Below are 72089 nucleotides of genomic sequence, written 5' to 3'. Positions count from 1 at the left end.
TAATAAAAGTTGAAATTAAAAAGATTAGCTTATTGTTTGACATCATCAAAGATAAAAAATATGTAAAGCTTAAAGTCTAGGATTTGACAATCGACGATTCTAGCATTCTCTTGCGTTCTTTGAAACTTGGCTAGACAAACCAATACATGTCCTTAACATGCTTTATCCTTAATCACGTGCATCCTAAGAAAATTCTCAGGTTGACAAATTCTTTCAGTATGCTTTATTCTCATTCATATGTATCCTAGGAAAATTCTCATAAAGTTACCCAACACATGCTTATCTTTGGAGTACTTCTCACGATGTGATATCAGCTTATTCATGTTTTCCACCTAAACTTAGGGCGTTAGAAAATATTATCATTTTAAAAATAAATGATCACAATTTATTCCAAAAAAATTGGAAAGATGAAAAACTAGAAATTGTTTTCAAATATAGAAAAATATTTATAAATACAGCTATGTTGATGGACATTAATATAGACAATTATATCATCTATCACACTGATACATGTGATCGATATTTATCTATCTGTGTCCGCTTACAAATTATAAAATTGTATTACAATTATAAATGTTTTCTGACAATTTTGTTATTTACAACTATTTTTTAAAATCTTAGCATATAAACACAATCATCTACGATATAAGATACTTATATCTGTTTTTTCTTAAGAACACTATTTGTTTCATAAATGGTTACATATTGAAAAAATGCCTCAAGTACATCCAACAATAATTAAGGCATCATTAAACCCTTTTTAAGATGGTCAAGATTTGATTAACTTCACATGGATCCAACTAATTTATTAATTTGTATATATAAACTCAAAAGTCAGAAATAAACGCAACTTGGCCTCTCATCAAAGGTTTAAGCTACTTGGAATATGTTATATATATATATATATATATATATATATATATATATATATATATATATATATATATATATAAAACTTATAATGTTTGTTTATTGTAAGCAAGAAAAGGATTTGACAATCATAATCTCTATATATTATTGCAATTGGAAAGAAAATTTAACCTATACGTCATCAGATTGTGATCCAACTTTTTTTAATATCTCAATTTGGTAACATTTTGCAAAATGTCAAGAATCGATAGCGAATATTGCATACGTTATCATCTTTTTCAAAAACAAATTTGGATGTTTACTTAATATAATTAATATAGAAACGAATTAAATTAATTATATGTAAGACAATCACAATCAATAGTTGAGGTAATTGTTTTTTAGAAGAAAAAAGGGAGGTAAAAAAGTTGTAGGTAGTAAGAAAATTAAAGAAATTAAACTTTGGCGTAGTTAACTATTAATTCTTAGTAAAGATAGGATCATAGAATCCATACTTTTACACTATGTTTGTAGCTTCTTAATTCTAGATTAGTTTTTCTGTTTCTGAGTATTTAACAATGAAAAACAAAATCACATTTTTAATTAGTTTAAGTTGTTGGAGGTGGTGGATTTTGAGAAATTAAAAATGAGGGAGAGTAGCTACTTCATCATCTGTTTTAATCATATATATTTTCAAATTGCAATAAACAATGAAAACACGTACGTCCTCAATATTTGTTTTCAGATCAGATCTTTTCAATTGATGGGTGCATGTTAAAAGAAGTAGGCTATTTTCAGAACATCGGACATATCAATTGTGAAACAATTTGTTTATACTTTTTTTTCTATGAAGATATGGGATTATATTGCTAAAAGGGAAGAGGGATCTCAAACCTCGAGGTAACACAAAAGAAAAGAAAACTAACAAAACAAGAAAGTTGCAACAAAGACATCAGCTAATTACCAAACAGAAAGATATATATAAAAGGCAATGTTCCACGAGACAACACATCAGAAACCCCAAGCAACTTTTTTGTTGGATCTATTTCTATATATACAGCCAAAGAAAGTAAAAGTTCGTTGAATAATGAAACATATATACCAATGAAATTAATTGCCTAAACTAAATTCATTTGATAGAAACTTGAAATTGAATTGAAATTCATGACATTAGGATGATGTTTTATTAACAAATTTAACGTAACATGTATGAAAGTTAAATTTGTAGTTTCTTCGATTTGTTTATTAAGGATTTCGATAATTTTTATATTTATTTGAATTTATGTTGTATATTGCGGATTTCATTAAGTTGCTTAGTCAATAAATATAGCAACTTGGTTCTCTTTGTTGTATATTCTATTCCAAATTTGAAGAATTTTCTCATTTCTTTGTTATTTAGTTGAGTTGAGAGCAATAATCCAAAAGTTCTGTCAAATGCGAGTAGTTCGAGGCTGCAGTTCTATTAGAGTTTACTATCATGCTGAGACGATCGTTGTAGTCTACTTGCAAGCTTGTTCAAAGCGAATAATTGTCATGAAGACAATGCTTGTCATAAGTGTGTCTCGATAACGATTTTAGCATTCAAAGGTTTTGAAGTTCTTTCAAATCTTTGATTGTCATCATATTTAAGGCTAGTTACTTCATCTAAATTATGTTTGAGTGAATATTACATACTTAGTATATATTTGTTTTTAATTAAGGTGTAATCAATTTGCTAGTATATTCGGTTTATATTATATTCAAAAAATTTCCTCAACAATCTTAAGACAATTAATATCTAAATTAATGGTTGCAAACTCCTCCAATGCTACTTCTACCACGATGAGATCGCCCATTGTCAAACCTGCTACTGAAAAACCGACAACTTGAAGAAGAGATGGCAAAAAAAGATGATAGTTTATCTCGGTACATTGAATCTTGCTCACATTTTTTAAGGAAGATTGCGCAATTATTCGAGCATAAGATGTAACTCCCGAAACGGAAGCTGCAAAGCAAGTATAGATATGCGTTTGAACTTTCTATGCCATAATTATATACTTTAGTGGCCCTGTGAGGACACTTTTTATAATGTATACAATACATCAAAACTATTGTGTGGGAGGCACTAACAATGCCCAATACATCAAAACATCAAAACTAATGCGGGAGGCACTAGACAAGAAGTACAAGCTGAAAGATGCTGCTATTAAGAAATTCCTCGTGGGAAATTACTTAGATTACAAGATGATCATTGCTACCAAGTTGATAGTCAATCAGATGGAAAAATTGCAAATTATCATCATTTATTTACAAAGATTGCTACCAAAGTCTTTAATTGTTTTCATGTTTAAGTCTAGTTACACCGTCTAGCTTTATTTGAGTCTAAGTATACATTAATTATATTTATTTTCAATTAAGATATAATTAGTTGCTAGTGTATTCGGTTCATATTATATTCAAAGTTTCTGTAATGACCTATAGGGAACATTTCGTTCCATAGGGAACATGTAAAGTGGTAAGGACAGATGAAAGTTGGCGAATGACAAGAAGTGACCGTGGCGTGCAGTAGGGAACATTTCGCTTCCGCCTTATGTTATTAGTTTTGATTTTAGTATTTACGCATTTTCCTTTTTACTTTTTAAAAAACTAAATAGGGTCCGAGCTAGGATTTTATTTTTTTAGATTTATTTCTACTTACATTTGTTTATCTATGATTTTAATGAATATTTTCCATTTTGATTTAAGAAGTTTTATTTTCCTTTAAGTAGTAATGATCTCAGCTTAATATAAAGAGTTGAGTCGTTACAAGTAGCAAATAATAACATAAGACTGAATATTCAGACTAATCAGTTAGAGAAAACAAAAAGGTATGAACATACGTACATAGTACCCTCGCACCAAACATGATAAATAAAAGTGCACAAAAAAAATCTTTAGATCCTACGCTTAGTGGGTTACCTGCTTTTAAGTGACAGATTAATTCAATTGAGTTTCATATTGCAATATGAGATTGATAAGAATCATGATGTTCCACAAGTTTCGATTGGGCTAATACAAGGTCTAAAACAACTAAGATTCAACAATCGTTCATTCTTCACATACGACAATCATTCCTTAATTTTATATGCTACATGTTAATCTAAAAGACGAATAACCATTTAACTAGTGAGCGTCAATGTTTGCTCGGTTCAAGTAGACCATGGAATAAGCATTACGTATACGTCCATGAGCCCAAGCACTTTGAAGAATTCATGTATTAGTTCACATAACATTTTTATTGTAATTCCATTTTAATTTAATTTTATGACAAGTCAAAGATGACGGTTGTAATTAATAGAATGCTCATTAAAGATGGTCGTTGGAAGATTAGTTACTGGAAGATGGAGAACTTCTTTAATGTTTTATTTCGATTTTTTGGTATTTATATTCAATAGGTTCAAATCTCTACAAGGCTATATAAAGCCTTATACCCTTCTATTTACACTAGAAGAAATCTGGGCTTTAATGTCAGGTGAAAAAAATGAAAAATGGACTTTAATGTCGCTTTTCAAAAGGCGGATGTTTAATGTCTGTTTTAAACCGACATTAAAGAGGGAGCTTTAATATCGGTTTAAAATCGACATTAAACATTCTCCTTTTTTAAAAATGACATTAAAACTCATTTTTTTAATTTTTTTTAATTTTGTAAAAAGTTAATGGTTTCTCTCTCTTTTTTCCCGCAATTTAATTTAGCAAAAACCCTAGGAGCGTTTCTTCCTCTCATACGTTCTTTCTTTTCTTTTTCCCATTCTTCTTCCTGTTGTTCCTCCACCCAAGCTCGTCGACTGCCAATTTCACGCACAGATGATGTTACGCACAAGCTTCGGCTGACGTTCCACCACCAAACGTTCACGCACAGACGACATTCGACCATCACAGACGACGTTCACGTACAAGCTTTGGCCACACCACCACAGGGATATCAATCGACTTGTTGGCGCCACCACAGACGACGTTCCCTCCCCTGACATCCATAACAGACTTTTGTGCAGTAGATCCCCCATGAACGGTCGCCCTAACTTCGCTCCACCATGTACGTTCCTGCGTTGATTTGATCTCTTTCACACTAAAACAAGGTCAAACAATATATTTCTTTCACATTAATCTTTTCAATGTGTCTGATAGCTTCATCGACAAGAACGCAGTTTTCAAGAGGCTAAAGGCCAAGTGGGAGAACAAGGTAAGTGTGACTAATTCATCTTCAGATTTGGATCGGAAATTGCACTTGATTAATTCTGTTTGTTTTTTGTTTTTTTAGATCTATTTCGATTGTAATGCGAAGAACTCTACTTGGGCCTTTACATTGATTATTCTGCTATTCATCGGAGCCTTGGCATCCATATAAGCTTCGTCAGATTTTTTTTTTATGTGTTTGATAATGTTTTTATGTGTTTTTCTGATTTGATTTTGAGAATGTTCTTGCAGGAAACATAGAGTGAAGCAGTCCATCAAGGTGCCCATGATTAGTAACAAGCTAGCAGATATCCCTCCTGATGATTATTCATTGAAGAAATATGGCCAAAAGCAAATCAAGAGTTCTCCACATCCAAGGTATACAAATATAATTGCACTACTTTTTAGCTTATTGTGTTGATGTTGCTTATTTCTTTATAGATTGATATTTGTTTTCATAATGTTATGCAAAAAATGTTGATTATTCATTTGGCTGGCAATACTATGAGTTGATCAATTACATGAATTCATAGGTTCCCGCATCTTTTCTGTTTTTTTTATTTGGGAAAATGATTGTATATGATTGCATCTATGGAATATTTCTAATACTACTTTTGACATTACTTTGTGAATAAAAGATTCCTTATCTCGTAATTTAATTGGGATATTGAAAACTTGCTTTATTTGTCTGATTTTCTATGTCCACCGTTGAGTTGAGTTTAGAAGTTCGTATATCTCATTGTATCTTCTCTAGCATTTGTAGAAAAGCATTTTTTTTATTAGATTTTTTGAAAAAAATTACAGTATAATATTGATTCACGAATTTGGGAAACCTAGATTATTTTATTGTACAAAGTAGTGAGTCTTAGAAGTATGAATTGTTATAGCAGGTAGTTTGGGTTTTGTATTTCTAAAGAATAGCTTGAGGCCTCAGAGATTTGTGACTTGTGAGAGATGGTGAAAGCCTAGTGTAGCTTTGTTATTTCAATTTGTGGAATTAAGAAATTTTTAGTATGAGTTAAGCAAATTTAAAATTTAACCAACTGCATGCCAAACAGTAAACACACTAGCTTGAAGCTAACCCAAAAGTTCGAAACTCTTCCTTCTCTAGAAAAACAATACCCCTTTGGTTCATGGCATACACATATCCTTATTATGGTGTCGTATTAGTCGAGTGTTTTTGTGATTCTTAAACATTCTCTTGCGTCAGTTTACTAAAAGAAACCAATAACACTCTTGATTTTTGAACCACAACTATTACCGTTTTGTGTGCAGGTAAGACGATCATAGGATGCATTTATAAGACCAGGAGGAAGGTAAGATACGATTCATACTCACAAATACCTACAATAGCTTCTCGAGTGTGCTAATTATATAATCCTCAACAGTTTCTTCCTGCTTTCCATGTTCATTTTCCTTTCGTAATTGTATATATTTAAATATTTGAATGCATTAATAGCCTAGAGAGGTGGGAGAGTTATGTTAATTGAATGTTCCTATGAAATTTTGTGCAGCAGTATACTAGGGCATTAGGTTGAACCACCACTACCCGCAGGTGAAATATGGGCAGCATATTTGGTTCCACAAAAATGAAACCATCCAACCATGTGATTAGAATTGGTTTTCCAAAAGATGTTGCTAAAAAAAGATTGGTATGCCATGCATTGGAAATGCATCAATAATAAGTTGATTTTGGTTGTTCCATATGGAAAAATTCTTTGAAGGGGTCGTCTTAATGTGGTTAACAATTTTGAATAATCATTGGATGTACAAGTGAGAAACTCAAGAGGATGAATAGTTTATCAAGTAACTTCTTGATTTTCAATTGTGCTAAATTGTCTTGTATTTGGGGCATTTGGTTCTTGAAATTTTGGAGGATATTGGGGAAAAAGTATCGATTACAACGAGAGCTTTTAACCCTTTTGGAATTCATTTGACTGGGGAATTTGAGTTAGAACTAAAGTAGATCGCTTGTATGGATGCAGGAATCGTGCAAAGAAGTTCAAGCTGTAATAAATTATTGGAAACCTCAAGTGCTTCCTCTTTTTTGAATCTCGGTTGTCTTAGATGGGTTGCTTTGCTAGCTATCTGCCTCCTTTCATGTTTTTACACGTTGCGTTTGCGTTTGCTTATATGAATGCAAGTCATCTTCAATCCTTGTATGTATTTTGTTCCATAAATCCATCAACTCTATTTCTTCCATTGATGCTTTCAGATTTGGCAGTTGAACTTTATAATAAGTCTTTGGTCCTTGCCACTTAATTTTAGCACTTCACTTAGCAAAAGTCTCATGGTGGGTTTAAAGTTGTTACTGTGACAGTGACACGTACCTTAAATAAACTAAACAACATGGCAAAAACTGTATTTGAAATAGTTTTAATTTGAATCTTTTAAAATTTTCTCAACAATACCAATGTTTTTTGAAAGCTACAAAAACTATTTTCAAATTGATATAGTAGCAGCTGATGTCGACGACCTGTGCTCTTGGAAAGGATTGGTAGAATCTCGGCTTATGAATTTGACGTTGTTGGTAATTTTTCTTACATCCTAAATGAAGCACAGTGATGATATAATGATACTGTTTCTCAACTTGAAAACATTTCTGTACTTGAGTTAAATTAAAATTTCTGGTTCAAGAAATATCTTTCCTTTGCCCATATTTTTTTGTAATTCTCAAAATATTCTGGATCTTTTGGTCTCTCGTTCCACTACTGTTTAGCATTTTCAAAGCCCTTTAGTCTGTTGCAAGAAGTCTTAGTACATAAATATATACTTTGTTGTGAACTGTTTTGTAATACTTTGTTTTAGATGATCCAACTCCTTAATTATTACTAATATGGATGATTCTTTTGTTATTTATTTATTGTTTCATTTGTGAGAATCCCTGCATTTCCTTTCACATATGTATGCTTTCAAAGAAGACTCATGTTTGTTATTGTTGTTGTTGTGAGACAGGTGGAGTGGTGATATTTCTTTATCTGTGGAGGAGAATATCCTTTGGCTTGTGTTTATTTTGATTTTTTTATTTTATTATTGAATTGAGTTTGTCGATTCTAAAGAAATATGAGAAAAATCGTTCAGACATGGCTTGTTTGGTAGTTTTGAAGATGAACTCTGTAAGCTGTTGTCTGATTATTTGACCCATTCTTGTATAGCAGGCTTCGTGAATTGAAACAGCTTGATGAGTACTTTTGTATGTTTATTCATTTTTGTGAATGATGTTCTGTATTTAATTGTTAGTCCTTGAATTTGAGGTCGCTACATTCACAAATATGAATATGTATTTAGTGGAGGAACTTTCTGTTGTACATATACATTGGTTATTAATCACGATCTTATATATTATCTTTATATTTTTAAGTTTTCACTTACAGTTGTTGGTTGTTTATTTAATTGTATTTTATTATATATAATTCAAGCCAAATAATGTCGGTTTTGTCATCATAAAAACTAGTGTAAATACGACATTAAATGTGTCTTTAATGTCGGTTTAAAAACGACATTAAAGACATCTTTAATGTCGGTTAAAAAAAATTAAAGACATCTTTAATGTCGGTGGAAAAACGACATTAAAGATATCTCGTAAACGACATTAAAGATATCTTTAATGTCAATTATCCACCGACATTAAAGATCAACCGACATTAAAGGCCTTCAATAACACCTTCAAAGATGTCGGTTTATAACCGACATTGAAGGCCTTTAATGTCGGTTATAAACCCACATTAAAGCCCAACCGACATTAAATACCTTTAATAACGCTCGTAAAGATGTCAGTCGCCAAGTGACATTAAACCTCTATTTTCAAAAAGTGGAGCAAATTTTGTTTTCCCTCCAAATATGCTTGCTGAACCAAAATTTAAAAAGGGCAATAATAATATCATTTTCCTTTTGTTTTAAAATGGGAGCAATGATAAATATCAGCAAGCAATGATGATGAGTAAATACAAAGATCAAGAGAGAAAGAAGAAGCATTAAAAAGTCACACACTATTTTACGAGGAAAATGCAGTTTTGATCCTTGAAGTTTGAGGTAATCATCTAATTGGTTCTAAAGTTCTTTTTATTATTTTTTTGTAGTTGCATTCGATGGAGCTATACATAGGAAGGATATATCTCAAAAATAAAAACTTGTTTGTAGTATGGCTGAGTTGCGGATCTTACTTTCTTTATGATGTTTCTGCTCTATGCTCGATATGCAAACAATTCTGAAATTGATCCATCGTCCACATAATAAAACAACATCTATTCTTCATTTCGAACTGCACCAGAAATGAATAGAAAATGAACACTTTAAATATACTTGCTCAAAAAAAAACATAGAAGAAAACAGAAAGGGAGAGAATACGGGGTAGAAAGTGAGAGGAAAGGAATGTGTATTTCATTTTGATATATAGAAATGTGAAGGAGGTATGTTATATATATAGTGGTGGTTCAACGTGATAAACGGTGTAACGGTCCTAACGGCAGGAAATCTATCATTATTTTATTCCACCCCACCACACCTCGCTCGCCCGAACAAACGAACGGCAACGGTAGCGAGTGCGCGTGAATATATTTACAAAACCATATTTGCCTATTTTCTCACCCTTTTCAAAACTTGAGTACCCCTTTTGGGGCCCAAGCCCATAACTCAAACTATGGGTATTTAAGGGAGCTTCCACTTTGCTTTCTAAGCAATGTGAGAATCCTACTTGGAATAAAACAATAGTATTTTGCTTTAAGAACCCACTTGAAAATTTTTAAAACATTTTCATCGAGCAATCTCTATTTATGTAATGTTGTGCTTAAGAAAAGTTATCATCAGTTCGTAGATGATCCACTATTATTGCACCAATAGTGACAAATTCTTAATGGTATTGTGCTTACAACGTATTTGTTGTCTCTTTCCGTTGTAACAACGATTATGATATTTTGCAATAGCTGTAGGACTATCGTAGTGGATCAGTAAGGCACCGATCTTTCCCATACGAGAATCTCTTATAGCAAGTTTCGAAGTCAACTTGCTTCTTCACTAGCAGTAGTTAGATCTATCATTTTTTACTTCATTGTAGATTGGGCTAAAATGGTTTATTTCTTAGATTTTCAAGCAATAGCCCCTCTTGTTTTATTGAAGATATATCCACTTGTAGCCTTTAAGTCATCTGAGAGGGAATTCCAATTACCATTGCTCTAACCTTCTAGGTCAACTGAAAAGTTTTGGAAATGTAATCCTAGCTTTCGGCTTTTCTTAAGGTATCTCAGGATTCTTTCGATAGAAATCCAGTCTCTAAACTAGGTCTGCTAGTAAACATATATCTAGCCTTGTACAATTACTAGCATATCTCAAACTGCCTATGATGCTCGCATATTCTAATTGGCTAACATTGTCTCTAATGTTCTTGAACAACTTAACACTAGGATCGTAGGGTGTACAAATTGATTTACTATCAAAATAATTATATTTCTTTAGAATCTTCTATCTAATAAGACTAATCTAAACAAATTCCCTTTTCAGATCTAATAATTTTGATAGCTAAGATTACATTAGCCTCTCCTAAGTCTTTCATCTACACATAAGCATATGATAGTACATAAGTCATTTTCAAACTTATAGATGCATTCATCACTCTATGTACTTTGAATCTCTTACACATATTAGATTATCAAACTGTTCATGTCCTTGCTTAGAAGTTTATTTTAGGTCATAGAGGGATTTATCTAACGTACAAACTTTAGACTCTTGACCAGGAACTACGAAACCTTTAGATTGTTCCATATAGTTCTCTTATTTTAAATTACCATTTAGGAAAGCAATCTTAACATTTGTTTGATGTACTAAGAGATTGTTTCAAGCAACTATAGAAATCAACACTCTAATTGAGGTGATTCTAGTTATTGTGGATAATGTGTCAAAAAAGTCTCTGTTTTCCCTCTATCTAAAGTCTTTTGCTACAAGTCCAGCTTTATACTTGTCTACTGATCCATCAGGTTTGAGTTTCTTTCTTAGAACCCATTTCCAGCCTTTTGATTTGCAGTTGGGGGTAGGTCAACTAGGTGTCAAATCTTATTTGTTTCAAGAGAATTCATTTCAACATTAATAGTTTCTTGTCATAAGTTGGCATCTAATATGGATAAAACTTCTTTTAGATCTTTAGGATCTTTTTTTACATCCAATAATTTTGAAGTCTTCTTCCAAGTGTTTAGTGGTTCTCAATCTCTTGCTTCTTTTAGGTTTAAGATCTACATCTTATTCCTAGTTTTGGATCCAAACTAAAGGTGGACTACTAGAACTTGAACCCCCACTAGTCTTACTATTAAGGCCCACGCTATTTCTAGATTTAAAAGAAAATCTATCTTCAAAGGAAAGGACGTCGTGTAATTCTATAATTTTCTTATTTTCTAAGTAAAAGAACTTATAGACTTTGCTCTTTTCAGCATATCCTATCAAAACACAATCATATGTTCGACTAGCTAGTTTTCTTCTCTTAAGATCAAAAATTCTAACATAAGCTAGACAACCTAAAGTTTTAAAATAAGACAAGTTTGGTGTTTTATTCTTGAGGACTTTGTGGGTGAAGTTGTGTTATTTGTTTTACGAGTTCTATTAAGTACATAACAAACTATCAATTATTTCACCGCACCAAGATGATGTTGCTCCTGAATCTAGTAAAAGAGCAACTACTATACAAAAATAATAACTAAAAGCTTTCTTAAAATATGTTTAAAAGAACTCTAAACCACATAACACATATATAATTGATTTAAAATTAACATTTCAATTTTGAAAGTTGTGAGGTGCTTATGAGATGAAAGAAAAGAAACAAAAAACTTACTAAACATGTACCAAACAACCTTTAATCACTTGGCACAGTTATAAAATTGATTTTGTACCCATTTAAACTAAGAGAACTATCTATAACGATAAAAAATAATAATAAAAAAAAACATTTAACACTTCACAAAATAACAAGAGAGCTTGCTCAAGAGTTGCTAAAAATTCCATTGAGTAGTCTTCCTTTCTTTAAAGCAAAACATCCAGACAAAATGTGAGAAAGAGTTCTTTAGGATTTTTTTTTTTTTTTAATGAAAAAACAACTTTTCCTTCTAGAGAATTGAAAAATTAGACTAAACAAAAAATTAAAAAGAAGCTTTTCACCTATTAATATTGAAATAGCCGCACCATCAATCTATTTTAGGTTTAAAATTAGTTCAATCATCATTATAGTCCATTTTCCATTAAATCACTGACCATTCCATTATCTTAAAACTAAATTCGAGAATTATTAAAATTCCATTGAATTATTAAAATTTGAAGTACAAATATGTTAAATTCTAAAACATGAAGACCATATAAAAATTAAACATGTCACCTAATTTTTCATAGATTATTGAGAACTATTTTCCAAACCTAAAGAATTAAAGCATTTAAAACCTCCAATGACTAAATAGATAGTAACTTTACGGCTCATGAACCAAAAGTACATTTTATTTGATCCTTTTTAGGATAATCACAATATAGAAGGCCATTGAAAATGGAGGTCGTGCCATTAACACTAAGTTCGTTCATACTAACGAAGAAAAATAAAAAATAAAATAAAAATTGTATGAAAGTTCAGGAATTCATAAATCAAAAGATAATGTTAATCAAAATTATTTCCATCAATTGCATTTCAAAACTCGTTGTTTGACAAAACCTATATCACAACCAAAATTAATAATAAAACTCTGATTCCTCCCCCCATTTTATACAACATTACAACATAATGTTTGTATTTGAGCTAAATACATCTAAAATAAGCTACACCCAGACGACAAAAATGGGTGTTGGCCTTTTCGTATAAATAAGAAACCTTTCGTAAATAATATCCACTCAATAAAATTCTGGTCTATTAATTCTGTCCAATGGTAAAAAGAAAATACTCGTAGATAATCAACTGCTAGCAGATTCCGCTTCACTGTCTTCGCTATCGTCACTGCATTCACAAACATCAGCAAATAATACCGTCCTATCAGTTGTATCCTCCTAAAACCCAAATCCTCCAATTTTAAGAAATAAAAATAGAACTTCGTCCAAAAATACGACAGAAAACAAACTTCAAAATTTATGATTCCTGATCTGCTTGAAAGTTTATGATGAATAGCAATTGAGATTAAGGAAGGAAGAATATATATAGATCATTTTCTATTTTAAAAACTTAGAAACAAAATTGCCTCAATAGTGCTTTCATCTCCTATTTATCCAAATAAAATACAACATATACGCTTGATTCTGATCTTTTCAGTTGAATATGCAATTCTTTGAAATTATAAAAAAGATCGAAATGTATGACAGGTTTACCTTTGCTCTGGTAACTTCGATAATCGTCTAGCTTCAAGGCCTGTGATAAACTTTTGAGCAGCCTGAACATTTTCACTACCTTAAAAACATAAAAAGAAGACGTAAAGTATTAGATCTTCAATATCAGTTCTTGTTTCACAACCGACTATTAAAGCATTAACAGGTACATTCGTTGAAAAATGAGTGGTTGATGGTCATGGAGGGTGATCATAAAAAAGAAAATTTAAAAGCACAATACAGACAAATACCTTTTGTCAGTTGGAAGCAATGCAAAGCACATCTTTCTGCAGCTAATCTTACAGGAGTACTGCCGTCTCTCAAACACTCCGCGAGTGCTGGACCAATTAGTGAGGCATGAGTCACAGTAAACGAAGGATTTTCCTGCAACACAAAATGTATTATTAAATTATGACCCACACAATAAGTTACATTTTTCTTGAGTGAGTATCAAAAAGAGACGTACTTTTGCGACTGCTTTGATTGCAGATAAAACCTTCCTTCTTACTTCACTGGAATCATCTTGTAGTGCTGACACCAGGGATGTAAGAATATCAAGATTTGTTGCCGAATTTTTTTGAATTTGATAAAGTAGCAGCCTCCCCAATGCTTTAGTAGAAGTTTCTCGGATTGGGAACTGTGTTGTTAAACATAAGATTGTCAGCTAACTATAAACTTCGTATAGACAAACAATGACAGAATAGTACCTTTTCATCTTTCAATGCGGTTTTGAGACAACCCAAAATAGATGACAACATAGCAAACTGACAAACGGCAGAAGGTTTGTGCCTAAGAATGGATGAAATAGTCAGCATCGATCCATGTCTAGAATGCCAACTAGAAGAGGCCATGTTTATGAGTTCCTCAAGCAGGCCGGTCAGTTCATCATCCTCTAAGTACTGGAACAACAACAAAATATATAAGTCAGTAGAATCACACAGATCAATGGTTGCCAATAACATACCATAAATTGCACATTAGTAGGCAAGCACATAACACTTTTGTCAAACATACAGAACTGAAGGTCAATCCAATGGTTTTGATTTGCCAAAAATTTTCAAACAACCGAGTTTGATAACACTTGTAAAATGCTCTATGTTGTGAATAAAGTAGAATCACATTAATTTTTTAAAAAATTTGAAATTTTAGTAAATATTTCAAATGAAAAGGTTAAGTTTCAAGTCTTAGATGTATGCATTTTTAAAAACTATGATTTTTTTTTTCTAGAAAAACAAATCTAAAAATTGAATTTAAATTTAGAATTTACAAAAATATGTCAAATTATTTTTGTCAATTCTGAAATTACAAAAAAAAAATTATATAGACTAACCTACACAGATTTTTTATTCGCTAGTTCATAGATATTGCACAATACCTGAGATATAATACCCAAAATACTCGCAGCCGATATGCGAACTTGGTCATCTTCATGTTTAATCAAATCCTTTAAAAGAGTATAGACACGAGTTCTCACTCCACTACTTACAGTCTTCCCAGCATGCTTCATGACACCTTTTAAGGCAGTCAAGATTGCCTCGCGAATACCACCATCAGATGCCTGAGCAAAAAATTAGTAAGACCAACCAAATTTAACATTCTCAAGCAGAAAGACTAGAAGATGGACAAGTCACCTGTAAACTGGAAAGCAGGTCACCAACCAATGGATCAATCCTAGTGCTAAGAGCACTTAGCTTTCCAAGAGCAAGTGCAGCACTTGATCGGACAGTCCTGAACAGAGATCATCTTATTAATATGAATTTAGCAAGCAAGCTATAAGGAAAAGATTCCTACCGAATCATTTATTAATATGAATTTTCTAATTCCTACATTGCCAATAAGCTCCACTGTCAACAGCTATTCTAAGGTGATGGAAAAAGAAAAGGTGCTCTACGGCTATTTACATATATTTGCTATCAACTCTATAAAAGTACATGAAGTTGTAGGCAATGACGTTACATCACCGAAATGGATTAAAAGAATCAATGATGACGAACAAGAATAAGCTCACCAACCTTGTATTATCTTGCAGACACTTAATAAACGTGGTTTGTAGTTGAGGAAGAAAAGGTTTTAAAGCCATTCCACCCTTTCTAATTATAATGCTCAAAGTAGATAGAATGGCACTCTTCACCTGCCATGGAAAGCGATCCCCTATAATCCGAATAAGAGGCCTGAGAATATACAAAGAGATAATGATCGATATCAGAATTCGCTCGACATATAACGGAAATGAAAATGGTCAATAGAACTTCTATACATCAGAAACCATCTCACTCCAAATAAAAAGATGGATCATTGTTAACACGTTTTAGAAAACAATTGTAGAGTAAAGAGTTTTAAGGAAGATCAAATATGATCAAAATTGTTCAGTCATTTAACAATGATGTCTAAGACCAATATAATAATTTCATAGGCACACAGAAGGAAATTAAAATGTTCATAGATGTAAGGAGGAGATGCAATGATAGTTAACAACTTGACCTTACCTTAAACTGACTAAGATGACTTTCGCACCAAGAGCAAATAATAATCCGTAAGTAATCCATCAGAAGAAAGTTTCATTTCCATAAAAGGCAATAGATTATCTCAACTAAAAATGATAAGTTATAGTTGAACATGATATACACTTCATCATAACAGCACCAAGGTATTTTTCCAAACAATTTTGAAGGAAAATTTGAAAATGGATGCAAACATCAATTTAACCATTAAGTGACTAATACAAGTAATCTCAGACATAAAAATATTAAGGTCATTATAATGATACCACCCAAAATTAAATTGCAATTACCCAGTTATTTGGATGACAAACTCCTTCAAGGCTTGTTCACTAGTCATTTCAATCAGCTCACCAAGGCCCAAAGCTGCCTGCTCTCTTGTTTCAGCAGATCCACTAATTAAGCCCTATACATTAGACATGCAAATACAATTGATTGTAAGAGCTTTAAGCATAAGACACAAACCCGAAACATAGCCAATTGACCAAAAAGAAAAGAACTGGGTGGTCAGAAGTAAAAGGGAAAAAACATGGCACCAGATGACAAGTTAATATTTGTATACATCATAAATGATGATCCATGCTGACCAAGTACAAGGACAGTCAACGTGGAGATCCCAACTCATCAGTTTTCTTCTCCTTTTCTTAATACAGGCTGTAAACAAAGCATTAGATGTTGGAGATAACTCATCAGCTTTCTCCCAGCCCGGTTTAAAATAATCCTTATCCAATGAGTGTCAATGTAGTAAAAAATGTGTCCACATAATTTCTCATTTCCCTAGCAGAAGTCTCAGAATAGGATTTCTAGATAATGTTTGTGACAACCATGGGACAAACTGGAAATAGAAATGGAAATTAATGTTCATGACAACCCACCATGTCTAACGAACAAAAATTGAGAAGATGGAAACGGACAACTCTAAGACCACCACTAATATGGATGATGTATCCTTGTGAAGACATTGTCTAATGGGTACACACAAGGATAAAGCCCGTTGACGATGACAACCAACAAATATTAGACCATATAGCAAAGCGAATATGAATACCTGAAGAAATATTGGAAGCAAAGGCTGGAGAGCTTTAGGGAGACATAACCCAGGTATTAGAATAGCTCCTCCCTGCACACCCATTAAATGAAACAATTATAATATAAAAGAAATAACAAATATTGAACTGTTTAAAATACCAAAATGAACCTCAAATTACATAGTTTCAACAGGACCTTTCTTTTCCTTCGCTCTTTATCTCTTGATGTAGATACAGCATCACGCACGAGTTTAATATAAGAAGGAAGTATCTCCTTCGGGATAGAACTGACAACCCTTGATAAGGCTTCCCAAGCAACCTGTCAAAAAGTAAAGAGTAAACATAAGTTCACAACATAAAGAAGGTCAAAGAAACTAAAGAAATAAATACCAGACATACCACAACGGTGGCTGAATCTGAATCACTGAGCAAGACAATCAAGGTCGATATCAAGTTTGGAGCTTCATCAACCAAATACAATTTGCTATTTTTGAAGAAGTATCCTATCAAATAAGAAGAACTTCGTCTGATAGCGGCCTGAGAAAAAACTCAACAAACAATGTTAAAGAAAACAGAAAAATACACACAGCAATCAAAAGACTCAAAACATATAACAGATATTTGTCATTGAATACAAAGTACCTGATTATCACTGACACCTTTAAGCAGTTCAGAGATTAGAAATTCAACACCATCTTCATCTATAACCAGCACCACCGTTTCTGCAGCTTCCTTTGCCAAATTCTGAACTTCCTGATTCAAAATCAATAAAACAAATTGAGAACAACTATGTAACTAATGACTATAAAGAAAAATAATTCAGTCTTTAATGTATAACTATCTCTAATTAAGTTTAATTTATAAATAGCTTACTTCATCATCACCGCCCATTGCTGAGAGTAAAGCAGGAAGGACAGTACCAAGGTGGACGTATAAACTTGGACCAGCAACCTCTGCCAAGGCTCCAAGAGCATGTGCATTGAAGGCACTATTGGTACAATTTGATATTTAGTCGACATATAGTCAGGCAAACATCACCAATAAACATTGAGCTAAAGAAAAAGGGACATACGAAAGAGGAGTATGAACCAGCTTTGGCAATATATGTGGCAGAACAGCTGTTGTTCTCACGCTGTCAGAGGGAAAACATCATCAATTAGTCATCAAATGGAGAAGAACCAGGCGACATTTAGAATTTATGAATTTCATGTGATGGCTTGGAATATAAGATTCCTAGTGTGAATCTTTTTTTTTTCTTGTATACATGATCTTGGAATGAGGGTTCTATACCTCCTATATTCCTTTTTATTGTTTTCTCCTTCCTACCTTAAGGGATTTCAATCTGTGAGCAATTGTTCTTTTTTAATTAATTCAATAAAAAGCTCAAACACACCTTACAAGCTGTCAGTTGACAGTAAGTTATTTGCTTGTCTATGAGAAGAGACATCACACATAAGTGATTCATTTTGACCTCATTTGGCGATATTGGGGTAAATAATTAGAAGTATACTAAACATTTCACCCATCTGGCAATTTATAATTTCTAAAGTATCAGCAAATTATATTGACCCAATCTTGCGGTAATTACTAGAGACCAATAATTAGCAAACAATTGAGTTCAGCTCTCATCTTAAAACACATGTCAAATGGCGTTTTCCAAAGATATACCAACATAAATGCTGAATCTATCTGCATGAACAAGAAAATATGTAAATAAAATATATACGAGGGGTAGGAAAGGGCCGCCACCTCAAGATTTGTTTAAGACCATCAAGGGCAGTGTCCGATGTATCCTCATCTTCCAATGCATGTAGGAGAGTAGGAATGATTTCATCAATTGCTTGCATTCCAGCACTCTATACACGATGCCAAAACTGTTACTATAGAAAATTCAACATTTCAGTTGTCAACTATGAACGAAACTTTTGCATACCTTATAAAGAGTGCTAAATGCTAAGCCTGCAGACTCACGAACCTCCGGCATGCTGGTTACAGATATCAGAACTTAAATATGCCATGAATTATCATGAAAAGAAAAAATTGAGATTAGACAGAAAGTTCAAACCTATCACAAAGGGCTGTTCGTATGGTAGGGATAAGCTCATCCATAAAGCTCAATAACTGACTTTTACCAGCACTTGTCATCACTTCACTGAGCCCAATGCAAACCCCCTAAAAAAATCGTTCTTTCAATTAAAAAAATATTCATTATTTTCCCTGATTTGCAGAGAAGGAGAGAGAGAGACATGCCAAATGTTCAATTTGAAAATCCGGTCACAACCCCCAGAGGGTAAAATGATTATAATAATAAAGAAATAGAACTCTGAAGTTCAAGGTTAAGCAGTGTATTATAAAACTCTATTTAAATGTGGTATAAAGAAAGAAACAACATTATTTGCTGGTTAAATTATTAAAAAAAACCCTGAAATTTTCCAAACATACCCTTAAACTTTAAAAAGGAGTTCAAAAATACTTTTGCTATAGTTTTGGGTGAACACCGTTAAAGTTTTGTTTCAGAAATACCCTTCAACTTTAAAAAGTTTAAAAAATACCATTAATTTAATAAAAGTTCAAAAATACATCTACCGTTAACATTTGAACAGATACCGTTAACTTCTCGTGACCAAAATAACCCCAAAAATTTCATAAAAGAAAAGTGGAGAAATGCTCCTAACATTAATATGGTGATTAATTTGTTTGGAATTTTCTCAAGTAAAAAGATCCAATTTTTAATACAAATTATATAGATATCCTTATTTTTTCATATAGATGTTCTCATCTTTCTCTTAATTTTCCCATTCTTAGCTTACACCAATTTCCTCAACAACCAATCCATGTTGTTTTTGCACATTTTTGAAGGTTACAAATTCCACCTCCAGCAAAACTCTGTAGGCCACAAAAATCATAAGTCATTTCCGATTCCACATCATGATGAATTTATATTTTTTAGCCACTTCTACAACAGTATAGAGAAAAGAAATATTATACTCCACCATCTGGAATGTGTATGGTAGGTGGGATGAGAATGTAATTAGTTAGAAGGGACCCACTATTTGTAGCTAGATTTAAGACTGAAGTATGGGGGTGGATCAGGTTTCTCATAGAGTAATAGGTAGTGAAAAAGCTGAGAATTGAATCTTATGGGGGAGATAAAGGTCTTGAATTCTTCCATGACCTCTGTACTCTGTCGAGATAATTTGAGATAGAAACTATAACATCTAAAGTAAAGTTCTCACTTGTCTTCTGCTAGCGTTGGCATCTTTCAGGCCTTGAGATAGTATAGGAATGATCAAAGGTAGTACTCTTTCTCCAAGCTTTCTCACAAGCTCACCCAATGCTCGTCCAGCAACCTAAATGAGAATTCATTTAGACATAGTTTTCTGACAGTAAAATGGAGAAGATATGTACATGAGTAAAAACCTGTCGCCTCTCAGAAGATAATGAAGCTAGAGAAGAAATTAGAGTATTCATTAAAACTGGCATTATTTCCTTCAGAGTCTTTGGAGTATTTGCGACTATAGTTTTCCAAACATGCAAAGCAGCCTGACAGAGGATGAAATTCAATAAATTGTTATACCATGTAATTTCAACTGCAAAAATTACATATATATACACTCATATAATATGCACGCACACACCCAACTTGTAATTCAGCATTACCTGTCGAACTGAAATGCTCACATCAGTTCTAACCATATATAGGGCAGAAAGTATTTCATCCCGCTTTTCCCGACCAAGAACTTCAATAATAGCACGTCCATGGGCTTCAGTGCTAGAACCTTCATCATCACTACCACCCTCAAGCAATGCTTTTCCAGAAGTTCCAGCAACCTGCAAAACAGAAACTAAGACACAGACGTACACACAAAGGCACTCACATGGTTTAGATGTATAATACCTTAAATAAGAGATCACCCAACAGTTCTACTGAACTCTGTCGAATACGCCAGCTGTCATTGAAAATACCATCTTCCACAGCAGGGAGGAGAAGTGGTAACGATCTGAAAGTAATAACAATTATTATGACTATCATTCTCTCTTATTTAAGAGAGCGGGAGGAAGATAGAGTAACAAAGCAGCATATTGGCAAAAAATCAAGACTTCTACCTATAACCACCGGGTAACCTAAAAATAGATGGACAAAAAATTCTACAACTTATATGCAAAAAACTGTCGGAAATAAGGGGCTTCATGGATAGTTTATAGCCCCAAGGTTATTTTAGTATTCTACTTTACCCAAAGTTTATTTCCTTTTTTGTATTAGAGCTTGCTAGAGCCCGTATAGTTGTCTTCTTTTGTAATCTTCAGTGTGTGAAAATAATAAAAAAGAGTCTCTGTCGTGTTTTTTCCTGCCTGTTCTAGGGTTTTCCACGTAAACCTTGTGCTCTCCTTTCTACCTTTTAACAAAAACAAATAATAGAAGTAGTTCTACTAGATCAAAATTAAGACTTTTATGGCCGTGTGAAATGTCAGTTCCATTTTTTCCCATTCTCTTATGAATGAAGATAATAGCAAACAATAGATCATTCAACTACCTCTACCATTACTAGTGTGTGCGTCACAGTGTGCAAGGCTTTAGAATTTTAATAGTACTTACGTGGCTGCATAATGTTCGACTAGAACATGCCCAGCACCTAATGCCGCATCCCGGACAGATTCGTTCTCATCAGCAAGACCTGTAATGATGTTATAAAAAAAAATATGACAAATGCTTTTGCAAATAGTATTTCTTATATATTGTCATAGCTGTATACTTTGTGAAACTCTTACCGTCAAGAATTGCAGGCAACACCTGCTGCAAATAGTTCTGGAACTGAACACCCAATGACCTTGGCAAATACTGTAACCAATTTCACATGAAATCCAAATAGTACAAATTAAACAAATCTGTCCAATTGAAGAAGTATAGACATGAATGGATATAATACAAAAACGGTAATTTTCAAACTAGAATTTTGTTTTGCTTCATGATACTTATATTAGGAAACTTCCTCAACAGTGAAGTAGATATTTTGTATTTCCAGCCATTTAAGAGTCTATTTTAGAATTTTGGAAAGAAGTCAACATCAGAATATTCAACAATGAAAGTCTTTTTGCTTGTATTGATCCCTATTCTTCGATTGTATTTATGCTGGAAAATATTGGAAAAATCTATTTGCTTGCTTTAACTAAGTTCCGTTTTCAAAAAAGATTTTTGTGATAATGATAAAGATTGTGATTCTAAAAGGATTTTCTTCGATAGCTAATTCTTTTGAAATTGATTCTTTGAATACGGTTTTGAGTGGGATGGAAGGAAACATCTTTTTCGAGTTTACAGCTGATGGAGAGGTTCATCTTTTAGTGGCCATATTTGATTTTGTCTCGGCTTTATCCCTTCGATCATAATATTTTTGTTCAAAATGGAGGTTGGTTTGGTCATACTCCATTGAACAAGTTTATTTCATTCCTTTTTTTTTCTTTTTTTTTGCTTCATAAATTTCTTCTTTTTAAAACTTAGGAAGAGTTTTCTTTTTTGAGGGGTAGAATGATGTAAGAAGACTGAGGGTTAATTGGGTAATTAGGTAATATTCTAGGTTAATTCTCTTTTTACCCCCAATTGTAATATAACTCTATAAATAAGAGTCTTCTCCTCTTGTATGAAACACATTATTCATTCTAATAAAAGATCCACATTCTTGGTTCGTGGAGGATTTCTCCTTGAGGTTTCTTAGATTACATCAACCGTACAAAGCCAATTGGATAGAAGCCAATGATTTTGTACACACTTGTCCTCTGTTCTTTTTCAATTTAACTCCAACATGGTTTTGTTTTGTTTGTTTTGTAGTTTTTTTGTATTGTATTGTATCAATTTGGTTGGTTTTGTTTCCTTATGTAATTGTTTAAACTTTTGGTGCTAAAGGAGTGTCACTATAAACCTAGTTGAGATGCCCAAGTGCATTTGTTAATCCTTTGGTTATTTTTCTTTTGTATCATCATTGTACTTTAGCATCTGTCACATTTTAAAAAAGTAAACATAAAAATAAAAAATATTCAACAATATAATTATATAGTGACTAAAAGTGTGGAATTGGATTAATTGTCTGAGGTACTGTTTTCACCTTCTTTATGAAATTATAATATGTTTCCATAAAAACCAATTTGCGCATTTCTTTGTATACTTTAGAAATCAGAACCAAGAATATTCAGTAAGGGAATGGAAAGAGATTGGTGCTTAAAGATACAAGATGAAAGGAAAAAGAGCAAAACACAGAAACAGCAACAAAGGAACATTGGCTAAAAAGTGTGCACTTTATGTAAATACCGTCTGTATTCTGTTTCCTCCATAACCTCCACCACTTCAATAAACAGTAAAGTTTCTAAATACAATAATAATAGCATTTAAAAACAAGAAATATTTGTTGAAGGAAATAAGGAATATAACTGCAACTTTTTATTTCACGGACAACGAAGCTTTCAATGAGAAAAATGAAAGAATACAAACAATACAATTCATTATGGAGGGATAAAAGAAAATCCAAAATCAAATATATTCTTAAATTAAATCAATTATGATCATACAACTATACAAGAAATGCTGAAAAATAAGTTGCATGATTTTCACTTTCAGAATATTTTTATTTATTTATTTATTTTTTTGTATATTTCTTCAGTGTCAAATTGAAAGGGAAAAAACCAAAATGAAAAAAAAAAAAAAAAAGAAGTAAAATAAAAATAAATTGTCAAACTAAAACTAACGTGTTAAATTAGTGTTAAACTCAGAGTTTAGTTCATGCTTTCCGCAGAACCATTAAAAACTTGAAAAGAAAATTGAATTACCTTGAAAAGTGTTAAATATCCATCACGGACAGGTGCTCTCTGATGAGAACAGTTTCTAATAATATCCGGAAGCACATGATCGAAGTAATCAATTCCAAGAGCAGCTAAAACCTATAGAAGAATCAATAACAACCGGAAACATCAACTATTAAACAAAATAATTAAGAATTAGTAATAGAAGCAGCGAAAAGAGTGGAAGTGTAATAATAATACTAAACTGATGTAGGATAAAAAAGAGAAATCTCCAAAAAAAAAATCAATGTTTTTATTATGAATCAAAAGTTGTCCATACAAGAGGACAATCTCTCTATTTACAGAGGGTTCGAAAGTGAATTGATCCTAATTCTTATAAATCAAAAGTAACTAATTCTAATCCTAATAAACCAAGGAACTAATCTTAATTCTAATCAATCACGGAAATTAATCATAATCCTAATCAATTAAGGATTTGACGAAGAGTCCCTAACTTACCCTAATCCTACTACATCGTAAATTCTAAATATCAAAAGTTGTCAAATGTAGATCAAGCTCCTCCATTTATGCAACATGACAAGAAATTAGCTCTTTCCTTGGTCAAAATGAATTACGAAGTACATTAAGTTATGGTTTTTTGCCCTTGCTATTGATGATGTCTTCCAGTTCCCATCCCACATACTTTCGTGTCATATACTTGAATAATTGAACTACTTGAAATAAGTTGATCAACGTTATGAGTCATCTTTCCCATCAAACGTGAGATCTTTTTACTCCCTTCTTCATTTCCTCCATTGATGTACAAATCGGATGTTCTTGAAACGTTTCAACCTCATTGTTGTTGTAAGACTGTTTTCTTGAATATGTTTCAACCATTTTTGGTCGTTCTCCATAACCAAAATAATGATTTCTAGCCGTAAATATATTAGTTTGCTATAAAGTTTTGTTCTTCGACGATTCTTCAGAATTCTTATTGACTTCTTGAATTAAAAAGGTTCCTTCTAATCAGGTTTGTGTTGTTTGGCAACAAGCACAACTCCCAACACTCCCTCTTGCAATCGGTATCACCAAGAGTTTCTCTAGCTTCCACCAACAACAGTCAAAATTGTCCCGGATAACTTTTCTTGGTCTTCCTTTTGGTGGATACCCAAAGAGCTCTCTGTGCCGCCTATTATCGATAAAGTCCAAGGAAAGCTGAAAAAATGGAGAAGAAAGAGTTCTAAGCTCCTTGAAAGAATTATGCGGAAGTTCTTTTGGGAAGGAAACAAGGGAGGAAAGTTGGATCACTTTGCAAAATGGAGGCCTTGGTTTGGGCAAGCTGAAGCACTAGAATCTGGCATTTTTTTCTAAGTGGGGCGGGGCCTTTTTTGTTGAACAAAATTCACTATGGTGTCAGGTGATTAGAAGCATCCATAGAAGCGGCACCTTTAGTAGGCATACAAGTAGAAAAGAAACTTTGAGCCTTAGAAGCCTTGGATCAGCATTTCCAAATAATGACACCAAATAGATGCACTGGCACTCTTCAATTTAGGTGATGGCAGCAGAATCTTTTTTGGCAACACCCTTGGATGGAAAGAATTTCCCTGGAGTGTAAATTTCGAAGATTGTTTAGGGTTGCACTCAATCCAAATGGCTCAGTTTCAGATCATTGGGACTCTTCCACCAGCTCTTGGTCCATTTTTTCCGGAAGACTACTTAATGATAAAAAAATCTTAGACTTCCAGTCCTTATTAAGCCAACTTTCTACCTCACAGACAGCCACCTATCCGGATAGAAGGTTTTGGTCCCTTGAAACAAATGGCTCCTTCTCAGTCATCCTTGGTTAATCACCTCTCTACATCTTCACCTATGGATATCTCTGCAGAAAGTCTTCCGCAGTCAAATAGTCCAAGAAGAGTAAACATCTCTTTATGGATTATGTTGTTCAGTAACCTAAACTGCGCATCAGTCTTTTACAGAAAACATTGGTAAGATCTAGAAATCACATCTTTGAATGGTAAGATCGTCACAATTACCACAGCGGATAGGGGATCAGTCAACATTAGCAATAATTGAAATATGGCTAAAAAATAGATCCGTCTCACCTCACTCAATCCTTGGGCAGCACCAGAGCGCTCAACATTACTGTTCTCAGATTTAAGTGTATCAAACAACCATGGTACTAGATCGGGGAAGTTTTCCTCACCCATTCCCCTGATAAGGGATCCAATTGCCCGAGCAGCAACTGACCGAACTTCTGGAATTGGATCAACTAGGACCTGTTCTTGCAACAAATTCGGAAATTAGAAAAATAATAATAATCTAATCCAAGAATAAAGTGAATGAGCATGACTACCTTTTTTACTTCTGGAAGTAGCAGCCCAGTATAAGGAATCATATCCTTCGGTTCTGTTACTAAGGAACACATATTTCCAGCAATCTGTGCTGCTTTTTTTTTTGTTTCAGCGCTCCTCTCCCTTAGACCTCTGTGCACTATGGGAACCAATAATGCAAGGGAAGGAGCATCGATTGAATTAATAAAAGTTGTCTGCAATAAGTGAATGAAATAATTAGTCAATTAGCTGGTGAAAACAGCCAAATAACTTCATTAATGTTAAACCGAAAATTTGGCCTAAATATAGCCATCAATCAATCTTACTTGCAGAAGAATGTCCAAAGAATATTTAGTATAGTCGTTCGGATCAGTAAGACCCATTAGAAGCGTAGGAACAAGTGCAGATATTTCTGGATTCTTTATGACACTTCCAACCTAAAAGAAGCAAATAATGAAGGAGCTGATCAAATAATTGGAAAAATAGAAAGATTAGGTGGTTTTAAATGGCTCGAAAACATTACTTGTTGAAGGGCTGTCTGTGCGGCTGACTGGACTTTGGGATGGGTATCTGTGAGAACCTGCAGTGTTTTTGGAGAAAAATCACAACCTAAAGAAGCTGAAATACTTAACCTTTGTTTTAGAGAAGAGAAACTCACAAATATTTAACCTTTTTTTCTTTTTCAATGGTCAAATAACAATTGTAGAATAGACTCGCAATTTATAGCACATACCTCTGTCAACTTTGGCACTATCTTAGGAAGACATTGAGACAACTGTTGTGGAGCACAATATGCCATAGCACCAAGCAACTGTACACTACTTTGCTTTGTTCTCCATGCTTTATCTTCAAGACCCTACACAGAAAAAGAATAATAGAAAACTCAGGCATAAAAGGTTGATTAGAAAACTACACCCTGAGATAGAGAAAGGCAAGAAAAACACAGAAAAAACTCCTGATAAAGACAAAAATAAGAAACCCTATTCTCAGCTCATCTATGGACTTGTTTCTGATCTACTAGCTTTTGCAAAAGATACATATTAACTTGTATTTTCTTCTAAAGATGCATATTTCTTTTATAAGAAACAATTTCATTAATAAAATGAAATTTCAAGGGGGGTGGGGGGGGGGGGGGGGGTGAGAAAGGCCCAAAAGCTAAAACCATATGACTTAAAGGCAGCTGAGAAGTTGCACCAAGCAATAGCATTACAGACAACACGATCAAAAATAGGTTCAAACTGAATTTTGTTGCTAAAAACCTGATTGTTGCGTTCAAGCCAAATGTGCTATAGAGTAACTCTAACCATGTCCATGTCCTTAAAAGGATGACCATTTAGCATAGTACACAACAAGAGAGTAATGCCCATAGGGAAGACAACCAACCAATTGAAAGCCTGTAAAATGCGATCCCAACAAGCTTTTGCGAAGGGACAAAAGATGAAAAGATGACTTTGGGTTTCTGAATTTTGTTGACAGAGGGAGCACTAGCCTGGGGACAACAAGGTTGAGGGTAGTCGATGCTGAAGCCTACCATGTGTTAGGACATCTTTTTGAGCAAGTTTCCAAAGGAAATTTTTTATCTATTTTGGGTACTGTTCTGACCATATGGCAAAGGGGAGGTTATCAAGAAGGAGATTATTACTGTGGTGTCTCAATGCAATCAAGGATTTTGTAGTGTATTAACCGGAAACATTTTGATAATTTGTTGCTTCCCATTCAGCAATTTCCACATCGTTCAGATTTATTCAAAAGCAAAGATTCCTGCCAGCATCCAAAGCATGAGAGATATCAGCCACGAATGCATCCTCAACGAGGGAAAGCTCATAGAGTCTAGGAAAAGCCAAGGATGGTGGGTTGTTATTTAACTATCAAATCAGAAGGCAACAGTGTTGCCATTCCCTAGAGTGGCAGCAACAAATTGATCGACAGATGTTTGGAGAGATGAAGGAACTTTCCAGAGACCTTTTGCGCTGAACATGGAATGACTTCCAGCTTTGTTAGCAGAGCAGGAAATACCATGCTTGGCAGCAGTGACTTTCCTCAATAAGGCATCCAACACCATTCTAAAGCACAAGATCCATTTAGCAAGAAGGCTTCCGTTTCTCAATTTGAGGCTACTAATCCAAAGACCTCCAGAGACTGGTGGAAAGATAACTTGTTCCAATTGACAAGGTGCATTTACTGAGCTTCGCTGTTACCTTTCCAGAGAAAGTCTATAAAGTTTCTCAATCACTTGTGCAACTTTATTACGGATCTTGTAGATGGAAAGATAGTAAGTTGGTAGATTACACAAAGTTGCTTGATGAGGGTAAGCCTACCTCCCTTTGATATGAAAGAAGATGTCCAAGAGCTAAGCTTATTTCAATTTTTCATAAACCGGCTTCAAAAACTGTATGATTTTGGCTTACCATGTAGGGGGAGACCAAGATAGGTATTTGGCCCACAGCCAATTTTGCAGCCGTAGGAAAAACGGTGTAGCAACTTGTTAGAGAGGCACAAATACATAAACAAAGCACAAAGAGGCCTCTCCCACCATGAGCGACCCCCGCCCCCCCCCCCCCCCCCCCCCAAAAAAAATAAAAAGAAAATTAAATAAAATTTTAATGACGTAGTTTTCAAGAGACTTTTTTCAGGGCTTCTCGACCTACATCAAATATGTTTTAGATATGATAATATTAATTAAAATAAAATTGAAATGTAAATTGTAGAACAATATAGCAACGTTTTAAATTAATTTTTTTATATTAAAAAAACAATTATATCTGTAGAGCAACAATGATTTTAGTTCACATTATTTTGATTGTTGAATTTGATTTTCATATACAATTTTTATTGTAAACTGAAGTTACTAATTTTTATGTTTAACTAATAATAGTTCAAATCATAAGAGAAGAAAAGTGCATTTTAGGATAACAGATATTATAGCTTAAGAAATTACTAATGGAAGAGGTTAACATTGCTAAATAAAATTGTCAATGAAATGTTTCTTTTATCCAAAAATAATTAAAATTGAATTTTAAAAGAAAAATTGATTGTCAAACTAGTTATATTCGAAGTAATATCTTCTTCCAAACTAAATACAATAAACTAGTGTAGCGACCAACATAAATATATAATATTTTTCACAAAAGCAACATATACAATAAATTAGTATGATGTTCATTTTGAACTAGACAGTAGTAAAATTGCTTAAATATACAATATTTTTTACAGACTAATTTAAATTTGAACATTTAAAAGGGCGGCAATTTGTTAAGAATGTCTGATAAAATTCACATAAATAGGCCCCTCGATATCGAAAGAAGTGTTCAAACATTGAGACTAGGGCATCTAGAACAACAACAAATAATGAAATGAAATAAAAAGGTACAATTCAATGCATAAGATACTAGACGATAAAGAAACACTTTCTTTTGACTAAAACAGAAACAAGTAAGAATATCATAGGTCAAATGACCAGAAAGGTTTACTACAGAAATAGTTGATACCTTCAAAAGAGAAGGCAAGACAAGCTTCACTCCTTGAGCAGTAAGTTGGGACATCATTGCACGAGCGGCACATTCAGCAGCATCACGAACGGCAACTACTTGATCAGAGAAAGATACTAAAAGCAACGGCAACATCAGGATCACATACCTGAGAAATCACAGTCAGTTCCAAGAAGAGGAAAGAAACAATAGATAAGATAATTGAAGTCTAGCATATCTCCTCACGGTTCAAATAATCTTCCAAGTGTTTCACAAAGACATTCAAATGCTAGTAGAGCTCCTTCGCGGCATTTTGCTGAATTCCTGCAGTTCAAAAATTCACTTAAAGCCCATCAAGACCATGCAAAGCATTACAATTTACAAATAACTCTGTTGCAATTCCATCTTTTGCATCATTATCGTTATTGTTCGAAACAATCCACATTTACATTTATCCACTGCACCACTGTATTTCTTTTTTTTCTGGGATAAGAAACTGTTTCATTGATAAACGAAATATTCAACGATTATAGACAAAGAATATCTAAACAATAAAGATTACAAAAGAAGAATATAACAACAGCAGAAATATATAAAAAGAAAAAAAGGTAAGTTCTCTCTCTCTCTCCTCTCTCCTCCCCATTTCTATCCACCGGCCACTCTCTTGAATTTTCTGACTGAATGCAAGACTAAGGTTGGAAGTTGTCAGCTGTGCATTTGGAAAGAAGAAGGTAGTTGTCACATCACATTGAAGATGTGGAAGCCAAAAGAATATTATCTGTCTCCAACAACCAACTTCGTTGGATTCTGTCTGCTTTCTCTGAACTATTAAGATCACCAAAGGATAGCTATTTTAACAAATTTGGCACCACGGACAGACGGAGGTTAAAGATTTGGAAGTTCCGAACAAAGTCAATATGGATTCTTAGTTGTGATCCCAGGCTGCTCATTGGGGTCATTTCAATCTACAGGTTTGCTTAGAAGAAAGGATTCAAGACTGGTTACCATTTCGTAATATGATAGGTAAGTTCATTGAAAGAATGAACTACATCAAATGGTTTGTAGGTAATTCACACATGAACCCATTTCCGACGAACCTTGAAAAGCAAAGTTATGCAGAAAAGGTCAAGCGCAGCCATTACAAAGATTTAAAGGAAAAGTCGGAGCTTATGAAAGTTAATCAAGTTCAAAGACAGCAGGAAAGTTAGCAAGAGACTGGGCTTCCCTACTCTTCCAGCAAACCAGAGGCAGAAGTACAGAAGCATAGGGTCATAAAAAATTCGGAGGTAGTTTGTACTAACTTCGAACACCTGTGGATCATGACTAAGCTTTTCGCTTTCGATGACTGGAGAAGCTTCACAAAACGCTGGAGACAGAACTACAAGTTAAGGTTATGCTAAATCCTTTGTTTGATGAAAAAGCTCTAATTATTCTAGATCAAGGCTCAATCAAGGATCACATAAGGGGAAAACGGGTTACGCAACCAATGGGTTCTTTCCATCTCAAGTTTGAAAAATGGGATAAAATTAAACACAACAGACCAATTGTCACAAAAGGATTTGGAGGTTGGCTAACATTTAATAATCTTTCTTTAGATTGTTGGAGTAGAACTTTTGAGGTCATAGTAGATCACTTTGGGGAGGTTGAATCCATTGCCTCAGAGACTATCAATCTCCTAAATTGTAGAGAAGCAAAAATTAAAGTCAAAAGAAATCTATGTGGCGTTATTCCTTCAACAATAGAAATCAAAGACCCAAGAAGAGGTAATATTTTTCTGCATTTTGGGGATATTCAACGGATGAATCCACCAAAGTTTATAAAAAAACAAATAATAGTGGTTGAGGATTTTAAAAATCTCATTGATCTTTTGCACATTAGAACAGTATTGTTTGATGAAGACGAAGATCTCACAAGATTCCCACCAGTCCAAAAGGTTCCTAAATCCACCTTCGAAGCAATGTCTTTAGCAAGAAACCCATTTGAAGCTTTGCAGATTTTCTACGATCAGTTGCCGGCGCCGGAAAAGGAGAGGGAGACATTTAGGTGTGCAGTTGCAGCATTAATGGAGCATTTATTTTAACAGCCACACTTAATTTCACCAAGTCCAATACAAATAATTGTTGCTTTAAGTTTGCGGGTCCCACTGTTTTCAAAAAACAGAAATATGAAGAGTCAGGGGATGAAAAGCTCTCTTCTGCCTCTAAAAATTCGGCCCATCAGCTTATATCAAATTTCTAAAATTCCCTTCAATAAAATTAATCATACAGTTGGAGCTGCCTTTTCTTCCACCACTCAAGGAACCCCAAATAGTATTAGATCAAGCAAAGGAAAGACGAATAAAATTTCCCTAAAAGTACCGTTGAAACAGTTTATCAGAAAGCATACTTCATTTGATAATGCTTGGACAGCTTTACTAAAATCTGAAGCTATTACAGCATGTACCTTTAAAAATCTGGAAAAGGAATTTAAAAAGAATCTGCCAAGCAAGGCCTCTTAATAAGAAGAAAATCCAGATCTCTTGCAAATTTATACCTCCAAAATTCAATCAGTTTCAGATAATGCCTTGATTCTGTTCATTTTAATTACTCAAGCTTCACTGATCCTAACACTAAAATAACTTTATTATGAGGATCTCCATGCCATTCTGCTGAGTCAGTGCAGAAGATATCAAATACTGAAATTGTCTCCCCGTATAGTGTCAGCAGTGAAGACTCTCCGGGTTTTACACACACTCAAGAAGAAAATGCAAATGTTGAAATTGAAGCAGTAGACCTGATTTCCTTTTTCAAAGTGGAAGGTGGTGATTTTAGTAATTTCCCTTGCTCCTCCCCAATCGAATCAACAGAAATTCCAAAGGAATTATGGCCAATTATTAAAGACTGTGAAGTGATGTGGGTTTAAGTAAGTCTGTGTTTTTTCATATGCTCAGAATTTTCACCCATGAAGATCATCTCTTGGAACACAAGAGGCCTAAAAGATCCAACTAAGCGTTCTGCTCTTAAGAAGTTTATAAAATCACCCAAACGTGGTACTTATCCAAGAATCAAAAATGGAAGTTCTGGAAGTAAATTTCATTAAAACAATTTGGAGCTCTATGGATATAAGTTGGGAATCAGTGGATTCATTTGGAGCATCTGAAGGCATTCTTACTTTATGGGATCAAAGCAAAATCACAGTGATGAAAACCATAAGAGGGCATTATTCTCTCTCAATAAAATGTGTAACTTTGTGCAAAAAGCATTGTTGGGTTACCAATGTTTATGGCCCATGTGGTTATAAAGAGAGGAAACTTTTTTTTTAGAGAAGGATACTTTGTTATCATGTTAAAGAACAACCATAACAGTATTTCATTAATAACAAAAGCATCAATAAAAGTTACAAAAAGCTGGTGGATAGCCTGGTAACAAATTAGTTAGAGAAAACATTGAGGTTGAGAGCTATAGTGCTTTGAGAGTAGTTTTTGAAAAAGGAGCTTCTAGATGACCAAATGTCGATCAGGGTGGAGATGTTCTCCCAGGTATTCCAAAAAGTGGAGGACTTTTCTTAGAAAATTTGGTTGTTTCTCTCCATCCAAATTGTCTACAAAGTTGCTGCAATTGCATTGAATCGGATGACTTCTTTTATGCTGTTGTTTTTTAAAGCGCATAGATATGAGCATAAGTCTTTGATGTTTTTTAAAGGGATTGCAAAATTCAGCTCTTGTTGTAGCTTTATCCAGAGTTGTATAGCACTAGGACAAGAGAAACTTGTTTGGCTAGAATTACTAACTATTATAGAATACGGAGAGGAGGCTTGGTGTTTGGGAGGAGACTTTAACATCACTACATGTGTTTATGAGAGGTTTCTAGTCGGCAGCAGCACAAGAGGGATGAGACAGTTTAACGCCTATATAGATTCTGCCAAATCTAATGGAAATTCCCTTCAAAATGGAAAATTTACTTGGTCAAGCGAGGGTGGCACTGCTGCAAGATCTTTGTTGGACAGATTTTTTATTAACAATAAATGGGATGATGAATTAGAAAAGTCAAGAGTGACCCATAAAGCAAGAATCTTCCCCGATCCACTTCCCTTATTATTAGAGGCAGGTGCAGTTTTATGGGGATCATCACCATTCAGATTTTGCAATAGTTGGTTGTTGATAAAAGAGTGCAACAAAGTCATTCAGGAAGTTTTGAAAAGTGCCACAGGCGTTGGGTGGGCTGGTTTCATTCTTCATGAGCAGCTTCGTAAAGTTAAACTTGCTGTGAAAAATTGGCATGCCACTCATTTAATTAATCTAAAGCAAAAAGAGGAAAGGCTTTTGAGAGAGTTAGAAATCAGCGAGGGATTGCAGAAAGAAACTTTATACAGAAATCAGCCATCCAAACAGAATTTCTTTGTATTTACATATCTGAAGAAAGAAACTTTATACAGAAAAGTAAACTAAATTGGCTTGCTGTAGGAGATGAAAATACTCACTTTTTTCACAGATTCCTTAATGCAAAAAAGAGGAAAAACCTAATCACAAAATTGGTGGATGAGCAAGGGGTGATAACAAAGTCTTTTTGTGACATTGAAAGGATTATATTCGGGTTCTATGAAGGCCTTTATAAAAGAATTCCAGGAGTCAGATATCTTCCTTTTATGGCAGATTGGTCTTGTGTGTTTGTTTCTCAAAATTTATCACTAGTCAACAACTTCTCAGAGGTGGAGACTTTCAAGGCAATTAAAGCTTAGGAAGCAATAAAGCTCCCGAACTGAATGGTTTTACTACAGAATTTTTAGTAAAACATTGGCCAAATCTGAAAGAAAGTTTCAAGAGATTGTTTAAAGACTTCCACAAAAATGGTAAGCTTAATGCTCACATTCAAGAAAACTTCATTTGCTTAATTCAGAAGAAAGAAGATGCGACTCATGTTAGAGACTTCAGACCCATTAGTCTCACAACCATCACTTACAAGGTGGTAGCCAAGATGCTAATAGATAGGCTCAAAGGGGTTATGGATTCAATAGCCAGCCTTTTGAAAGCGCATTCATTGAAGATAGATAGAGCTAAGGAACGGTAGAAGATTATCATGCCAAAAAGAAAAAATGGTGGATTTTGAAACTAGACCTTGAAAAGGCCTTTGATAGAGTGGATTAGGGTTTCCTTGAAAAGGTTTTACACTGCAAGAAGTTTAGTCCACAATGGATTTCTTGGATTATGGACTGTATCAAAAATTACAAAGTTTAGCCCAAAATGGATTTCTTGGATTATGGGCTGTATCAAAAATACCAAGTTCTCCATATTCATCAACGGTAAACCAAGAGGAAGGATAGTGGCTTCAAAGGGAATTCGTCGAGGTGATCCTCTTTCCCCTTTCCTGTTTCTGCTAGTAAGTGAAGTACTAGTAGGTTTAATAAATAAGCTGCATTTGAACAGTTATTTTGAGGGTTTTTGGTGGGAAAAGACAGAATACACATCCCCATACTGAAGTATGCCGATGATACCATTTTATTCTGTAAAGATGATGAAAACATGCTAATTAAACTCAAGGAGACCATCAATCTATTTGAATGGTGTTCGGGCCAGAAAGTAAATTGGGAAAAATCAAAATTAACTAGAATAAATTTGGGGGATGATGAGCTTTCTTGCATGGCTGGAAAATTTAGCTGTAAAATGGAAAAACTTCCATTTTTGAACTTGGGGTCTTCCATTGGGAGGATACCCTAGGCATTGTTTTGGCAACAAGTTGTAGACAGAGTTTACAAAATGGAAAAGGTTCGATATTTCAAAAGTTGGAAGATAAATACTTTGCAACTCAGTTTTGGCCGGCCTCCCTACTTACTACCTAACCATCTTTGTCATTCCAGAAAAAAGTCAAGCCTTCTCTATAATGGGAGGGGAATTCAGGCAGCAAGATTAATCATTTGGCATCCTGAAAAAAGGTCAAGCCTTCTCAATTAGATGGGAGGCTAGGTTTGGGCAGTTTAAAAAATAAAAACAAGGTCGTCCTTGCTAAATGGGGCTGGAGGTTTTTGAAACAAGACTCCACGTTGTGGCGTCAAGTAATTAAAAGTATCCATGACTGAAAAGTATTTGACTAGCAGACTCTAAACAAATCAGAAAACAGCCAGAAGTCCGTGGATCAGTATCTCTAGAGAATGGGATAAGGTGGTCGAGTTGGCAACTTTCAAAACAGGGAACGGAAGGCGAGTGGCTTTCTAGACAGATTCGTGGATTGGTGATCTCCCTCCTAAATATCAGCTTCCAAATCTATTCAGATTAGCTCAGCAGCCCAATGATTCAGTTGCTGCCCACTAGGATTATGTCACTAATTCTTGGTCATTAGTATTTCGAAGATTCCTAAAAGATGAAAAATTCAAAATTTCCAAAGGGTTTTAACACTCATATCTCAGAAAGGTCTAACAGACTTGGATGATAGGAGAGTTTGGTCATTAGAATCCTCGGGCCATTTTTCAGTTAAGACTCTCTCGAAGCACCTCTCTCCTTCTTCACCTTTGGAAAAAGATTACTTTAAAGCACTTTGAAAAACCAGCAGTCCAAGGAGAATAAATGTCCTGATTTGAATTATGGCAATGGGTTCTCTAAACTGTTTTGAGACTATGCAAAGGAAGCTTCCAAATATGTGTTTACTGCCTTCAGTGTGCTCCCTTTGCTTGAAAAAGGGTGAGCTAATACACTTCATTTTCTATTCCTTCTCATCTAAATGGTTGGTTTAGCATATTTTCTATGTGCAAAACAACTTGGGTCTTTAATGGTTCTAGCGCCAATGTGTTCCAATTATTGAGGAGGCCTTATTTATCCAAAAAACCTTTTCTAATTTGGGTTGATTTGATAAAAGCGCTTCTAGCTGAGATTTGGTTTGAACGTAACCAACACATCTTCCATCATAAAAAAAGGGACTGGGTTCACATTGTAGACAATTCTAAAAGAAAAGCAGCAGCTTGGTGTTCTACAAATGCAGAATTCAAAGATTAATCTATACAGGATATTTGCCTCAATTGGATTGCCTTCATATGAAGAGATTCAATGCATTTTCCCCCGATTGCTAGTTCAGGATTTGTGCTTTTGTAGTTTTGACGAGCTTTAATATGTATTTATACTGTTAAGTTTTTACTTTTCATCCTTGCTTCTATCTACCATTGGTAGCTTATATTGTTATTTTGAGCGTTTACTTTTGTTTTTTCATGACCTTAGTATTGTTTTTGTATTTTGGATATGATGAGGGTGCTATGGGGGTGTCCAACCTAGTTGAGATGTCGGGGTGCACTTACTGATCCTCTCTCTCTCCCCCTCCCCCCGCATTTCTAGGTTTCTCTATTATTATCAATGTATAACTCTCTTGTACTTTGAGTTTATTAATAATAAAGAAGTTTGTACAACAAAAATACACGATGAACCAATAGAGGGGCCCCATCTATAGAAGATTATAATGATAATAAAGGGAAAGGGTATGAGAAAAAGGATAAAAAACTGAAGCACATCCATTGCACCAGTACATTATTTTCTTCAAAAAAAATGTATACCGTTACACACCACTTGCAGTTGTATACACATACTAAGTGATAACTTCCACAGGATATAACATTGGTAACTACATATTTGGGAAAAAAAGACTTACAAAAGATAGATATTTGAAAAAAGAAATAGAAATAGAAATACTTTTAAATAGGTAAAAGAATTGTTGAAGAGTTTCATACTGGGGAGGTGTTCAGTTTCTAAAATGGCCTTGGATTGCCATATGGTAGTTCAAGAGTTCCTCTGCTGCACAAAGGGAGCTTTAATTTTGAAATTGTGGAATGATTTTTTGGATGCCCATAATAAGGAGTCCCTCATTCCCGCATTTGATGAAAGGGAAAAGACGTTCGTAAGATTTTGTAACCAATTAATGTGGATTTTTTAGACAACCCGAGGATCAAGGAATCTTTTGTTCACCTTGGAGACCCCCAAGGATCAAGGAATTAATGGTTGTATTTGGTTGTAAAGGTTTTCTTTTTTTTTCCTCTCAGTTTTGTTTAATAAAGAGGCTTCTATACGTTTCAAAAAAAGCATCAATCATAAATAAATAAACAAATAAATAACGGCCAAAGACTATTTTATTGGAGTAGAAATATAGCCAATTAATGTGGATTTTTTAGACAACCCGAGGATCAAGGAATCTTTTGTTCACCTTGGAGACCCCCGAGGATCAAGGAATTAACGGTTGTATTTGGTTGTAGAGGTTTTCTTTTTTTTTCCTCTCAGTATTGTTTAATAAAGAGGCTTCTATACGTTTCAAAAAAAAGCATCAATCATAAATAAATAAACAAATAAATAACCGCCAAAGACTATTTAGACCCGTGTGCAGCTAGCATTTTTTTAGTGCTGCTAATGGAACCCAGCTTCTTTAAATGTTAGCAGCTAATCCTTCTCCTCTTTTTGTTGAACAGAGAGAGAGAGAGTGGTGCCTCACAGATTGTTGAACAAAAAAATGTGAGATCGCTTCTTCGTTTCAGTTTCTCTACAAACTCGGGCTCTTCTTCTTAATCAAAGAATTGAAGAGAAAAAACCAAATAATTTGATGAACAACCGAATAACTGTTGCCTTCGTGAAGACAAACTGTATCTGTGTTTCCTTGAACAGTTCAAGGCAACTGAAAGGGCCAGAAGGAGAGCCTTCCAAAAAAATAGAGCCAGCAATACACCAAAACAAACAATGATCAAGTCATATTAAAAACTTGAATTAATTATGAGATTAATTCGTAATGAAACAAACCTGTCTGCAAGAGCATCGCGTAATACAGAAACTACTCCATACTTCTTAAGACTTGTGATTCCAAATCCCTTAACAACTCCAGCAAGTCCAAATGCCGCTCCACGTCGTTCCCCATATTTTTCACTCTTCATCAGCTGATCCAAGAGCCTCGAGACAAGAGCTGGACCATCATCCTAACAAAGAAAATACCAAAATACCAGATAAAGAAAACCTATCAAATCAATATCCAAAATTACTTCATGATAAAGTAAAAGCACAAAAAACTTATGAACCTACAAAGGTTAAGGGAAAAAAATGAAGATAACAAGTGAGCATGTGGGTTGCCCTACATCTTTTACAAGAAAATATAGTAGAGGCAGATGATGAGGACACTAGATTCTTATTAGTGGATACAATGAGGGTGCTATGGGGTGTCAACCTAATTGAGATGTTCAGGTGCGCCTAGTAATGCTCAGTCTCTTCATTTGAGTGCTCTTTGTATATCTCTCACGTACATTGAGCATTAATCTTGTCTTATTAATACAAGTTGAGACTCACCTCCTTTTCAGAAAAAATATATACATATAGTAAAGGCAGATGAAACTCTCCAGACCAACAAGATTCAAACTTCTCTCTTTAAAGGAAGATGGCTAAATCTTAAATAGAATTTACTGATTTCATTTCCAGCTACATTTATGTTTTGTACTTCCATTAGTTCAAAGATTAGAGAGAGAAAAAACGCACATATGGGAGAGAAAAAACGCACATATGGAAAAGGGTGTAAATATCAAAACCATCATGGGTTGGCCTAGTGGTAAGAAGGGAGACATAGACTCAATAACTAAGAGGTATGGGTTCAATCCAGGGTCGTCACCTACCTAGGAATTAATTTCTTACGAGTTTTTTTTACACCCAAATGTTGTAGGGTTAGGCAGGATGTCGCGTAAGCTGGCCTAGACACTCATGGATATAGAAAAGGGTGTAAACGATCAAAATCAGCCAAAAACTTGAGAAACTTCTGATCAAAAATCATTAGGGCACTAATAATTAATATTTTAAAATGCTGAAGGCGCCCTTGAAGAGGCGAAGTGTAAGCCTCAGATGGTAAATAAAAAAACATTTCAAAAATCCTAAATTAGTATGACCTACTACTGCTACACAAGAAAATTCACCCCACAATTTTCGCAATATCAAAAGTTCTAAAATGATATTTTAATCATCACTACTACTAATATCATTAATAGGATTAATTTATACTATAAATTTTCCTTCCAATGTAATTTAAGCCAATAGTAAAAGTAGTCCAAATTCAAATTGTCACAACTCAAACCTTAATATTTTTTAAGAAGCTACGCAAATCACTGTATTTTTCCAATCATTAGACAAGGTAGATAGCAGCATTTTTCAATGAAAAAATGGAACGGGTCAAAAGCTCGAAGTACAAATCTGCAAACTAAGAAAAAAATACAATGAAAAGTTCAAAACAAACAGAACAACAAAGAATCAAATAGCTTTTTAGAACACTGCTAATAATAAAGAATCAAATACGAGGCTTGTAAGAAACCCTATCCAGATAAGACGTGACCAACCTGCTTTGATTGCATTAATGGAGACAAACATGTAGATACAGCACGTTGAACAGCTTCCGATGGAGTATTCAAAACATCCAACAACTTATCCACAACAGCGTTAATCTTGGGATCATTCTGTTCATCATCAAGACATTGTATTTAAGTTAAAACAGAGGAGGCATCAATACGACAATTGAAATACTACAAAAATGCAATACCATTGCCAAATGTTTCGCCAATGCTCCAGTGAATATAACAACACCCTCACGAACCAAATCATACTTCTCTTCATCTGATGCCTAGAAAATTGGGAAACCAAGAATATCAGATAAATAGAATTTTCCAGCACACTTTCAGTCAGAGCAGTAGACCTAGGTTCCTAGAACAAACAAGTTTTAGACCTCATAAACTTGAAGCAAAAGGAAATTTAAGGAAAAATGAACTCTCAAACATGACAAGAAATACCTTTTTGTTTAAGTAGTTTTCAAAGATAGGAAACAGCAAGGAAACGCTCTCTCTCCCATGCTTATCAATAATCATAATACCAGCATTGATCATTCTTCCCCGAACATCACTGTTGGGATCAGCCTGCAAAATTAATACGTGAATAAAAGTACTCAATTTGTTCTTGAAACAATTCATTTAAATTTAAAATGACTAACCCAGCATATTTTCCACGGTTAGAAAATATCATGCGTATCAATTGTTAAGATATTTTCTTAGTATTTCTAATAATTTCAATTATTATTCTTATTTCAACATTTCAATTTTCCAGAGAGAAAATAATACTACTGTAATACCAAAGTATGGTTCCAAATAATAGAAAACAATTCAGTTATTAAATAAAATTCAGAACATTCTCTTCCACATTTCCAAATGATAAAAAACAATTTCGTTATTAAAAAAGTTGCGCCTATCCTAGAATTATCACAAGCACCGTACAAGAAAGCTTTCAACTCTGTTCAAAATTAAAAAGTATACATAACAATAATAATAATAAGAGCTTCTGTTTACTTTTCTCGTTAAAGAACTTCAAGTCATCAGTCACCGTGCATAACATGATTTGCTATCTCTTTTCACAAATGAGTATTCGCTTATACATTTAGTGCTAAAATAGTTAGGATGGTACTAATTTTACACCTAATCTTACAAGAAACATTGATGAGAACAATTAAAAAAGTTTATCCTAGCTGGGCTGGCTTGCCCTTGTATTCTTTCATTTTTTCTCAAACAAAGTTGTTTCATCCAAAAAAAAAAGAAAAAAAAAGAAATTTATCCTAAGAGTTACACAAACAATTTTTAAATCCACGTCTACAATACTTAATGAAAGAAAAAGAAAACTGACAAACGGAAGTTGTTTAGTTTTTTTCTTTATATAGGATGAATATTTTTAGTAATAAAATTTTCTCATCCTAGAAAAACCAGAGTAATTGTACAGGCTAACTACATTAACATCATACCAAGGCTCGGGAAATAAGGAATGTCATTACAACAGGAAGATCATTCGTTCGCAATACATCGGCAGCAGAATATAATGCCAATGCTATCCCTTGACGACCAAACCAACCAGAATCTACAGCACCCCCTTCAGAGCTGGTATCATGGATGTACATAGAAAATAATGTAGAAAGAGATTCCTGAAATTACCACCAAAAAATAAGAAAAATAGATTACTAAAAATTGACTAACAATTGAATTTTCAGTTGAAATACCTGTATCGTATCAGGGTATTCATCCAAAATAGCAGCAAGTGCTTCCGATGCAGACAACCGAACGTTATAATTACCATGAGAAAGTGCTTTAAAAAGCCCAGAATAATCAGTTCCAAAGTCATATCCATATCGATCCCAAATATCTTCCGCAATTTCAGCTACAGACTGAGAATAAACATCAAGATGTCAGAGTGACGCAACGAAAAAAGCATGAGAAAATAATTGGAAGCTACAAGACATAGAAAAAGAATAAAAATGGACATACCACATCATATCAGTAGAAAATGGATAGGTAATTCTTTCGAAAAGACATACCACATCATACCAGTAGAAAATGGATAGGCTATAATTGTTATGTACTTTTCTTAAATGTTCAAACTTCATTACCGAATCACACATATTTTCAACCTTCAATTTCTATTTGTACTCCTTACTAAAATATACAGCCTCCAATATCTGCTTCTTATACAGAAGATGTCCCAGATCTTGTACAGATTTGAAACAGAACCATGTATCCCATATTTTAAATCAGATGCCCAGAGTGGGTCTTGTTTCATGTTCTTCTTCTTTTTTTTTTTTTTCTTTTCTTTTTTTTTTGCAGATTCTATCCTAGGTGTATCCTCCCCTTAAAAAAAATAAATAAATAATAAAAGGTGTCCTAAAGTGTCAGAAAGCAAAAAAAAATAATAATAACAATAATAAAATAACAAACACGTCAGTTGGAATGTCGGACAAGTATCAGAAGCATGTCAGAGCGTGTTAGTGTCCGACACCAACACATGGCCATTTTAGGAATGTTCAACCTCCATTATCGACGCTTGGCCATTTTATAGAGAGCCTGAACAAAAAGCCCATAATGATTATGAATCAATAAGGCCAAACCGCAAGTTGAAGGACAAGATTCCAGGCATTCTCCCAACCACCTCTACAACCACAAAGACTTTTATTCCTTACAAGCAAAGTATAGCAAAAAAGTATCCAAGTATATCATAAAATCCCAACATCCTTCACACCTAGTAATGCACAAACGAAATCATGAAAATGAATAGAAAGATGAACATCCAGAACTTCTTAAAAGAGCACAAACATTACAGAGAAATTCCTGAGCTTCCCCTAAAGCAAGGTTTTCTAACCCTTAAATTATGACCGTGCAAAAATGCATTTTCAGCAGGAAAGATTAAAGAACCTTCTCTGGGTCGTGTAAAGCCATCCAGATACTTGTAGCAACCTCCGCATTTTCAGGAAGAGACCGGCTAGCAACAGCTGGGATGCATTTTACAGCTTTCAGACAAGCAATCCTTACGTGAACATCTTTTGCAAAGACTCCATTTAGAGCCTGAAAAATAACTCTTAATGAAATGCGACAACCAAACACATTTGTTTAAAAATCAAGAGATTATGAAAGAACATACAGATGCAACTTCATCAGATCGAAGACCAAGACATAACTCATTCAGTGCAGGTCCAATGGATCCTTGAAAAGCTGGAACAACACCTAGAACATGATAAAGAACCTGCAGCACAGAGACTCATTATTATCAAGGACCAAAGAAATGCAATTTTACCCATAGCCAATTATGAAATGGAATATTACTGATAACATCCGTAGCCTAGGAAGAGGTAGTAAGGGATCCATGTGCAAATAAAGAACATGAAGAACATCGTCATGGAGTCCTGTCTTCTTGGAGGATAATAGAATTTTCTCCATGATCTAAAAGCAAGAAGAAAGAACATTAGCATACAACAAACATCACAAATGACAAGAGCCCAATGGCAATAACATACATACCGGGAAAATGAAGGTAAACGTGTCTATAGGAAGAGATCCAGATCTACAAGCAACAGATAGAGCAGTAACTATCCGCTCGAGAATACCCAAGGATGAACTTCCATTAGCTTCTGCTTCACCAACTGATGGGGTCATATTAAGGAGAAGATGATCACCACCCGTCGCAATCAAGCGTAATGCAGTGGCAATGTCAAGGGCAGAATTACAGAGTGGCGGAGCAAGACATCTAGAAAGTTTCACCAAGGTTTCATATGCCACATCATTTACAATTGGAGACCTTAATAATGGATCAACAAACTTCACCTGATAGAAAGAGAAAAAGATAGAAAACTTGCTGAATGCAAAATAATCTGAAAGTAAAGCCAAACCAACTTCAATATATTACTAAGTTGCTTAAGAGCTTCAATCTAGCAACATCAATCCAAGATCATAACTACAAAAAGGTCGAACAGCAAGCGCACAAAGAGAGACATTAACTCTAACCAACTCTCAATCCTCGCCACACGCCCAAAGGCTCCATTTCCTTATAGTCCTCAAAGGGCCCATAGAAATGCATCAACAACTATAATTAACATAAAAACACCCACATAAACCTATAAGGTTGGAAGTATAATGGACACATTTTTTTTGGTATAATCTTTGGATCCTCAACGGCCTCTGCCTCTAACAGAAGCTTGTCCTAACTCTACCATCCATCACTGAAGTATGCAAATATTAGAAAACCTTGAAACATTGAAGGAGACATTACATGGAACTTAAGCCTTGGAACAAACATCATTGATGCTGAAATAGATAGCTGGGTCATTCACGTGAACGAACTATCATCTATTGACTAACTGAATTAAATGGCTCTTGGCCATGGAGATTTGAAAAATTAGGAACCTTCTTCTCCAAATCCCTTAAGAATAGTCATGCTTCTAAAGGGGTTAAAGGGAAATAAGATCATTATCATACTATTTGGGAAGCGGTAAACCTAAAAAAGGTGAAATTTTTCCTATGAAAGCTTAGTCACACTTGCATGGGCACACACAATAAACTACAAAGGTGGTGTTTGATGAGCGTAATGGAATGGGTTTGCATTGTAATATAATCCAAAACTCATGTTTGAATTGAATGTTTTGGATTCAATTTGTATTACAAAATTCATTTCGTTCTGGTAGTTTTCAATTTGACCCTATTTCTCGTTGATTTGATGTTTTACAATCTCATTTCTGTTTCGTCTTCGTTTACACTCGTTTTCAAACATTCCTCTAATTCCCAGCAATCCTGATTACATTCTTCAATGACAACAAACGAAATGACAGTTTTACATGTCTCAAAAGCTAGTTTTACATGGTAGAGTTTTCCCACCGGGTTGACCAATTTGTGTAATATCACCATATCAATGAAAAAATAAATTAATAAAATAAAATAAATATAAAAGAAAAAAATGAATGTAGAATTTCATGTCCAAACACTCATAATGAATCGAATATTTTTTTAATGAGAAAACATTAAAATATTAGGCAAAAGCTAAATTTTTTTTTCAAACAGAAAATAGAACTTGTCATTGATGAAACGAGAAGAAGCTGATGCCCGACATACAGTGAGACATAAAAAGCAAAATAAAGCAAATACATCCAAATATAGACCTACAATGGACTTGCCCAGAAAATTTAAGTAACTACAAACAGATACAACCCACTGTGGACAGCTGAAATTGAAACCCTGAGAATAAGCAACCATATGACAAGGACAGCTGGTAGGAGAAATCCCACTGATTATAATCCAACCAAATCTCTGAAGGAAGACTTTTGACTGCATCGAACCATTAAAATGAGATCTCAAAGACAGGAGGAGAACATACTCCACTCAGAAACATTGAATCACTTGAAACTTTTACAGTTTCATAAAGTCCGATATATTTCCAAACGCATTCAAAAACCAATATCTAGCTTCTCGAAAGGTAGGATGCTGTGAACAAGTCTTAACATCTCAATGGGCAAAAACCAAAACATAAGGGCGAGCATACAAGATAGTGAAGGATAACTATTAGGAACCAAGGTAGTTATGGAATGGCCTTTGTCCCACATTGGTTTTGGTTAGAATGGGCCAACCAATGTGGTACTTAAGTGGCTCTCCCACCCCAACAGCTAGCTTTTCGGGTGTGGTCCTCCAAGGTGCTTAAGTACCCAACAACGGTATCAAATCCAGTTGTCGATGTTCTGGCGTGAAACCAACAAAGGGTCCTGATCGGGTGTGACCAAGTGAAGTACCGTTGGAGTAGTCCTTTGGACGTCAGTTTTCGAGGGATGGGGTATTGTTAGGAACCAAGGTACGCATGGGATGTCTTTGTCCCATATCGGTTAGAACAAGATGACCAATGTGGAACTTAAGTGGCTTGGCTCCCCCACCCCGAAGCTAGCTTTTGAGGTAGTTCTTTAAGGTGCTTAAGCACCTAACAATAACCCATTGAAGACTCCTCACACCAAGCAACAAGACAAAAGAAGCAACTCCCATTTCCAACAGGTAAGCAGTAAAAGCTAATATAATGACTCAAATGTTTTCTAAAAGCGAGAATATAGAAAAGTACATACCATTGACGATAGTTGACTGTGCGCAAATATAGTATTAGAAATGGCCAACTCTCCAAGAGCCCTCAGCATCAATGATAAGTTTTTCTGTATTTTCTGGACCTTTTCCCGTATAGATGCTTCCTCCCTAAGTAACAATTCACGTGCTTCTTCTTTTGCTGTCTTTCCTTTATCTAAGGATAAGGGGAAAACATACAAGAAGCATTATCAAAAAGAATAATAATAAAATATTTTTGAAGTTCTCAATTTTTTCTAAAAAACATTCATTTTAGGAGAACCATCAAAGGTTAACAAATATTAACTAATTTTAAGAATAAAACAAAAATAAATTAAATTGCAAAGACAAAGCACCGAAGTGACATGCCAGGCTTTTTTGCGAACTTTCCAGTATCCTTCTTGCCCAGACCGGCAGATTCTCTACTAGCTGGTTCTCTTCTAATTGAATTATTAGAACTTGAATTTTTCTGACAAAATGATAGACGACACAAGTTAAAAGTTATTTTCAGATTATAATAACTACCCAAAATTAAACAAATAGACATGTAAAAATTGAACGTAAAACAACCTTGGACTCTTTTTGGATACTTGAAGAAATAGACTCTGCCACATAAACTCCTTGCTCACCAGACAGCATCCCTTCTGGAGTCTGAAAAATCTGAAGCAATAGGAAGAAGGAATATAGACACGTACACATGTCAAGAATCACAATGATAATTCATAATTGTCCGATGAATATTTTTCTAACAACATATAGCAGAGGAAAAATAGAGGATCTTATAATTCACATTAGAAATTAAAAGCCAGACACAAGTGTAACTTATATAAGTTATAACGTAATGTAACAACATATAAGAAGAAAAATAGTCTTGACATATTCTGTTTCAAACTTCTACAGAAATTACAAATTAATTATTGTTTAATTGATCAAAAGACGTGAAAACTGTTTATCAAGAGAATTTGGGCCAGTTTATGATCAGTGACCACACCCACTAATTTCATGGGGCATTTGATTCAAGAAAACATTCTTTTTGAAAAGGAGACAGCCTCATTTATTAATAAACAATAAGACAAAAGCTTATTGTACAAAAGGATTATCAATGAGCAAACAAAGCAAGCATCAAGAGGTATCAGGAGGTGAACCCGAACATCCCAACTAGGTTGACACCCCCTTAGCACCATCATCATATACAAACAAACAAAGATACAAAGATAATGTCCACAATCTAGTCCAATCATACAAATTAAAATTGCAAAAAGAGAAATACACATAGAAAACTAGCCATCTAACTGAAGGAAAGATGTCCAATTTATGCTTATATCTTGTACTCAATAATCCTTGAACTCCTTAGCTAAAGAGCACCAAGTAGAAGCTGAAATTTTTGTTCACATAATGGTTCCGCCATTGAAATGCTTTGCTCTGAAAAATTCTTTGGTTTCGTTCCAGCCACAATTCCGACAGTATTGCTTTTATTGCATTGATCCAAATATAATTAGAAGCAGATTTAAGGAAGGATCCGTGAAAGTTGCAGCACATTTTCTTCATAAGAATTTCCAAAAGCCCAACTGATGTTAAATTCTACAAATAAGTGTACCAGCATGAAGATGAGTAAGGACAGCCAAAGAAAAGGTGCTGCGAAGACTCGCTTGCTGCCAGGCATAAAGAGCAGATTGAGGGGGACAAACACTGATTAGGCAGCTTCCTTTGAAGCGTTTCTGAACTATTTAGGCTACCAAAAACCATTATCCATATAAGGATGCTGACTCAACATGGGCCTTTGAATTTTTGTGGTGCTTTTTCCAGCTCTTTATCCAAAGGAGAAGAGAATTGATATGTTTAAGCAACGAATTAACTGAAAATTTTCCACCCGGGTCCCTAGACCACGATCTCCTATCGTTTATATCTCTACTTCCTATTAGATAAAAGTCCCATAAGATCCTGAAAGTCGTTAATCTATTCATCCTTCAAATTTCTCCTAAACAGTAAAGCCCAAGATTGTGTCATGGAATCCCAATGATCTTCTATCGAGCCTTTCGGCGAAAAAGAAATTCTAAAAAGTTTCGGAAATTGCAGTTTTAAAGCAAACTTTTCAATCCAAGGGTCCCCTCAAAGCCCTATTCCTCTTCCATTTCCAACATTAAAATTGGCCATTGCTTTCACTTTCCTCCATGCTCTCGAAATGTTGATCCAAGGGCTTCTCAAGCTACAATTGTCCTTGCCAGCCATATGCCAATTAAATTGGTCTTGTCATTGGATGCTACGGATTACCTCTTTCCGAAGAGAGTTCTCCTCATTAAAATATCTCCAGCCCCATTAAGCTAAGTAAGGCCAAATTGTCAAGATTATTTACTCCCGCTGGACCACCATCTGGGCTCAAACCCCTCGGAACAATACCACTATCATCCACCTGTAAGGAAGGTGGGGATCCATTCACAAGAGATAGAACCAAACGGTCATCCTCACCAGCTCTAATAGACTACCAAAAAAGTTGGGCATAGTCACCTCCACATTTTTACCATGGTCTCTTACGAAAACCAACTCCCTTTTTTTACGAGACACAAGAGTAAATTCATCTTTTTTACCACCTCTCTCCACCTGAATAATAGGTTTATCCAGAGAACTCCTTATTTCACCTTCCTCTAGCTGCTTAAAGAACTCCAGCACAATCTCCCCACAGGCCACGATAGCTAGATCATGTTCTTTATTGGGAACACCTCGCTCACAATCTCTTCCTTATGCATTTTTTCCTCCACGGTCCTAGGACACTTTCCATCAGAATGCCCAAAGGAATGACAAGAACCACATCTACGGGGCTTCCACTCATAAGTTACGGGCACAATAAAGTCCACACCCTTCAGACTAACTGTAATCTCAGTGGGCATATTAGATTTTCCGGCTATTTCAACATATACACATGCATACGATAATCTACATCTTCATTTTGTGGCCAGATCCAACGACAAGGGTCTACCAACAGCACTACCTACGACTGCTAAACCCGATTAAGTCCATAACTCCATAGGAATTTTCCCCAATTTTATCCAGACTGAAACAAAATCAAAAACAAAAGATTCAGGGACAATACCTGGAGTCCATTTGCGAAGGAACATAGGTTTGCCACCAAGATGCCATGGTCCACAGGATAGGATCCAGTCAACAGGTTTTGGACGTCTAAATTGGAAACATATGATATCATTCTCCAGGATAGTAATGATGAACACTTCTATTTTGCACCAAACTTTTCAATAAGGCGTTGTATAACTACATAAGGCATTTTTGCATCAACAATCTAGCCCACTAGAGAATTCTCCCAAACCTTGATACCCTAAGCAACAATCTCCTCATGCGAATTAACCACAACCTTTGACCAACAGTGGTGAGAGGAGTATATTGAGGAGGAGAATTTTGAACCGAGCTAAATAAAGAGGCCCATGAAGAGGTGGTTGTTGGCTTAGCACCCATCCCCCAGGCCCATTTGAAGTATTGGATTGTCGTGCACCACCAAGTCCAGAAGACAAATTGTTTGATGCTAAGACTGGACCATTTGATTTTCCTATAGCCTTCTGCCTTCCATAGAATTTTGATTCGGTCCAATTAGAGTGAATTTCGATCCACTTGAAAAATGATTGATCTTCAGTCCATTTGAAGTAACCGGCCCACCCTTACTTGGTCCCTCACTGCATGCACCAATTGAAGGCCCAGCCCTTACTGCCATATTTTCTCCAAATGAATTAGCTCTATTGGAAGAGATCTCACATGTCCCAGCAATATTATTCACTCCACACGGGCCCAATACCCTTCTTTTCTTCCCCACATGGCCCACTTTGACTATCTTAACTAACAGCGATTGTGAATGTCGCTTCTTGGGAGGATCAGAGGCTTTTCACACCAACGTTGCCAAGGAGATTTGGTCCTATATCAAGCTCCATAACCTTCAGGTTTCTAGCATCTTTCAACTGTTATCTATGGTTTGATCACAGACTGTTGGGTCGGTGAGAAGAATGGTGGTTTCTTGGCCATTGGGTGTTGTCTATAATAGTTATTGAATCCTTTGTTTGTTCAATTGATTTTGGAGCCCATATGAAGAATTTTTTTCCTAATGAAGAAACTATTTCCTTGACCGGTGCTTCATATTTCCTTTTCCATCCACTGCTAGTAAATTTAGCAACTCGTATACTTTTATAGAAAATGGGTTTCATCCTTGTCCCAGTTTCTTAGAAGTGAGGAAGATTATAGCTCACAAACCAGAAAATTTTTAGTGGAAAAGATAAATGGCCGCTTACAAAGGCTTATAAATTTCACAAGCAATTAGAATACTTAGATGGTGTCTGACATAAAGCTTACCTACTACAACACCCCCCCCCCCCCCCATGGCCATGCTGATAGATAGTTCATAACTCTAACTTTTGTGAGAAATTAGAATACTTAACTCTCAAAAGGTTGAAGCAAAACATAAACTCTTTATGTCCCATATTATGACTGTATTAACTATAAGGAACTCATTGCCCATTCAAGCAATTCATCAAAATATGAAAGTCCACGCATGTACATAATCCTAATGTAACATAGGTTATAGTATTATAGCCTATTCTAAATTCTTCCGCTACTTATAAAAACATTGAAGAAAATGTTAAGAGGTGACACAATTAGGAGTATTGATAATTTGAAAATGACCTTTACTATCTTTTTTAATACAAATTAAAGGAGATGAAATTTTACTCTAAAAATTACAAAATGATCTTTATGTTTAAGAGTTTAGGGCTTGCGTTCTAATCACTATTTTCTGATGCCTGAGGTTTACTCTTTGCCTTTTATATAGGTTTAAGAAAAAGAAGAAGGAAGAAATAACATCAACCCCAACCCCAGCAGCACCAGAGGCCAACTTCTTGGCCTTCTAAAATATTGCACCTTCAAATGAGTAAAAGTTAACACTTCCCATAAAGTGAGAGAATCCAAACTACCATTACGCTTTCTTCAGACAAGTTAACATGAAGCAGCAACATTAAGTCGGATAAATATAGTTGGGCCAGTTGTGTACCTGAATGTCGTTTTCTGAAAGCATATTGTGTGAATGACGATCTGACTTATTCTCAAAGTGCTGGCATGGTGAACATATTACAGTTAGCACTAAACGAATGTGAAATAATCAAAGCTAGAAGCTTTGTAATAATAACATCAAGAATAATAAACCTTCTCAAATTCTGTGTAAACTTCTTTTGGAGCAATAGTCATCAACGTGCACAGTGAATAAATTGCTGCTTCCCGTCTATCAATCGCAGTGTTCATCAATCCTTGTGGTCCAAGGATACCCTGGAGAAAATATTCATGCCTTATTTTTTTTAAAATGGAGACAAGCCTCTTAAATTATAATTAATAAAAGAGTCTTAAGCTCAAAATACAAGTGTATTATATTAAGAGCAAGAGAAAAGAGAAAAATTCTGTCTACAGCTACAACAAAAGCTAAAAAACAAATTCTAAACAGAAGAGATCAAACAAAGCCATAACCGTATAAAATAATCATGCCTTAAAATGGAAACAATGAAGTAGATGATTAGTAAAACATCAGCATTTATTATTAGTAAAAAATGAAAACAAAAAAGAAGTAGATGATTCCCAAACTAAACAATTTAAATTCTTCATATCTATATATATGTGTTTGTATATATATATATATATATATATATATATATATATATATATATATATATATATATATATATTATTTCATTGATAAAATATACAAAGAAGAAGGGAAACGAACCCTGAGCTACAGAAAGCAATGCAAAAGCCTCCAATAAGCTAAACCACCAACCAAACTGTAATTCTTTTAAACGAGGGGAAAACCATGCACACAAACACACAAGGCATGCATGCAACTTCATAGAAGACAAAGACGTAGCATCAAACAGGGCATATATTCAGTTATGTGAGCTTTTAATTTATAAGGCTATATAATTAGCCAGTTAGTTGGAATGAATAAATTTCATACTGATTAGTTATTTTTTAAATGGAAACAAGCCACTTCGTTGATGTAATGAATGAGACCTCCAACCAATTAATCATAATTAGTTTTTTTTAAACGGAGACAAGCCTCTTAAATTATAATTAATAAAAGAGTCTTAAGCTCAAAGTACAATAGTGTTATACTAAGAACAAGAGAAAAGAGAAAATTTCAGTCTACAGCTACAACAAAATCTAAAAAACAAATTCCATACAAAAGAGATCAAGCTAAACAAAACCATACCCGTAAAAATCTAAATACAAAGCATAATAAAAAATTCTCTCAAAAATAACTACTTTGAAACTAAAAACTTGCAAGAAGATGCAAATAGCTGCCTCGAAGCTGCCTTGACATATTATTCCAAAATCCAGAGGAAGTTCAAAAAAGTCTTCCACTATTTCAGCATCAGCGTGAAGGCTGTACTTGCCACCCACATGGAGGGAAATACAAAAAAGACTGAAGCTGGTCCAACATCGAGGAGGAATACATTAAATGATTGAAGAACCAAATTAGAATAATTCCACAATCAGCAACTATTGATTTTAAATGATCTAGTTCTGCAAGACTGGAGACAAGAACGAGTAGCAGAAGGCAAATTTGCGGATCTTGGCTCTTCCTCCAAACACCCTAAATCACAGCACACACCCCAATAATTTTTTCACAAATAAGATCCCAAAAAGTCAAAGCTCTTGGATTGCCACTCGGGGGGGAAGCCCAAGGTAAGAAGGGGGAAGATCCAACCTCACGATCAAACATCTCCGCAGACCTCTTAACCTTGTCTTGATTACTATTAATTCCCAAGGTAACAAGAGGGGGAAGGATGGACCTCTTAACCTTTTCTTGATTACTATTAATTCTCAAGGTAAGACGAGGGAAACATCCTTCCTAACTCTTGTGAGCAAGACAAAAGACTCCACTAATGTAAGAAATGCTTGAGACACCAAAATATACATGATTTTGATTTATAATAAATGTCTTTTCATTAAAGAAAAATAGTTAGTGCATATCTTGTTGAGGAGGCATCTCACTATCGTCAATCTCATCATTCGCCTCATTCACCACATAATTGTTGTTCTTTGGTGATTCGGGTAGTAAGTGGAAGAAGAAGATAATGAGAAGATTCGAAGAGGAAGCACCGACGAGGCAGAGACCCAAATAGTTTGTCTTCTTTAATAAAAAGGACAATCGTTCTTCTGGTTGCTACTAATCTAGGGCGAGTAATAGTTCATTTTCTTGTGTTTTTTATTGGATTTTTTTTTTTAAAACAGGGACAAGCCTCTTTATTAATAATGGAAAATGAGAATAATGCTCAAAGTACAAGACAAATATACTAAGGGCAAAATAAGATAAGACAAAAACAACCAAACAAACTGTCCAAAGATGATCATAGCCAATACAAGGGAAAAAATGACCAAAATAAACAATCGCAAAGAACAGGCTAAAAGGGCGAAATCCAACAGAAAAAATGAAGCTAAAACAAAACCAGAACGAAGAGATCTGAATAGAAAGCATAATGAAATAACTCTCTCAAAAGGAAAACATTCGAATCTAGAGACTAGCAAGAAAATGCAACCAGCGATATCAAAGCTATCATGCCAAAGTAGTCCAAAACCCAGAAGAGGCACGAAAAAACCTTTCGAAATATCAGCATAAGCGAAAGGTTGTACTTCCTTTTGCAACACCTCAACACCCCATGTTGAATCTTCAAAGACAAAGTTTGATGTTCCAATTGAAAACACATCCCCCAGGCATGTAGAAGTATTAAAAGTATTAAAAGTATTCACCAAAACATTTCTCCTATCAGCCACTCTAATAGATTCCAGCACCTTTTTCGACCATAAAACGATTCATGATGAACAAGATAATCTCAGAGAATAGGCTTGAGAAATATTAGAAGAGTAGGCATAGTTTCTACAAAGAAGATTTCCAAAGATGAGTTGCACGAAACATTAACATTCTCTCCGACTTGTCTTTTTGCTTTCACTTACTATACTGGAATAATATTGGAGGACTAACAACATGGAAGGGCTGAACTGCTAATTTAAGCCAAAATAATTCCACAATCATTGACTATTGGCAACTAATCCTTCGGCAAATCCAAGGGAACTTTATTTGGAGGGAAGCCTTCATCATCAAACAGAGCATTAAGATCCATCCCTTCAATTTCAAAGTCTAATTTAAGGTCCAAACGCGCTGAGAGAATCAGTTGATTCTTCACTACTAACACTAAATGAAGAGGACATATCAAGTTGGTTCTTGAAAGAATAATCAGCTTTATAGGGGGAGCCTCGCAGAATAGAAGCCTTTGTGTTAGTGATGGTGGATTTAGAAAAATTGAAAAGCTCAGACGTAGAATCTGCATTTACTAACTTGATGAAGCATTCAGGGCGAACTTTGGAGCTATATACTTCTAGAAGATCCGGGTATCAGAAATGGAGTGCTTGATGGGATAGATACGAAGAGAGTCCAAAGGGGGAACTTTAAGGTCACAAACCCCATTTAATTCCGATTTTAGTAGGGCAGTCCAAACATTATTGAGGGAGGTTTGCTTGCAGATGTAATGTTTGAGAATTTTGGAGCATGAGAGGATTTAGTTCCTTTGGCACACATGAAATGATTCGAAATTCCATAAGCTGAAGAAAGATGGGCCCCTGCACTAATAAAAAGGAAAGTATTCCAATTCAGGCAAATGTCTTGAATAGAATAATCTGCAAAAAGCGGAGAGAGAGGTGACCAAGAGGAAGCTAGGAGTCGTGCTACAGCGAACCGATCAGACCATATAAAGGATTTATCATGAAAAACTCTCTGATTTATTTCAAACCAAAGTTCTGATAGCAATTCTTTGACTGCATTGGACCATAAGGTATTTGATTTTTTTGGGAAGGGAAGGGTCGTTCAACATTGAAAGTATATTGTCTCCAATGCAAGAGCCAAACACCACGAAATCTGAAAAAGTGAGAATAGCTTCGACCAACATTTGCGCGACTATGAGCAAATGAAGAAAAGATGTTGAAGATCCTCCCCTGCAGCATGACAAAATGAACAAATTGAAGGGGAGAGGGCATGAGCTTGGAGTTTTCGTTGAAGAGTTGCATCACTGTATGAGGATCCAAACAACAGAATCTAGACCAGAATGTTTACTCTATTTGGGCTCTTAGATTTCCATAGAGCTTGCTGAATGCATTTGTCAAGTGGTGGAGGCCATTAAAAACTTCATAAGAGATTTTACCGAGAAAGTTCCTGAAGAATCCAAAGACCACGCTCTTGAATCAGAGGCTAAGGAAATGCCTTTACCTTGTAAACCACTGATTAGAAGCTGAAATTCTTCAACTTCCTCATCCTTTGGTGCACAGCGAAAAAAGAGGCTCCATGACGTTGTTGAAGAATCCCAAATTGCATTGAACTTGGCCTTGCCTGCAATTCTAAAGAGATTGGAGAAAGCATGGCTGAAGGATTGAGCTAAACACCAAGGATCCTTCCAGAATGTGATTTTCTGGCCATTACCTAGCTTGAAAGATACAAGATGGTTGAAAACTCCAAGTTTTCGATATACTGATCATGGGGCTGTGAAGACTTGGACCAAATTTTCAAGAAATGTGCCATTGGGAGGAGTCGGATCCATGTACGCTTCTCACTATTTTGCACCAAAATGCATTTAGTTCCTTTAAAAATCTCCAATTCCATTTAAATAGAAAACCCAAGTTTCTGTTTTTCAGGTTTCCCAAACCAGGACACCTGGGCTCCATGGCTTGTGAACAAACTTTACAATTTACCGAGTAAATTTACTTTGCCGACCTTTTGCCCTTCCCAGAAAAATTTGCACATGATTCTCTCTAAATTCTGCTTCCACCAAGCTTGGCATTTGGAAGATAGGCATATAGTAGGTTCGGACTGGGATTGGGAGGTTTGCAAGCACTGAGTTACAAAGAGTTAAACGACCTCCATGTGACAGATTGTACCTTTTCCAGCAGTTTAATTTCAAATGTATTTTATCGAGAATAGGCTGCCAAAACGAATATTTCTTCAGATAGCCTCCTAATGGGAGTCCAAAACACAAGAAAGGTATCCAGCTTCAACCTAGTCGGATGGCTGTAGAAATCAAGGTATCTTCATCAACGTTAACCCCATAAAGTTCAGATTTCTCCCAATTAACTTTTTGACCGGAACACCATTCAAAGAAACCAATTGACTTAGTCAGTGTGCTTAGACTTGAATCATCAAATTTGCAAAAAAGAAGTGTATCACCAGCAAACTGTAGGATGGAAAGGTGTATTTTATCTTTTGCACTTAAGAATCCTTCAAACAAACAGCTACAATGGGTCTCTAAGAGATTAAGGAGCTAAGTTATTCAATTATGATGATGAACAAAAAGGGTGATAATGCATCCATCACCTTGGCGAATAACTCTTGTTGCAGATATGCAGCCTCTTGGTCTTCCATTAATAAAACCGAGAACATAGGATTACGAATGCAGCCACTGATCCATTCAATCCATTTAGGATGAAATCCCATCAACTGGAGAGAAGACTCTAAGAAATTCCAATTCACCCTATCAAAAGGCTGTTTCTAAGCCAAGTTTAAAGATCCATCCCTTTTTTCCTTGCCAGATAGTTCTTAATAGCCTCATTGGCTATAAAAACTGGGTCTGGAATTTGTCAATCTCCGATGAAGGCACTTTTAGTGTTGGCATGACCTTTCTCAATCTTTCTGCTAACACTTTCGCAATAATTTTACAAGAGGTAGTAAGTCTAATTGGCCTGAAGTCTTTGGCAAGGAGTGAATCTTCCTTTTTGGGATGAGGTAGATAAAAAATTTTCCTTTATGCAGGAGTTGAGCTTGCCATTAGCATCAAATTCATCGACGAATCTTTAAAGTATCCTTGAAGAATGACCAGAAATGCAAAAAGAATTCTACTGTGTAACCATCTGGGCCAGGAGCTTTATTTTCAATGAGCAATTTTGTTGAACTCCCACTGGGATCTACATTATTGAATTTGCTGTCTGGAATTTTTGAAACATCAGTTGATGTCTGATGATATGTTGTTTGCCACCACTAATAACTTAACAACTTGATTATTTTTTCTTCATTGTCCAAGTATATTGGTGACGCACTTCTAAAGAAAAAAATCATGAATCTAGTGAACACTTTTCACATGACTCATCACAAAGATCAATGGACCTAGAAGTTGACTAAAAAAGGTTGTTCCCCTACAAATTCAGTTTTGGCTGACCTTGATAACAACAGCAACTGTTCACACTTTACAAGAAGCAATTTGGATGTTATTGTTATATCAAATTGGCACTTTACGCTTCCTATTGAACATCAGTCTTCTCAACTACAACCTCAATGGCCACCCTTACACAAAAGGGAAAAGAAATGCGACAACCGATGTTTTCAAGATAAGTAAAACTCTTGTGATTGTTATTTTGAATGTATTGTTTTACTTGTTATGACTTGGTCCAAAAGCACTACATTTTATAGATCTGGCTCTATCACTTGTCCTTCGACCAATGACAGAAATCTTGAGTAACTCCTTCAGTTTGGACATGAGCCTTCTTTTGTAAATTTCATACATCAATGAAATATGGGTCTTATAAAAACAACAAACAAACAAATAGGAAGCATAAAGTAATATTACATGACGAATCACAATATTGCAGCAATACACCACTCAAAACAAAAACAAAAAGAAATCTTGCATATTCCAAAATTCAAATCAACAAAGATATCACTTACTTTACACAAATTTTCTATATTAGTAGAAATTGTTCCAATGAAGCTTAATCCATGAGCCTGCAAGCATTTATTGACTCGCTGAAGAGTGAACAAAAAATGAATGAGTTAGAATCATCCCAAGTTATTCTATCTAAGAAAACAACCAAGAGCACAAAGCAACATCTATAGAACACTGTTAATTTATAAAGAACTCTTGGGATCAGAAACAAAGATTGAAAAATAATTACAAAAAGGAGATAAGAAGATTAAAACTATGCATCCAACCCACAAATCTTGAGGATAAGGAGGTAAACGCGCCCACAAAAAGAGTAAAATCAACTACTGGTCAAATTCTTTTTGGATTTGGGTTCGCTTTATAGATAGTAACTTGGTGTTGAGATCCCTTTTTGAAGGTTTGTTTTCTGAATGCCTTATATGTTCTTTCATTTTTCTCAACGAAAGTTCACTTTCTTATAGATAAAACATAAATAATAAAAAGGCCACTCAGTGCAGTTGATAAGGGGAAATGTGAGAAAGTTATAAAAAAGAGAGGATAGAGCATTTTTTTTATTCCCTTATTCCCCGGCTGATACAATAGTGTAATCTATTAGAAATTTTAGTTGTGAATAACATACTGTAAATGGCATAAGGAGGAAGTAAAGTGAGGAGAGGATTGTCCTAAAAATTATACTAATATTACAAATTCTTTAATTTTCCAGGCATACATATTTCAGCCCATATCATAATGTCTAATATCAATGTAATTAAAATCCAATTCCAAAATATTGCACAACATGAAATTGCATCATTCCATATAAATATAATCTTTTAAAATTTATTATGCAGTAAAGAAATAGAGCAAACAGAAGGAGATGGGGCCTATGTGGGCCAGCGGAAGGAGGAAGAAAGGAGCTCGTTCCCATTCGAAGGGAGGAAAGACCAGGATGGGAGAGGGGTAGAGTGGGATATGAAGGACAAAATCTTTACATCTTATGGCCAAAGAGGATCAAGCTCTTTAACAAAATCATTTCAATTAAGGTTGTACATGAAAGTTAAAATCATGGCTTACTTTTTTTATTACTTTAATTCGACTGTGTATAGATTCAAAGTATCGTCAAGTCTTCTTGGACAAGAAGACATTTGAGCTATTCCGAGAGAACCTTCATTTCTCCCCCACCTTCTTGGACAATTGTTATGGGCCTTTTTGCAGCAATTGCAAGATTCTTTTGCATCATGAAAGGAAAAATGTCATTGGATTATGTTTATGAACAGGTCCCAAGATTCCCTATCCAGTTGGAGTTTGTATCCCATTTTGAAGTTTGTCAATCATTTTATTTTGTCTTCTTCCACTCTTTTCTTATAATGAACTTAATGTTAACTCTTTTTGGAGTTTATTTATATCTCTGGAGCATAATATCTTTTTACTTTCCATTGAAATATTTTGTTTCTTTTTAAGATGACAAAAAAAAAAGTTTCTATCCAATCATGTAACAGAACTTTTAATTTCGCATATATCATTCACAAAGTATGAACACTAAGCCACTAACAATGTAACTGTATGAATGCTAGAAACCAAAAAAAAAATTAAAGAACAATATTTGGGCACATCCTGGTTGCATCCATTTCTTTTGCATCTCACTCCAACCACAAAGCTCAAAAATATGTTAAGAAAAAAGAAAAGAAAAAGAAAGAAAGAGCTTTCAATCATTAGACCATTGAGTTGGCTTGTAAATAATGGGTGCAGCGTAGGCCTAGGATGCATGTAAGTGTTTCCAAAGTTAAATTACCTTCCAAATGCTATCTCGTTTTGCAGTGCCGACTAAGCATGGATGATGTGAGCATAACATTATTAAGAAAGAATCCCTAGAAGTAGTAATTGTGGCAGCTCTTGAGATTACAAACAATGACTTAACCAGAACCTCAGTAGATAGAAGGTGTGGAATTTGGGAGTCCAATGAATTCTCTGTATCACTGCAGCCAAAGAGATTGCATCACATCAGCATAAAAATTGAAGAAAAAGTAGGAACTAGAGGTACTAACTGAATTACGATAATTGATTACGATGGAAGAAAATAATAAAAAATGCTTTGGCCAGTAATTATACTAGACTAACAGAAACTGTATCGACTATCATATGACTGCATCCATTATTCAAATCAATCATAAAATTGTAAATAACAGACGGACCTTGTCTTTGAAAAATGGAGTTTCTCTCCTACTATAGAAAGAAAATTTGCAAATTCAAGTAAAAGAGCTTCACTCAGCTCTGGAGCACCAGCAACAAGCTTTCCAACAGCACTGCAAGCGAATCTTCTAACATCCCAACTTGGATGGCACAAAAAGAACAGTAATGGCTGCAAGAGTTTAATTAATCACTAACCAAAAACTTACATTGTTGCAAGACAGAAATGACAATATATTTTGTCAAAAGGTCACCTGCGAGAGCAATTGGACTGAAAAAGTGTCCAACACCCTGCAAAATAAAATCACAAAGCAGCTGTGGGAATTAGTTTCAATACTTCACTCAATTCCAAAGAATTGTTGATGATATCACGAATCAAAACATAACCTGCGTGAGTGTTCCACAAGCAGCACCTCAAGAAGATCAAGACATGCAATGCAATCTTCTATTGACAGTTTCGACGCCTGGGCACAGCAAAAGAAAAAATTACCCAGATAAACAGTAAGTTATCTTTCAATAAAATACTTACAGAGACTTAAATGGGCATCAAAAGCAGGTTCTGAAAAGCTACCATTGAAACTGGTACGATTGAAGGTTCATTTTGAGATACCAAAGACCAAATTTTTTCCTTGCTAACAGTCTCCTCTGAAAGAATATGATAACATACAATAAAAAGAAAAAGAAAGATTATTCAAAAAAGATAACAATGAATGAACCTTTTAAAATCTAAAAAGGCATAGACATATTATTATAATTTAGCAATAGGCCCAACCGAGAATATCTGAGATTTTTGGAATAATGTTTTTTCACAAGAAACAACCTCTTAATGATATATTGAAAAGCAATAAATCTTTAGGGGACATTTTGAATATGAAAAAAAAAAACCTATTTGCAACTAAAGTATACAAACAAAATAAGGATAATTTCATTAAAAAAAAAGAAGAAGAAGAAGAAAAGAGAAAGCCTAAATGGCACCAAAGGGCAAAGTAGGTAACAATAGAAACTCAGCAGCAAATAAAAAAGAGAACAAATTACCCAAAAAAAAAACTGATAAAGGGAGTATCATCCAGAAAGCAGAAAACAAGTTGAATGGCAGGTTACATGTACATTTTTTTGAATGGCAGGTTACATGAACATTTTTTTTATGAATACAACTTTCATGGAGAATAAATAAAAGAATACAAGGCCATACAAAAAAAACCAGCTCACCAAAACACCCCACTAAATGAAGGGGTGCAGCTAAGTTTAATGTTCCCTATAGAATAGTTACAGAAAAGCTTCGAATGGAAACCTAAAGAGACACATGGAACCTCGCTAAGGACCAAACCTTGCAAGGATCCTTGTCTCTACCTCTAAACACTATCATTCCTCTCCCTCAAAGATCCCAAAACACAACACACCCCAACAAACCACAAAAAAGGGTCTTTCTCTGGAAGGAGGATGATGGAGTAACTCCTCGATCATTGTACAAACGTTCCTTTGGCCAGCAAAACTAACAGCGAACTCATGCAGAAAATAGATCCAAACATCCCTTGCATACTGGCAATCCCAAAGAAGATGATTCAAGTTTTCCTCTGCCTTCTGACACAAAATACAACAAAAAGAACCCACCAGCGAGGTCGTCCTTCTAACGAACCTATCCAAGGTGTTCACACGACCAAGCAAGACTTGCCAAAGAAAAAACCGGACTTTCTTAGGTATCTTGGTCCTCCAAACCACATCGAACACGGACACACTACTAGTGGAGGGATCCCCAACAACAAACTAAAGAAGGAATTACAAGAAAACCCTTCCCTAGGATTTGGACTCCAAATATGAATCTCCCTTCTCCCAACTCTAAAATAGCAGACCTTCAGTAAGGAAAGAAGAGAAGCAATCTCCGTCATTTCTCTATTGGACAAATGACAACAGAACCCGAAAGAGAAAGACATAGAGTTCTCCGACCACTCCACAAGGTCTAAAATCGACCATTTTAAAAGACAATCGGTAAAGATTTGGGTAAGTAGTAGAAAGACCTTATCCAATGATGTAAGAAAAATAGGGATCAATTGGGTAATTAGTTAATATTCTAGATCAATTTCCTTTTTACCCCAGTTGTAATAAAACTCTATATATAGAAGTCCTCCCCTCTTGTATGAAGCACATTATTCATTTTGATAAAAAGATTTTACAATCTTGGTTCTTGGAGAATTACACCTTGGAAATACATAGGCAACATCACATATGAAAAACACCAAACACATGACAATCAATATTAAAGGAAAGCTGACAAGTATAAAAGAGATTACTCTTTTCATTTAACAATGGAAAGCTTGATTCTTATTTTGAAAAAAAAAAATCAAAGCTGACAAGTAAAAAGAGGGTGCATTATCTGGCAAACATAAAGATTCAGATCTCATAGATAATTTTAAAAAAGAAAACCTGATTAATTGTGATAAACACCTGCTTTAATATCGATAGCCATAATCTTTCCAACTAAAAGCAAAGCATATATTCCATCCAACCGCTGCACAGCTTTTGTAAAACCAGTTTTCACAAGCTGGATAAGAGGCACCAGAAGACCTGATATCTGCAATTGATTTTTCACAAGAAATGAAAACTATACGAATTCCATATGACAGAACTTAAAAACAAATGTAGGGAAGAAAGAGAATCAACGAAATTCAGCTTTCTAACCCTTGCAACCACATCAGAATTTTTAGAGATAACATGCAGACAACGAAGGTGTCCTCTCCTCAATGTTTCCTTCTCCTTGAGGCCAGATGCAAAAAGTGAAAGAAGCTCTGGTTGAATGGAATCAGAAGATCTTGCAGCCCAAGCAGCTATAGCGGACAAAATTGCAAGTTTTACCTCTTCATTTCCTACAATGAGTACAATACAAAATTAGTATCAATATGGAGATCAAAAAGGAAAATGAAAACATATCAAGAACATAAACATAAGTTGGGGAATTGTTTACCTTCACCCCTATAACATGACAAAAGAAAGCTGCATACTAATTGTGAAAGACTGCAGATCCTTTTCCCTTCTGGAGCATGAGCCAACTCTTGCACCATGTTGAACATACCAATCCGCTGGTAAGGGAATGCCAGTCTTCCTTCTGAGCCTGCAAAAATCAAACCACATAGGCAAGAAGTTAGGCAGAAGAATAATCACTAATACCTTAAAATTCAGAACCTGAAAATCACCACTGGTTAACAGGCATCAAAACGAACAACTTGGTCCAATGGGGTGCATAAAATAGCAAAACAAAGCACAAAAAACTAAATGTATTAATTGCATACAGGAAATACAAAAATAAAATAAACTTTGTGGGCTGATGCAAGGGTTGCTTCTTTTCTAATCATTTTGGGTTTGCTCCAGTTTATATCCTTCCTCGTTGTTCACTTCCTAAGCTAGTTGCTGATTTTTCTTCTTGAGTTATTTGTTCATTTGGATTTGTTCTTCATTTTTCTTCAGGATTAGTCTTACGTTGTAATTTGGTTCTAGCCATGCATTGAATTGCTTTAAGTTTTTCTAATTTTGTTTCCTCTTTTGTACTTTGTGCATTAGAGTCATTTTTCAATGAAAATCTTGTTTCCGCTTCAAAAAAAACATAAGGGCCATTAGCTCAACCAATTAAAAATATAAAAGCAATAAAAGGTGCAAAGGCAAACCTCCAATAACAGCTTTAACATTGTTGAACATTGCTTCCAGAGTATCTGGATTACTCGATTTCCCAGCTAAACATCTTACGATAGCCAACGCTCCAATCCTTCTATTTTCATCTGTGTGTCGAGCTTGTGGTGATACCACTGAAAGAATTTCTGTTGCATACTTACTTAGATCAAGGGTGACCGATTGTAAACAGAATGACACTGAATCCAACACAATCTCAGGGTTGCGTTTAAGCATTTTAACAGAAGATGGCACCACAACACTCTGGAGATCATCGTGTAACATACGTCCAAAAAGAGGACGAAATGCTTCACTAAGATTCTTGGTAGGCTTTTCCCTGGCATTTAAAACTGAATTGACATAGAGATCAAGAAATGCTGGCTGTACAAGACATACAAGCAAAGATGCCAAGTGAGAACATGATTGAATCAAACTTAACAATAAGAAAATTGCCAATATTGAGCACAGTCTAAAAAAAGTTAACTACTGACCTTGAAGTTTTCAAATAAGGGAGGTAGAGTATTTGAAAACTCCAATAACAAATTCAATAACTCGGGAGCGTCTTTGTATGGTATACGTGTGTCATTTACTTCGTCAATGTACATTCTGCAGATGTCTGCCGACTGCACAGTAGAATAAATTTGCAAAAATAATCAAAGTTGAGCTAATTACATGTGTAGCATCTCATTATTTATGGAAAAGGGCACAGAATAAACCTGAGATAATAAATGGAAAAATGTTTGCTTGCAAGTCCTTCGCTCTCGAAAAGACCCCTCCATAAGAATGTGGATCAAACTTGCTTGAGCTGACCCTAATCTAGAAAAGGCATTCTTTGAAATGGTGGAAAACTGACTATAAACAAGAAGACATGACCACTTGAGAAGTCTATAGCATCCTACGCGTGTATGAAACTTTGACTGCTTTTCCATGGACTGCACAAGTGCTGCAGCAAAACTTTTCATGAACGTTATCTCACTTAAAGCTTTTATAATTACATTATCCACAGCTTCCCTTGATCCACGATCATCATAAATAAATAGTGTACTAAATATTATGTCAACCAACTGCAAAGCGAATTCCTCGTACGCCTCTGCACAGTAAACGAGTGTTGATATCACAAATCAGGCCAAACATGAGAGGTCGCTAAAACAAATCAATCAAAACAAAAATCCTGTTTGCAAATCAAAACCAGAAAACCTGACAAGGGCAACACTTTTGGATCTAAAACAAAGCTGGTATGGCACATATTCTATTAGTAATAGGTCCATATAATTCCAAAAGTAAAATCAAGGGAAAGCAAGTAGATGAATCAAGTATCTAACGTTTTCACAGATCTTGAAAAGCATGCTCATAAAAAGGTTTTCAGTAGCACACCCTTAATCTAGCCATGAGTAGATAAAAAATCTTGTAATTACGCTAAATATTTTCCCATGAGAAACTATGCAACCTTTCTCCATTCAAATAATCATTATTATAACTTTCAGCTCAACTGATGTGGTAGGACAAGTGATAATCTAGTTGTTTTGGTTTTAGATTGTCTGTCTGTTTGTTTGTGACGTCGTATATTTCCTCACAAAAAATAATGAAGATAACAATAGCGGAATGTACTAATTAGCATTACATAGACAAACATGGGAAAAATAGCCCAACGGAATTCCAAAAAGGATACCAAAAATACCACCATTGGATCCAAATGCTACAATAAAAAAAAAAAATCAAATGTAATTGGAAAGAAGTCGTGTAAAATGTGGAACACCTTCAGCAGCAAAGGAGTTTCTTTTAAAAAGAAAAGTCAAACTACAATTTCAATCTTGAACTTTCAAGTTTGAGTCAAAGAGGTCCCGCTTTCAATTTTGTGTTAAATAGGTTCCTAAACTCTTAAAAAGGAAAAAAGTCTAAGAAGTCTCTAAACGTGTAAGTCCTTGAAATTCAAGTCAAATAGGACCTTGACCCATTTGAAATTTTTAAACTCACGAACCTATTGGACACAAAATTGAAAATTGCATATTCTAATCGACACAAAATTCAATCCTTTTCGAGTGAGAAAGTGAACTGATTTTGGAAAAAGATGAGAAAAAATTAAGAGGAAGATAAAAAGACTAGTGCTCTTAGAAACTGAATATTTATTGAGAAAAATGATAGATACAAAGGATACAAAAATAAAGAAGCTCACGGGGGAGCTAAACAACTAATTATAGAAAGGGCATTAAATCCAACAAAATAAAACCTACAGGAAATCACATAAAGATTTAATCATCAAAGTCCAGACAAACATAAAACCTAATAAGGGACAAAAACATCGATAAAATACATTGCTTTCCCTTGAATGATTCTATTGTTTGCCTCACAGTACAGAATCTGGACTATGACCCTATATCTGTCATTGACCTATTAGACGTTGATAAACTTTTTTTCTACAATCTTATAGAATAGATTTGTTGCTTTTAACCTGTCATATGTCCTATATCGATCGCTTTATGCTTTCGTTATTTCCGTCTTCAATTTCTTTCATCATTCTTCGAAATATTTTCAAAGCATCTACTATGACTTTCTCTGCTTGTTTATCCATGACAGTGGGAGTACGAAAAAGATATGAAATTGATTTCAAATGATTTCAAATCGGTACTACAGGGACAGGCATTGTCAACCTATTTAAGGTTCTTCGCATTTCTCGTTTGTTCTACAGATTTCTTACCTCCCTAACCCTAGAATAGATTTCTTGCCTCTGCTAAGACCTATTAGACATAAGATTCAAAGTTCAATGACTTTACTTTTTAATGTTAAATTTTCGAAAAATACTTAAGTAAAAAACTCTCCCCTTGCCGTAAAATTTCAACTCCTCCCAGCCACAAGCCACAGTCAATCATCGACCTTTAGTTGTTCTCCACCCTCTTGTTTATCGAACATTTGGTTCGAGTCCATTGTAGCTCCTTGACCTCGTTCATCAAACCTGTTCCCAATTGTTTGTCCCCCATTTGTCTATTCTACGTCTATTGCTGATCAACCGCTCATCTACCCCACAATCATTTGAGTCTATCGAGTTTGGTACATGATTTAGGGTTGAAATACAAAACTTCTTCTCTTCTGGAAGCTCCCCAACTTTTTCCCTCTCCTCCCTAAGCCCTCAACTTCCCTCTGTCCAGCCTCAGATTACCACCTCTACTTTTGACTGCTAATCCTCCTCATCAATTCCATCAGTAAAAACCCTCAAGTTGGATTTTTTTATTTTTGTTCAGCTTTTTCTCTCTTATTTTTGCCGCTGTTCTCCACATTGTCCGTTCATTTCAGAATCTTTTGCCTTCATGGACATGAAAAGTTGATTCATTCGAAATATTTTCTTCAATATTTGCAGTGAAAGGATATGTTTTTGGTGTAAGAAACCGGATGTAATTAACACATTTCACTTTCAGTTCCTCTACTTCTCTGGTTTAAATGTGCAATGGTCGAGTTACTGCAAAATCCAGTTCATTCTTTCATATGAAATTATGGATGATTTCAAAGTAGTTCGTTTATCTAAATCCATATCGTATTTTGGTTGACATTTGAAATGATAACAACATATGCCTTCCTCAAGGGAAAGAAAGATTATGCAAGTTCTAAGTGAGATTGATAAAGAAAATGATCAAAGGTCTCAGAGAATGGTAAACGATTCCCAACTTTTGAGAACAAGATACAATCAGAGTATGAAATTTCTCTTCAGCAAAAGGTATGTAAGAAATTCTCAAGATGGGTTGATTAATCACAAGAAAACTACAAGAAGTTGTGGCAACCTAGCATAATTCAAGTTATTTCTAAAACCGTAACTCGTCAAACCTAACAACAAAAGTTCGATACACTGAGGCTTTTTTTTTGTGGGGTAAGGAAGTGGTAGAATTTGAATTTAACTATTTTATGGTGGTATCTCCATTTTAAAAAGAAAAGTAGTCGAACTGAAATTTAACCCCATTTTGACAGTATCTCAGTTGCTAGTGCACTACCTCTTGGAAGGAAGTTCAAAATTTCTAAGAAGATCATTTTCAGCCCAAAGATTTTGTTAAATGTTTTTTTATAGAAACAACTACTTTCATTTAGAAAAGATGAAAGAATACAAGGACCACCGAAAAAAAATATGTATCCTTAGCTTTCCCAACAACACAAAGAACATGAAGGGATAAAGAAGGGAGCTCAAGAGAAATATTGTATAGAACTCAAGGTCACAAATGTACAACCTACATAACAGATCCGGTTCAAGTAAGGCCGTGAGCTCAAGAGAAATATCTTTCCAAAAATCTGAAGATGTGCCTTTAACCTCGTTAAACAGCCATTCAAAAGGATGGGGATCGTGCTTACTGGCAATAATCCCGTCCCATAAAGATTCAAACTCAAAGGAAAAACACCAAAGCCATTTAGCCAGTAAAGTTTTGTTGTGTAACATTAGATTTTCAAGCTCAAGCCCCCCTTTTGACCTCCCAGCCCACCAAATGAGAACCTCTCCCTTCGTCCACCCCCTCCCAAAGGAAATCTCTCATAGGCTTTTCCAAATTCTTACACACCAAACTAGGGCCTTGAAAGAGGGAAAGATAATAAAGGGGAATGCCACTCGACACCATTTATTTTTTGGATAAGATCCACTGGATACCAATTTAGCAAAAGTAAGTTGGCTAAAGTGATGAACAAGGAGAATACTAATTGGTGTCAGAAGATGAAATTGAGGTGTGCAAAAGAGGAGGATTGCAACTCTGCTTTTCTCCATCCAATGGCTAGTGGTAAAAGAAACAAGAGTTGAATATGCCCTTTGATCAAGGACAATGAGGAGCAAACTCATATCGATAAGGAGGTGGAGGAGGAGGTTTCATCGGTTTTTTTGGACTTACTAAGCCATGTGGTTATGCCTAGGCCGTTTGTGCAAGGCATTGAATGGTGTCCCATCCTATCCAGAGAAGGTGAGGAGTTGGAGGTCCCATTTACTGTGGAGGAAGTTAGGAACATGGTTTTTGGGAGTGATAGAAATTAGTCTCCCCGTCCTGATGGTTTTCCCAAGATAACTGGGACATTCTTAAGAGGGACTTGGAAAATGTTTTCAAAGAATTTTTTGAAAGAAGCATTTTGAATCACTCCCTTGAAGAAACATCCGTGTGTCTTATACCACAAAAGAAAGGTGCTAAGCAGGTCAAGGAGTTCAGGGAAAAGTTTCTTCTTCAAAACTGCGAGACTGACTGTCATTAATCCTAATCCTAATTAATGAAGAAAAACTAATCCTAAGCCTAATTAATTAAGGAAACTAATCCTAGTCCTAATCAATGAAGGATTTGAGCAAGATACTCATTTTACCCTAATCCTACTACAGCAAGAAGTGCTGTCACTTCGAGTGTGTTTTTCCTCCCTGGATAATTTACAAAAAGTAAAACTTATTTATCCATGAAAAATACTAAACTAAGTACTAACAGAGATGGTGGAATGCGGATTGTAGTGCAACGTAAATACACACCCACAGAAAGCATGGCTTTTTACCGAAAACATATAGACATACACGCTTACAAATAAAGATAAACCCAACAAAAGAACCTAAAATCACATGAAAAAAAAATTCATGGAGATATATCCCAACATGAACGTAAAAGCATAAGGAAATGCTCGTACTCCAGAAGAAAATAGAGCGTGAAACCCAGAACCAAAATCCAACAAAATGTTGACAATGATTGAATTACACCCAAGCATCGATATTCCAAAAAAAAAAAATGTGACTGAAAGAAACCAAGCTAACCAGAATTCCGGAAAATGGCAGGGATTTGGGTTCGGAAGATTTGGATCCGCCTCTTGGTGGATGGAGTAGATACCAACCCAGAAATTGAGTTGAGAAGGTCCAATGAATCCGCCATTGGTAGAAACGAATATCTTCCGATTGGGAATTCGAGGCCTCAAATAAGTAAGTTGAAAATGGTGAGACGAAGAGTGTGATGCTGCTGCATATAAGAAGAGCTTTGCAGAGGTTTCAACCTTAGTTTTAGGGTTTTAGGAACAACAAGAAGAATAAATGGACACTCAAAATTCTTTATATACAAATTTTTTTTTTCTTTTAACTTCCAATTTATATATGTTTTGCCGGTAATAAAATGAAACACAGCATAAGTGATTGTGTTTTCTTGTATTTTTTTTATTTTTTTTCTATGATCAATAATACTTCTCCACATTTTTATTTTTAATGATTTTTTTTTCATGTATCTGGAAAATGGTAGATAATGAAAAATAGTCTGTAGTATTAAAAAAAAAAAATTGTTAGTTATTTGGTCAAATTCTATGGAGCTTTCAAAATGTTGAGGTTTATGTCTTAAATGTGTAAGTCATATCTTTGTTATTTGCCATCTCGGGTAGTTGGCGATATATACTGGCCAAGTGATGAAAATAGCTTAGTTAAGGTGACAAGAAATATAAACTAACCTTCTTATCAAGAATCATAAGACTTAAACTACAAATAACAGAAAGATGAATGAACAGTAACAAGATGAATGGATTGAAGAGGTATAAATATGCAATGTATTAAAGAATATAGACCTTTAGCCACCGTACAATATAGACAAATACAATGTAAAGAAATACAAAAATGAAAAGGATAGAAATGACATTACAAGTTAGGGGATGCGGAAATCAAATATTCTTCACTCAACCCAAGCTCTCAATCTTAAACTAACCGAAGAATATGAAGAAAGACTTTACCGACAGTGGAAAGACTACTCCTTTCCGCCACTCTTTAGGGTCTGGTCATTTAAGCTGTGACATAGGTCCATTCAAACCTAGACTAGACCGTTTTCTTGATGGTGATGGAATCCTTTATATAGACAGATTTAGATGGGAAATCTAATCTTCAAAGTATGTCAGTGCTGAAAGCTGCTTCTATGTTAAGTCACATCAACTCCATCTACCACTTTTGTCTTCTAACTAACCTCTTTTCGCTTACTGATATAGTCTTCTCGCCTAGTCTTCTCGCGAATTTCTCTACGATTCGATAGTTTCTTCTTCTTCTTTTTTTAATCATGCATTTAGACACTAAAAACAGGGTGAAACAGACATGAAAACTTATGTAAAGTGTATTTCTAAATATTTATGAATTTACAACATAAGCTATGTGTTTTAACACATTTTTATGCATTTTGGTCATATTATTCTATCTAAAAGGCTACAATGACTTATATTTCTACAAGTTATCAGATGTCAAAAGAGTTTTATACGACTTAGGCACAAGCATCAATTTTATGCCTTTGACTATTTTCAAAAAGTTGAGAATAGTTGATGCAAGGCTTGCTATTTTCACACTCTAACTTGTTCATTGATCAATCGCAAGGTCAAAAGGAAAGTTTGATGATGTTTCAGTCAAGTGGATAAGTTTAGCTTTCTCACAAATTATTTCATCATTCTTAGATTGTGAGGCAGCCAAAGATATTCCTATCATCTTGGGAAGACCTTTCTTCTCTAATGGGAGAGCATTGAGATGTGCATGAAGGAAAATTGGCTATCGAGGTTGATGATGGAAAAATCAAAGCACTAGAGACATGCAGCAGTGGAATTTAAAGGATCATGCTTTACTCTATATGTATCTAAACGATTTAGAAGTTAACATGCATCTACTATGCGATGGACTTAAACGAAAAACTAAAAAGGTAAACGATGTTCTTACCTTTGTAGTTCTGAAATTCTTTTTTAATCCAACGCTTCTTTGCCTGAATATCACGAACAAGGACAACCACCAAGTTGACCTACTATGCTCAGGACCAAGAACGAAGTTGTGGGACTCGGTTATGCAAAGAGAATTTTAGAGAGAGACCGGGAGTGAATCGTTTAGGTGTTTTTTAGAGAAAACCTCATTTTTTTTTATTTCTCATTTGGCAATGAGAAGTTTTATATGAAATTTACATGCAAATTGCATGTAAATTATTTCATATCTTATCAACACCTAATCAATTCATTAACTCTTTAATGAAATTAGTGGCTTCAAATTCATAATAATCTGTCGCATTTCCCATTAACCGTTAATTAATAAAGTAATTAGTCAAAGGGGAATTTTGGTCATTTGACCAACTTAAGTCAAAGTCAAACTTTGACTTTTCTTAGTCAAAAGTCAACTTTTTGACTTTTTACTAATTTTCCTGTTTTGACTAATTCTAATCTCCCGAGTATGAATTCGTATTCATTTTTCTAAAATTCAAATCATATTTGAATATAAATCCGGTCAAAGTTCGAACTTTGACCGTTTCTAAACTTTTCAAGCTTTTAAATATGAATCTATATTCATATTTATTTAAATCATATTTAAACACAAAGCTTAAAGTTTATATCTACTGACTTATATCTAATATATTTGTCGGTTTCTCTCTCTTTTCTTAATTCGTACAATTCGAATTACTTTAACATTCTTGTTCTTAGTTGAATCCATATGAGCTAGTAGGGGAACCTAATGGACCTATAGATCATGGACTCCAACGATTCGAGATTAACTGGCTAAACTCTTTTAGACCAAAGTTAATCAACATTCATTAACTAAAGAGTCATTCCACTAAAGACTCTTAGTTGCACTCCCCTCACTATAGATCTATTTTTGTCCACCTGATATAACCATAATGAGTAAGTCGATCCTTCACAGATTGTTCGTAATCTCAGCTGCGTCAAAATACCATTTTACCCCCGAGACTACATCTTGTTCCTTAAGACCCACAGATCCACTATTGAACAATTGGTTTAAGGTCTAACCTAT

The 72089-nt window shown here is 34.8% G+C and overlaps 1 protein-coding gene across 1 annotated transcript; it reads right to left on the bottom strand.

The window, feature by feature from the left end:
• Window positions 1-12661: 12661 nt before the first annotated feature.
• Window positions 12662-69368, bottom strand: LOC103485854 (protein ILITYHIA). Its single transcript, XM_008443579.3, has 60 exons — window positions 69108-69368; window positions 64081-64454; window positions 63856-63987; window positions 63364-63745; window positions 62667-62813; window positions 62384-62568; window positions 62150-62276; window positions 60279-60352; window positions 60095-60171; window positions 59962-59998; window positions 59713-59879; window positions 59313-59496; window positions 57547-57624; window positions 51000-51119; window positions 50848-50907; window positions 46377-46466; window positions 46176-46275; window positions 45815-45984; window positions 43239-43541; window positions 43044-43160; window positions 42862-42963; window positions 42636-42785; window positions 41450-41614; window positions 41198-41374; window positions 40203-40325; window positions 39956-40036; window positions 39756-39872; window positions 38188-38360; window positions 29697-29774; window positions 29472-29619; window positions 26717-26839; window positions 26507-26563; window positions 26310-26420; window positions 26007-26198; window positions 25756-25929; window positions 23699-23809; window positions 21653-21722; window positions 21480-21558; window positions 20781-20883; window positions 20543-20713; window positions 20303-20425; window positions 20119-20232; window positions 18948-19054; window positions 18816-18867; window positions 18632-18738; window positions 17955-18014; window positions 17756-17870; window positions 17525-17635; window positions 17282-17419; window positions 17079-17201; window positions 16903-16974; window positions 16148-16260; window positions 15369-15527; window positions 14988-15084; window positions 14732-14914; window positions 14064-14255; window positions 13823-13993; window positions 13608-13740; window positions 13360-13438; window positions 12662-12994 (listed from the first exon to the last, which is right to left on the bottom strand). The coding sequence occupies exons 1-60, from the start codon at window positions 69220-69222 to the stop codon at window positions 12952-12954; spliced, it is 7836 nt and encodes a 2611-aa protein (XP_008441801.2). The 5' UTR covers window positions 69223-69368; the 3' UTR covers window positions 12662-12951.
• Between the last annotated feature and the right edge of the window lie 2721 nt (window positions 69369-72089).

The sequence above is a fragment of the Cucumis melo genome, chromosome 5 (assembly GCF_025177605.1).
Source record: "Cucumis melo cultivar AY chromosome 5, USDA_Cmelo_AY_1.0, whole genome shotgun sequence".
NCBI lineage: Eukaryota > Viridiplantae > Streptophyta > Magnoliopsida > Cucurbitales > Cucurbitaceae > Cucumis > Cucumis melo.
This window is presented reverse-complemented; position numbering and strand designations above follow the sequence as displayed.

Coding starts and splice junctions, on each gene's coding strand:
- LOC103485854 (XM_008443579.3), bottom strand. CDS start 69,222: ATGGCGGATTCATTGGACCTTCTCAACTCAATTTCTGGGTTGGTATCT. Junction 60,172..60,278: donor CAATCGTACCAGTTTCAATG/GTAGCTTTTCAG, acceptor TGCTGTGCCCAG/GCGTCGAAACTGTCAATAGA. Junction 17,871..17,954: donor CTGGTTCATACTCCTCTTTC/GTATGTCCCTTT, acceptor TTGTACCAATAG/TGCCTTCAATGCACATGCTC.